The 72089-nt window shown below is 43.0% G+C and overlaps 2 protein-coding genes across 2 annotated transcripts; one reads left to right on the top strand and one right to left on the bottom strand.

Annotated features, from left to right (window-relative positions):
* Window positions 1-21205: 21205 nt before the first annotated feature.
* Window positions 21206-36112, top strand: SLC16A12 (solute carrier family 16 member 12). The gene is made up of 6 exons (XM_044420122.1): window positions 21206-21279; window positions 26313-26416; window positions 28013-28156; window positions 30440-31031; window positions 31895-32154; window positions 35850-36112. The coding sequence occupies exons 1-6, from the start codon at window positions 21227-21229 to the stop codon at window positions 36110-36112; spliced, it is 1416 nt and encodes a 471-aa protein (XP_044276057.1). The 5' UTR covers window positions 21206-21226.
* Window positions 36113-38021: 1909 nt separating this feature from the next.
* ASAH2 (N-acylsphingosine amidohydrolase 2) lies at window positions 38022-68670 on the bottom strand. Its single transcript, XM_044420079.1, has 18 exons — window positions 68518-68670; window positions 67931-68107; window positions 66049-66176; window positions 62289-62366; window positions 60581-60701; window positions 57747-57872; window positions 56976-57062; window positions 55417-55521; window positions 55247-55328; window positions 52727-52842; window positions 51050-51144; window positions 50187-50226; window positions 47718-47813; window positions 45578-45673; window positions 44341-44484; window positions 42889-42948; window positions 42508-42596; window positions 38022-39905 (listed from the first exon to the last, which is right to left on the bottom strand). The coding sequence occupies exons 1-18, from the start codon at window positions 68668-68670 to the stop codon at window positions 39734-39736; spliced, it is 1965 nt and encodes a 654-aa protein (XP_044276014.1). The 3' UTR covers window positions 38022-39733.
* Between the last annotated feature and the right edge of the window lie 3419 nt (window positions 68671-72089).

Here is a 72089-nt window from a genome sequence, read left to right as displayed (position 1 = left end):
CTCTGTCAGCTTCACTGGCTCCCCATTGAAGTCCGGGCCCAATTCAAGGTGTTGGTGATGACCTATAAAGCCCTTAACTGCTTGGGTCCTGGTTACCTAAAGGAGCGCTTACGTCCATACATGCCCTCCTGCCCCTTGAGATCAGTGGGAGGAGCCCTCCTCCGGGAACCCTCCATGAAGGATATTAGGAGGGTAAGTACCCGGAGGAGGGCTTTCTCTGCAGTGGCGCCCAATCTATGGAATGCGCTCCCCAGAGAGGTCTGCCTGGCGCCGTTATTATTTGTTTTTCAGTGCCAGGCCAAGACCTTTTTATTTAAATGTCATTTTAATTGTTAATATTATTTATTGATTTTATATCTTTGGCCAGGACGTCTCCAATTATATTGTTATTATATTGTTTTTATATGGCTGACATGTATTTATTGTTGTGAGCCGCCCCAAGGCTTTGGCGAATGGGGTGGCATAGAAGCTCGCTAGATAAATGAAATAAAAATAAAAAATACGAGAAACAGTTTAACAGCTCTGTAACTTAGAGACAAATATTCTTTTTCCAGTGATCTCCAAAACTGTGGCAATGATTGCATTTTAGGTTTGGACCCCAGAGTGACATCAGCGTTCTTTGCCCCCTCCTGCTAGGATCAGCTCGGTTCGGCTTGTGACAGCTGCAGTGCTGAGCGAGCGGGAAGAGCAGGCGGAGCGCGAGTTGCTGCCCTGAAGTGCAGCTCTGAGAAGGCTGCCGCCACCCCAGCCCCCGCGGCGTGCAGTGCACGAGGCCCCAGGCTGCCCGGCTCTGGCCTTGTGCTGCCTGACAAGGAGCTACGATCAGCAGCGATGCCTGGAAGGTGGCTGCGCCGCTCGCCTTGCCCAGCTCGCCTTGCCAGGCAAGACCAGAACCGGGCAGCTTTGGGGTCGCTCTTATGGTGCAATGAAGAGGTGGCGGAGGGGGGCAGCGGTATTCTCAGAGCTGCATAGAAGGGCAACAAGGCATGTTCAGCCCGCTCAGGGTGCTGCCGTCGGCAGGTCGTAGTGGGAGGGGAGAAAGAGCTGGCGGGATCAGTTCCCTTGGTGGCAGCAGCCCCGAGTGAGAGGCGAGAGCAGGAACCGAGCTGATCGTAGCAGGAGGAGGGAGAGAGCTGGTGGGGATCAGTTCTCCTGCTGACGGGAGCAGTGCTGAGCGAGTGGGAAGAGCAGGCTGGGCTCGAGTTGCTGCCCTCATATGCTGCCCCTCTGCAGCTCCTCCTCAGGTCTTCATTGTGGACCAGCAGAAAATCTCCTGCCGACCAGCACTGGTCCACAGACCGGCGGTTGAAAACCACTGTTGTAGCCTACCTTGGATACCAGGTGAGCGTAGAAAAGGGTTGGGGTTGCAGTGATTTCCATGACTTTAGAGTATCTTAAGGCTTGCAGGTTGCCAGTCATCAGCAAATGTGCTCCAAGTGTGGTGCAGTTGTTAAGAGCATGGGACTGGGACTCAGACGATCTGGGTTCTAGTCCCCGCTAAGCCATGGAGCCAACTGGGTGACTTTGGGCCAGTCACAGATTCTCAGCCCAACCTACCTCACAGGGTTGTTGTTGTGGGGATAAGATAGAGGAGGAGATGTAGCTGCCTTGAGCCGTTTGTAGGAAAAAGGCAGGATATAAATCGGAAAAATATAAATAAATAAATAAATAAATAAATAAGTGTGCAATGGAATGCACAACTCAGTGGGTCGGAGTGTGGGGGCCATCTGTTCCCACTGCATTGCCCTCAATGAGATACATATCCTAATGTGCCTTCTTCAGCCTCTAGATTCTCTGTCGCTTAGCTCCCCATTTGCTGGGTTCTTTTCCCATGTAAGGGGCTGCACCGAACTCTTGGCAGAGCTCACACTTGGCATAGAAAGGATCTATCAGTTCAGTTCCCATCAACTCCAAACAGGATTGGGAAAGATTCCAGTTAAAATTCTGGAAAGCATAGAGAATACCGAGCGACATGGACCAGTGATCTGACGTATCACAAGGCAGCTTCCTGGGTTCCTGTGCTCCCAGTTCTCAGCCAACTTCTGCACGAGGTTTTACTTTCTTCCAAATGTCCCCTTTCCTTGTCAAAGCAATGGAACATTCTTTGCTGCCATGTGGTGAAGACTACACTGCCAAAACAGTAATACAACATACAGGCTGCTGTCTGAAGAAATTCTGTATTGAAGGAACAAGTGCAAAGCAGCATAGATGGAGTGGAGAGAACAATTGGAGTGGCAGGATCAAGTCAGACAGTGAATGGAAGCTACTGACATTTGGAAGATCTTGTAACTCACGCGATGGGCAAGCTATCTTATGGGATCCTCTGTTTTTAAGTTAGGAATCGGATTTGATTGTGTTGGAGTAGATGGCCACCGTGCCATTGTGTGTATGGACCTTCAATCTAATCCAGCATGGTTTACATTCTTAATATTTCCTCATTTCCTTTTAATGTATTAGCACCTTTATGTTTAATTGCAAGATTTATGTAAAGCCTAAGTCTGGTTCTCCCCAGTTGTTTTGGTCTTCAGCTTACATCACCTTCATGACTAATGGCTAGGAATGCTAGGGGTTGTAGTACAAAGTATCTAAAGAGCACCAGGTTGGGGAAGACTGCAGTCTAATGCTTTTGTAGGATGGCCATCTGTCCCACTTTACAGCAAGTAGTCCTCTGTTTGAAGGGATCTTCTGTTTGAAGGGATATACAGTCTATGGCCAGTTTAAAGATTTTGAAACTAAAAGAAGGGAAGCCAAGGGTGTTGAAGTTGCTTGCCACACAGGTCATCTAGCCAAAGGTTTCCCCACTATGGAGAGATGTGGTATATTTTGGTTACATTGATTATTTCTAAATTTTCCTCCAAGCATATTGCATAGCAATTAGAAATCAAATTGGTGTTTCTTTTTGGTTATGCATAACATGGCTACTTCTACCCTTTTGGTGTTGTCCACAGTTGAAATTATGCTTAACGTATATCTAGTTGTCTAGCTTCTTTTTTGCTGTCTCCTCCTAAAACTTAGATTGTAATCTGTATGGGGCATAGCTATTACTTTTGCTGCTGCTGCTACTACTACAGTTTTTGTTAAGGCTGCTCTTACATTATTTGAAACGCATGAGCTGATTTGCTGAAACCAAAGGGATACTTCAAGGAAGCAAAAGTGTAATATGACTGCCTGAAAAAATAGAACTTAAAACAATAACAGGAAAATGTTTGCTGTATTACTACACAGCTATGATACTAGTTCTTCAACAAGAAATGCAAACACAGGATAATTTTCTGTAATCGAAACAGGATTTGGGGGGAACAGGATTTGCAGGACGCACATAATTAAATGGTTTAATTTTGTTTGGGTTTTGTAATGTGGCCTGTGGCTCAGATGTACATTTGGCAAAACAACAAAGTTGCAGAACAGAATCGTCTCTTTGCCTCCCAGCAAGGGCTTATTTCCTGGAAGAGTAAATGCTGTGTCCTTGGATAACATTTTATGATCCTGTGGTACATGGTCCAAACCTTTCATGGCCTAGAAAATAAGTTTTCAAGATGCTTTACAATGCAATTCTATATATGCCTACAGAAAAGTAAGCCCCGCTTAGTTCCATGGAGTTTCTTCCCAGAAAAGTTGGTATAGAATTGTTGCCTTGAGGACTTTTAATTGGAAACAAAGTAATAAATTAGTTTTGGTAGCCAGTATGTTATAGAAAGAAGTGAGGGTGTCTGAGAAAAACGTTTCAAATTAAGGGTTTCTCCCATTGACCACAGTAGTTCAGTGAGCTCCCAAAAGCCATAGGATCAAATTTTAAATGTTCTCACTGAATCCATTTATTAGGTATGATTTGAATGATTGCATATATTTATGATATTTATATTTTTATTATTTGCATGAATATTTCATTCTTGAGTCTTGCAATTCTTAACATGTGCTTTGATATTGAATCTGAACTGCAAGCTGTCTGTCCTTTAATTTACCAAAAAGAATACTTTGTAATGGGATGTAACTAATTCTTGATTATTATGCAGGATAAAAAAATGGTTGCTGAATCTCTAGGACAGCAGATTCCTTTAACAGTATCTCTTAAGAATTTCTTTGCCCTTCAACTTACAGGCTAAAATATGCTGAGAGGCATATAACCATGTGACTGACCAAATAACCATAGAGTTTAGTTGATAGTAAAGTGTAGTAACATGTGACTATGAGCTTTTCCACATGAAGCTATTAATGAGCTGTTAATCTGCTGAATATACTTTTGCTTTTGTCATAGAATTGGGATCAGAACATTACACAAGGGATGTTCTCTTTCCTACTTTTCCTTTGTATAATCTCTGGTGGTAGTGTTGTAGAGCGGAACTACATGTATAGATAAGAATATATTGCACGGCATTTTCAGATTAGGATTAGGGGAGTTGTGGACCAAAACCTCTGGAGGGCAAAAGTTGCTCTCCTTGTCTTTAGAGCAAGTTAGCCTTAGTTCCACATACATTTGTAAAGACTGCTTCATAGACTGTGATCCAAAATTCATCTACAAATGAATTGATTTGCACATTACATTCTCTCCCCTGCAAATAAACCAACTGACAATTGGCGCTACCATGGGTTGTTTTCCTCCTCTTCTTCCTTCGGTGCTCCAGCCAGTAACTTTGCATTGGGTTTTGCATTCTTAGCACTCCAGTCATTGCCTTTTTCTGTTAGCTGTTGTGTTCTTGTCCAGAGTCTCAAAAAAGGACAATTTGGTGGGAGTGGGGGGTCGCTTTCTGAAAATTGCATTTTAAAAATATTATCATTGTTATTCCTTCATAAATGCTTAAATGCACACTTTCAACTACCCAAAATGTGCAGCTTTGCCTGCAGTTCCCTTGTCTGTTTCAGCTGTCAAATGGAGGGGTGAGAACTGCATACAGGCTAATTTGCACAAGGCTGTCAGGGACTGAGGGCTTAGTTGCCATTTGAAAGCTGAGAAGACTTTACCAAGGGTCCCCTCTCATAGGTATCATTTAATGTATCCTAAAGTTGTGTCCCCCCCCCATCTGCCCCCAGAATTAGCAGCTTCAAGTTACGTCTGGGTAACCTGCAATTACATCTTCAGTTTTAGTTTATTGTGCTGTTTGTGAGAGAGACCGATATCAGTACAGACATGCACTGGGGCAGAAGATGGCCACTGAACCTTCCCAGCAGAATTCTCCAACTTGGTTCTTATTTATTTAAAGCTTTTATATCCTACCCTTCACCATGCAAAGGTATGACGTTATCCCTGTGACCACTGGTCCAAGCTTGAGTGCAGAATATCTTTGGCCTCAGGGTCAAGTTCAGTTTTGGAGAAGTTTTCAGGGGCTCCTTCCAGCAATGGGCAGGGCAAGAAGAAAAAAGGATAGGGCCAATACAACAGCAGCAGCAACAACAACTACAACAAAACCCAGCATATGGTAGCTTAAAGTTCTTACTGCCATTAACAAAACCTTAGGAGAGGCATTTTAGCCATTCAGAATGGAGGAAAACGCACAACAACTGGCAAGCCACCACAAATAGAACAAAAAAGGGGGGCAGGGCCACAAGAAGGGATACTGGGGGAGACCAGGAGGGCTGGATTTGATCCCTGGGTCTGAGGTTCCCTCCCGCTTTACTTTAATGCCATTCCCAAACCTGAGTGGCAACAGCTATCCCAGGTTTCAGGGTAAGAATTTGCTTAGCTTTATCTAAAGATGCCAGGAATCGCACTCACAACTTTATGTGTTTGCCCTCTGCATTGTGGGCCCTTTGCATCCGCACTGTTCAGTCATTTTACCCACAACTATCAGGCTGATGAAATATTTTTTCCTAAGGGAGGAGTTTTAACAATGGAATGGGAGGTAACCAGAAAGATCAAATATCTGTTCACTTAATCCTTGATCCCTTCTGTTATTTCAGGATGTTTTCCCCCTTCTTCTGCTGCTTTGTTTTAAACTGCTGATCTGCCATGAGGCCACAACCAGAGGGCTCCGGGGGGGGGGGGGGAATTATCCCATCACTGGCCAGTCCCACAACTTGTATCAATCCCCTCCCCAATTGTTAATGAAGACGTGACAGAACCCTGTCAGCTTCAGTCTAATTTTCTACTGGTCATACACATGAAAAGGATGTGGCAGTGAACTGCAGGTTCATATGGATTCCTTTCCCCATTAATATAACCTTTGATGTGAACCAGGCCGAGTGCTTACATAAACTGCCTATGCAGGCGGGCTGTTTGATCCTGTGCAAAAGGCATCTAACAGTGTGATCCTGTGAATATTTACTCAGAAATAAATCCCACTATATTCACTGGGGCTTACTCCCAGGTACATGTGCAGAGGATTACAGCCTAGGTGCTTAAATTGGATAATTTGAAGCTTCCCAGCATTGTGTGAGAGTTGCAAACCATGATGTTCATCTAATATTGTAGGGATCCTGCATGTTATGTTAGTCCCTAGACCTAATTTCTGATATTTAAGGGCACACTTACTCAAAAGATTAGAGAAATAATCATTCCTTCTTCCTGGGAATTTTCAAGACTACAGAGGGATAAATCAGAGTCAAACCGTAGTCCTGGAGCCCTTCTCCTGCCTCCCTCCAAATGCGGTCATTACAAGATGCAGCATATTTAGGGACATGGACCATCAACCTAATTAACTGACACAACATGACAAGGTTCTCTACAGTAATCCCTCTTTTATCAACTACCTTATGTTATGATTATTTTTTTACAGAGATGTCTTTCTGCCCTTCCATCTCATTGCTTTGATCTGCTGACAAGCATTTCTTGGCTGTCCCACACTTCTTAGAGGTAAATGTGCCTGATCCCTTGTCTCCACTAATATTGCAATTCTGAGTTGTTTACATTGCTCAGGAATTATTGTATTATGGCTTACAGTAGTTATACCAAATCAAAATATATTACTGTAACTTATATGTTTTAGATCTTTTGGAATGCTTCCAGTTGATTCTTTTATCAAAGGTTTGTCCTGCCTCATTCACAGAAATTTACAGGGATCAGACGTCATCATATTCAGCCCACCTACCAGCTATTCCCACCAATTGCTCTTGCCCTGGAAAGTTCTTAAGAAAGAAAAGATGGAATTGCTGAAAGATGCCTTCTTGTTGGTACCTCTGGAAACCCTCTTTCTGGAACCATCCCTCGTTTGTATTGTTGCACAGGTTTTTTTCCCAATTCGTTACAACCTGCTTGCTTAAGCAATAAAGTTTAATTGGTTCATTCATTCATTCATTCATTCATTCAAACTTCAACTTTAATGAAGTCTTCATGTGCTTTCTGATGAGGCTTTTATCCTCCAGTTGCCCCGTTCAAGCACGGAACTTTATGTGGGAGTTCAGACGTTGTCATTTCCATTAGTAACTTTGCATGCTTTTTCACTGCTTTCAGTGCTTTTTTCATGACTTTTCTTGAAATTTCAATTGAAAAAGAAAAAAACATACTTGGTGCACAAAATGTCTTTTGAATTTAAGTACTAGGAGCCATCTATCTGGAAACACGTATGGTCTCTCCATTTATCCTCCTGGCTTAGATAAGAAACTCAAAGGCATGTCCATAAGTTTACTGACTGGTTAGTAAATAGATGTGACAATAGCAGTGGTAGTCATAGTGGCTGCACCACTTGCTGTACCAGCCACAGAGCTGAAGAGAAAGCCATGTGCTCTTTACCCTTTTGAGCGTTCCTGCTTCTGAGGTCAAGGGTTGAAGGCCTATGCAAGAGAGGTTTGGATGAGGTTCAGCCAAGGCGACCTGGATGTACTCAGCCCTTTATGTAAGATCAACAAGTTTTTCAGGCACATGTTTGCCCTTCGCTGCAGTGCTCCTTCTCCTGCAGAGATCAGTGAATTCATTTTTAACAACATCCATGGTTGCCGTGTCACTGTTCTCAAGTCAAAGCTGTGGTTGCTGGGTTCCTGCCCTGTATCTCCCTGGTTGGCCATTTCTTGACCAGGTGATCAGAGTGCCTCTCCAAATGGCGAAGAACTCTCCTAAATCTAAGTGACCAAAGAAGGCCCACCCACCCACCCACCCACAAGTGTTTCCTGCAGAAAAGACATCTGTGGAATGGGCCAGCTTGGCATTGCTGGGTAGACTAAGCAAAACCACATGCTTCATAGAGGCTTGTAAAGCAGAGCCGCTGAACCTCAGGCCTGGAGCTCAAATTGGGTCCTCCAGCTGTCCCAGCCTGGCCTTCTGGGTTCCCCACAAAGCCATGCCTCTTCACCTGGCTTCACCCTCTTTCTCTAGCTGTTGGTCATTTGGTGGCTTCCCAGCCTTTGTGCACCCCTACCGCCTAATTCTCAAAGGTTGAATGCTTCTTCTAAGGCATAGTTACTGGCAGTAGGGGCTTTAAGCTACAATATGGTACAATGGAGGGCACTGTGCCCTGGCCCCTTGCCTTCAGTCCAACCCACCACTGGAATGCAGCCTTTGAGACCTTCTCCAACATGGAATTTGGGCCTGGGGCTGAAAGCAGTTCTGCACACCTGTCTTAAACATTTGGATCAGAACAGTGTTAGCAAGTGGGGCTAAGGGAAGAGAGGATAAAGGAGAAGGAAAATGGTACCATGTAGATGCCTTCAACAGAATGAACAAGTGGAAAACAGCAAAGAGAAAACATGACTGGCAAACTAACAATCTGCCCTTCCCCACATAGTTTGTTAGGTATAAAATGCAAATGCTACTTGATGGCCTATTTTTGGAAAATGGACTAGGATGTGCCCAAATGAACTTTATTTTCAAAACAAGATTGTGTGATGCTTTTTAAAATTGCATATGCTTTTTAAAAATATTAAATTGCATATGCTTTTTAAAATATCCCTTGACATTCCTGTAGGTCACTTTACTAAAGCAGGAACTTCTAATTTTACTTTCTGTGATATTTTATAGCAATTTTGGGAACAGAATTCCCCCCTGCATAGTTTTTCATCAATGTGAAGCTGTGTAGTGACAAATATAATGAGGTTTTAAAGCAAGGAGATCCCAGTAAGTTGGTTAATGGGGTTTCTGTCAGATTTGTGATTTGTTTTTGTATTTCTGGCTCCACAAAACAATCAAACCCCATCATGGCTACAACATGTTGCTCAATATCTGCCTTGTAAAAGCCCTTTTAAAAATCCCAAAGGCTCCCAAGTATTCTCACTTAATTCTTGTGGTTGAACTATGGATACCCTCTACCTGTAGATGTTTTATTTTATTACTTCCATAAATCCACTGAAGAACATCAGAGGTTATAGTTGAGAGGACGGGGGAATCAATACTATGAGCCTTGGCTATATACAGTGATAACCATCATAGTTTTCAAAACTATAGCCTTAAAAGCAAACTTGCAGTAAGTGGATGTAATGGCCACGGGGAAAAATGAATATTACAGTATTAGTAATGCATGTTGTCCATTACCATAAATACACGTTCAGTTAAAGATTCCAAGAGGTCTGGTTGTGCTTGTCTTCATGTTCAAGAGGAAACAGTGGTTCCTAGTCCTGTTTGATTTCCTCCTGAAACTGTGAATATGAGAATTCATAAATTATAGTGGGCTGGGCCATAACAAGAAAGATGGTAGAAGAACCCAAAGGGCTCTTAGAAAGAACAGCACTCAGATTCTGGTTTGTAAAATAGATGTGCTGAAACTTAAACCCGCTTGCCGTTTGACCTGATGTGTCATCCCATTTAATACCAGATGTGGTAGGACTTACTTGTATGCTGATAGGACCTATTTGTTTGTTTAGATCAGTGGTTTTTAGATACCTGATACTAAAAGAGCCCTTTCTTACAAAGATTTTTGCACTTGCATGAATTTGGGTGATATAAATATTTCAAATTAATCAAATAATCAAGAAACAAGTCAGGAGCTGGAGGTTGATGACAGAACCATGGGAATGAAAGGTGGCAAAAGTCATGAGCATCTTATTCTTTGTGGTTTTAAAAAGACAGAAAGTTTTCAGGAGTTTATTTATTTATTTAAAACATTTGTATGCCACCCAATTGTGCCGCAGCACCTGAGCTGAACCTGGCAACCTTGCCTTTGACAGTGCAACTGCATATTCTGGACTGTGCACATTTTAAAAGAGTTCAAAGTAGGGAACAGAGCCTGTATCCAACAACTGTGATTTTAATAAAGGCCAAATGAAACATTACCTTTAATGCACAGGAGGCCACTAAATCTGTTCCCTTTTTCCATTCAAAAGGAGGTGTTTGGCATTGCACTAACACTATTAAAGCAACAACCCAGGCTGCTTCTGGGTCACTGTTGAAGGCAGACAACTGCTCCAACCCTCTTATTTTAAACTACATAATGGAAGGGGTTCTGCAAAATAGCTTGTTTGAATAGGCGAAACACAGAAATTGGAATAATTTTTTGTGAAAGCAAACTGTAGTAATTCTAAATTCTACATAATACATTTTTCTACTGTGGGTATAGAATATATAAATAAACTATGAGTAGGAATTTTAATGGCAGGAAATTCTTTCCCTCCAGGATATATTGCTGATAAAGGCTTATTTCTTAATGTCATGTCATGTGCAACTTTTTCTATCACTGCTTCAGTTTAATAGAAAGAACTGCACTGGATGCATCTTGTCTGTTTTACAATTTTTTTGTTTTGAAAATCCTACTTAAATTGCACATTGCAGCAGTTTCTGAGACATAGTCTGCAGCCTTCCCCAACCTGATGGCTTTCTGAAGCATTTGGACCTCAACTCCCAAAATTCCCATCCAGCAGAGCCACTGACTGGGAATTCTGGGCATTGAAGTCCAAATGTGTCTGGAGGGCGCAAGGTTGGGGAAATGTGGTCAAGGCAGTACATTCAGTTTACATGCAGCACTGTCTTACACAAATTGTGCCTTCATTTTGTTCTTTTCTCCCATTCACTCCAACTGCTGACAAATGACAGCTGTTTCCTACCAGGTCATCTGCTTTTGAACAGATGTCAAAGTCATTACAAGGTTATTTATTGTAATGATTAAGACCTAATATATTAACTTGGGATGTGTCCACTAAACTGTGACAGTACGTAGAGTATGTACACAGTACCACCTCTCTAGGCAGCTGGTTCCACTCTTGTATTGTTCTGACAGTGAGGAAGCTTTTCCTTATGTCCTGCCTGAATCTGAGTTGTTGCAACTTGAATTGATTATTCTGTGTCCTACAATCTGGCATCAGCAAGATGAGATCCTAACCCTCCTCTTTGTGTCAGCCTGTGTGAGGTATTTATAGGGAGATATCATGCCCCCTGTCTTCTCTTCTCAAGGCTGAGCATGCCCAGTTCTCTCAATCTCTCCTCATACGGCAGTGTTTCCAAATCGTGGATCATTTTCGTTGCCCTCCTCTGGACCCTTTCTGATTTTTCTGCATCTTTCTTAAATCTTGGTACCCAAAAGATGAAGTCAAACATAATGCCTGAGGCCTTTCTAAGACCTTGGCAAAATCTCTGCTACCTTTTCCCTTTTCAGGCTCCCATGACCTTGATATGAGGCCAATGCACTTTAATGATGGAGTGACTATTATCTAAGAAACATTGCGAAGTGAAAAACTGTAGTTTTTTCTACCATTACAAATTTGCACTGAGAGCCATCTAACTTCAAGTGTATCCAACTAGATGCTACGCTGACAGTGCAAATGCAATTATGTACACATCCATTTTGAGGAGGACCTGAGTGGTAAAGAGCAAGGAGCCTTATGGCTGCTTTTAGAATTGCCACATTTTAGTCCCTCCCCCACCCCACCCCCCTTTTGGTCTTTAACAGTTAACAGCTAGAAATTCAACAGATGTGCTTCTGGATGCAAATATGGCTTAAATTGCACCTTATTTCTTCCAGGCAGCAGTCAAAAGTGAAGCAGGAAAACAGAATATTTTAACTTTCAGAATGATTTTCATACCGATTACTTAAAACTTTTGAGTTTCTAGCTCATCTGAGGTATGTATGCATGATGAAAGGCATACAGTCCTACAGGCCACTGTTAGTATATACAAGTAATTTTATACATGTAAGCAAGCAGGTGTGAGGCAGGTTGTATATGCGGCTGCTTTAGAATTTTAACTTCTGTATGAGCATAAAGATCTTTGACAACAGCACAGCAGCGGGGAGCTTAACTGGGCACTTCCCAGCCTGGTTGTTCAGTGATGGAGGGTGTGCAGTGGCTGAATTTGCTGTCTCTCATGGGCAGCTGTTACAGAGGCTGTCCCTAAAATCAAGAGGCAACAAAGGACAGGTGGCTTTCATAGGCTGCTCAGATATCTGTGCTAGAAGGAGCTGTGATTTTACTGTGATGATTTGGATTTGCCATTACTATAGAAACCAGCCTGTGGGTGTCTCAAATGCTCAGCTTAAGCCAGCTGTTGAAGCTCCTAAGGAACAACAATCCTTGTTGATCATCCTGAGAATCCCATTTGGCTAACTGCTGGATAAATATTGCAGAGTTTAAAGCATGTTGTTTTGACTCCTTGAATCCTATAGGATCAAAAAGAGTATCAGTAAAAGTTAAAAGGATGACAAGACCAGTCACAGAAAACTGTGGGGGTAGGGGGAAGAAACACGATCATTTAGCAGTGAAATTCTATACAGATCTACTCAAAGGAAACTCCCACTGAATTTAGTGGGACTTACTCCTAGATAACTGTATCTATACAGTGTATAGGGTGAAGTCTCGGATAGAATTTGCTTTCTATAAGTCTTCAGTCCCCATCAGCCATAACTAAGTAAGAGAAACTTACTTCAAACTGTACAGGCAGCTAAAATTGATAAAAATGTTGGAATATTTTCACTGCAATTCTTTTTTCATTTCTGCAAGCCAAATGCCTCTGGAGAGGAGCAACCATTTATGCTGGGATGGGGGAACCTCTGCCCTGCAGACCAGATTTGGGAGGTCACGCAGGCTGGGAATGCCTGCACTGAGGTGCTGCTCTCACTGGCAATTCCCAAGTCAAGCATTGGACCCACGATGCAATGTAACTGTGAGAAAAAACACATGGGTAGAAGGCTCTTCCAGGACTTTTAAATAACTGAACAGTGAGCAGTATTGAAGGAATAGCAGGCAGCACAAACAGAAGCAACTCAGGTTAGAATAGAATAGGCTGGTAGATTTCTCTGAAAAAATTCACTTGGCAAAATTGAACTGAGAACAGAAAGAGCAAATGACATCAATCTTATCAAATGAAGAAAATATCTGAACAGGCCCGTTCAGACATCACTTCCCAGGAACAAATCGCAGTCTTGTAAGCATTCTGTGCATTTCTTTCCCAACCTCTCACTATGAGTTGAAAGAAATATCACCTCCAGGTTTGTTTTGAAGTTTGGGGAAGTGCTGTAGCACAGTGACAGAGGAAATGAAGAAGGTGCCAGGTTCAAGCTGTGGTATGTCCAAGCAGGGCTGGGAAAGAAATTTGTCTGAAACCCTGGAGAGTTGCTGTGAGCGAGTCAGTGTAGACCAGCCATGAGCAACAAGTGACTTGTGGCCACCTGTGATTAACACTGTCCCCTGAAATTTATGCAGCAGTGAAAAATGTCAGGACAAAATGAGCAAAAGCTTTGCCATAAAATGGCTGCTGAAAGCCTGACACTGTAAGAACAGCTTTTAGACTTAAGATGAGACTCCTGAGATCATCAGGAATCCATGTTACAAGTTTTGCACCCCACGTGCACCTCAGAGATGCTCATGCTCACCTGTACTCTGGAGACGCACTCTTAGACATGCTACTGATTTACCTGTCCTGAAGGTCCTTCCCTTTGTGTTGTTCCTGATCAGGTCAGAAACCACGTTGCAGGGCTTGCTTCCCAGGTGTACCTTGGACATGCTAATGTCTGTATCCTGAAAGGCCTGTCCCTTGGGACACACCTTATTTCTTTATTATTTAGTTATTATTTCATTCCTATGCCTTCCCATAACTTGAAGGTTCTCTTAGACATACTGCCTTCAACCTTCAACCTTCCTGAAGGTGCTCCTCTTTTGTGTTGTGTTCATCCCCCACCTGAATGTTCATCCCCTATTGGGTTTTTTTCTAATGTTCCTCTAGCAAACTGTCACCCCCACCTGATCCCCAACCCCTCCTCTAAACTGTAGGTAACTGGTAGGATATATAGGCTTCTTGACAGACTCCATCTTTGTAGTCCCTTTGGGGACTGTGCATGTATTTTACTGTATGTCTGAATAAGCTGTAAATGTTCTTTTGATCGAACTCTCCCAGCACACTCTCTTTGGATTTCCCCCCCCCACTCCTGACACTGGCAAATTGCTACGAATGATTACAACTAAGCTACAATTCTCTTTTCTACTCCTCCATAGAACCTTGTTGATGAAATTCTTCAGCAAACTGTCCTCCTTTTTTGGCTGCAAAAGGCATGTGGCACGGAGGGCTGGCAGCTGAGAAGTTAGCTTTAGATCCCTAAAATTGTGTTTTTTCTTGCTATAAGGTAGAATTAATATGTTCTGATAGAGTTGCCACCTTACAAGTGTGAAACTGGGCAAAGATCTTGAATAGCTCTTGAAAGATCTTGGAAAGACCTTCAGCCTATTCAACTGGACCAGCCTATTCAACTGGAGATATTGTAACTTAGTTCCATTGGTTCCATTATCCACTCACTCCAATTATTCATGTCCTGTGCAACCCTGAAGGTGTGCCTTTGCACAGTGTGAGAGGGGAAGGACTGGTGAAAGGACTGAGGAATGGCAAGAAGGCTGCCTTGCCTTCCCCTTCAGTGGAAGATTTACAAGCCCCTGTCTAGTGTCCAAGTCACATTTGGGTGCTAAGTGCCGGGGGGCGGGGGCATAATAAGCTAAGTACAGCAATGAATTTCAATGGCGAGCAACTATGCTAGTGTTACATTTTCCTGGTGTTTAATTAATGGCTACAACGTGTGGCCAATTTCAGCTGACCAACATTTGCACATCAACCAGAGAACTTCATATATTGGATGGTAGAAAAATAAAACTATCAACAGCAGAACAACAACATTAATAGAGTAGAAAGAGGACTAAAGGCTGTTTTCTCCCAAGGTACAGATGAACTTCTACTTCCTCCAAGTTGTTTATTTCAAAATGGGCTTAGCCCTCTCCTCAAAATGGCATCAGATAACTTCTCATGGGACAGCCTGTGATTCTTGTCAGCATGAATGTTGTGTGCTGAACAGCTAAAGGATCAGACTGCAGCTGGGCTATTTTAGGATCCTCTCCAAGGAAAACTGAAATACATACCAGACAGCTTGGCCTATTTGTTTAAAATCTTCACTTCATTCAGCAGGGGAAGGAACATACTTCAATGGTGGAACAAACCAATAGCATGGATGGCCCAAGGGAAGTACTTCATTTATTTTGTTTCATTACTCCATAGGAGCAGGATTCATTGAACATAATGTTCAAGCTGAATTAAAGTTAACTACTGAGGGGTTGTGCCAGTGTTTCCTAAACTGAGAGAGATAAGGCTTCAAGAAGGACCTCTGACCTGGAGGTGCTTCTCCTTAGTTCTCAGATGCATTTATGCTGCTTGACATGAATACACTATGAAATGAAAGCAACAAGTTCATAGCTATGAAGAGACTTTTTTTACCAGTTGGATTGTTCTGGAATTCTCCAGAAAATTTGGAGGATTATTATTTGGTGAGAGCCAAAACAGATATTATTTTAAAGTCATATTTAGGATCTAGAATGTTTATTGTTATTTTTACTCCAGAGTACAAATAGGTGTCCCAGCCCTTATCTTATAAACCTCTTTATCCTCCATGCTAGGGTTCTGATCCAAACTGAGAGCCCTTTATGTACTGTAAAGTAAACATGTTAAAAAAGACATAGCTGCTAAATTAATAGTAACATTGGTTTTGACCCTCAGGGAGTGAGAATTCATTGAGCAGGAATGAATCCTCGCCCCTTTTCCTCAGAAGAACGAACCAAGGTTCAATTTGGATGCCAGGAAGTACTTCCTGACAGTTAGGACCCCAAGGATATGGAATAGGTTCCACCCATCAATGAGGGTGTTCAAGGATAGGCTGAACATGCACATAGTAGGCATGTTGTGAGCAGATCCGGCTAGAGCTGGGGGCCAGACTAGATGGCCCAGGAGACCCCTTCTGCCTTGCTCTGTTTCTATGTTTCTAAGAAAAGCCACTCCCTGTAAAGAAGGCAGGCCCTTTTTTGTTACCTCAACTGCTCCTATCAGGTTTTGATACTCTGTCCTGATTAGGGATTATTACAACAGCAACATCTTTATGGAGCACCATCCCTTTGAGGCAGAATGAGATATGGAAAATGTGAAATTTGGGGAGGTCCCACAATTTCAGTTGAACCACAATTACAGATGAACTTCCAGAAGGGAGCCCAGAAGACAACGTGCTCCTCACAGCAGCTTGTTTTACCACATCCTTTGTTCCCTGTTCTTTCCTCCTTCCCACCGAGTTTCAAAACTGCAGCCTGCCTTTTTGGGTAGTATTTCCATCCATAAGAGTCTAACACTCATAAAAAGGACTGTCTAGGAGTACCAGGAGTGCACTGAGTGGAACTGATCACCACTCTTGGCAAGTATCCCAGGGTCAGCATGACTGGGATTCTGGAACTGAATGGTATGTTGAGAAAGAGATGGGAGTTTGAGGAGACCTGGAAGAAGCTCAGGCCTAAAAGGAGGTCAAGGTGATTCACAATCAAACATACAAGATAACAGTAAATCTGAAAACAACCTAAATAAAACCAAGGACAGCAAAAAAAGCAAAAGTGGTGAAACCAGCTAGCAACTGAAAGCACATCAAAGCAAAAGTGTTTTCATAGGCCCAAGGAATGCAAGGATGGAAGGAACATGAGGGGGCCTTGTTTCCTTTGATGCCTGACAGAACTTATGGAGGGTCCCTTCAGCCCAGATCTGAAACTGGGGGAAGATTTCAAATAAGATTAGGTGGTCCCTGAAATATCAGGGAGCAAAACTGCCTGGGGATTTTGGATCAAAGCCAAGAGTTTGAATTGGCCTTGAAGACACACTTGGAGCCAACATCTATTAATTAATTTATATAATTTACTTCATTTCTATATCCCCACTCCCAGCCAAAGCTTTTTGGGAAATTTACAACAACCCATAGAAACAGACAATAAACATGCAATTAAAAAATCATTAAATCAGAAAAAACATTAAAACATTTAAAATTGCTAAAAACAGACAATAGCAAAGAATGACTCTGCAAAACACCCAGGATGGGTAACTCTCCTCAAGCCCTTTGGTGATCTAGTAAGTTGTTCAAGGCCTCAGAGAAGGCCATCTTAACCTGGTGCAGAAAAAATGACAAATTCAGTGCCAGTCAGATCACAGTGAGAAAGTTGTTCCCTAGATGGGGGCCACCACAGAGAAAGCCCTACCCCTCTGTACTTCCTTTGGAGTTGTCACTTGGGGGGAAGGCCCCAGAAGTTAAATATATTAAAGCACCTGCATACTGTCATCCTTGCAAATGATACAGCAGCATTACAATTTCAAAACTCATTATGGACAATTCACCGTAGAACATATTAAAACCATTCAATCTTGAGGTCAACAAGATTGGTAGATAGGTTAAGTATCTATATTTGCTTTTCTGATTCCTGGAAAAAGTTATTTGCACTGCAGAAACGTTTTTAAAACAATAGTCTCAAACAGCACATTTCTACAAACCCTGTGATCTTTATTTAATTCTAGCAAGTTCATAACCCTCTTTTTAGAACCCTTAACCTGCCATCCAGACACCTTATGATTCTTTCAGAGTGCTGGTATAACATACTTCTCAGGACACAGACAGTAGGCTCATGATTGAGAAAAAATTGACAAGGGTGAGTATCCTGCTGGAAGGCCAGCCTCTTCTCCTGCCTCTTGCAGACTGACACAGGAGAAGACTCACAAGGAGATAGGCTTGGACTCGCTCGGAGAAAAATCCTGTGAAAGACTGAAGCCACAAACACTGGACCGCGACTTTACAGGGATATACTAGAACTGCCCTGTATTGGACCCTAGCTGGCCAGCCCGGCCACTCTCAGTCCTGACCAGTGCCCAGTCCCCGCTGGGGAAAAGCATCTCCCCGACATGGTGCTGCTACCCTACTTCACTGTGAGGATGATGCTGTCAGGGCAATGAGCATTCTTGGCTTTGCACCGCACAGCATTTGCAGCAAGGCCAACAAGTTCCATTTAGGTCTCATCAGAACACGTGTTTGTCGTGCCTCTCACATGCCTTTTGGGAAACTCCAAACCAGCTTTGTTCTGGGTTTGTTTCAGCAATGACTTTCTTCATTCATGTGACAGTTGCCCATGGACAGTTTCTCCCATATCAGCTGCTGATACCTTCAGCTCTTTCAGAGTTATCACTGACCTTTTGGTTGCTTCTCTGACTAATGCTCTCCTTACCCAGCCACTGAGTTCTGGTGGTTTGGCAGAATTGTGGTTGAGCCATATTTTTTTCTGTTGTGGAGTAATGGAAATACAGTAATGGTGCTCCAGTAGGTGTCCATATTGTACTATTTCTTTTAAACCCAACCCTGATTGGTGCTCCTGCACAACTTTATCCTGGAGTAGGTTTGATAACTCCTTGGTCTGTTTGTTTAGACACTGTATATTTAAATAGGTTCTCTAGCAAACTCTGGGGCCTTTCAGGAGCAGGTGTATTTCACCTGAGATAATGTGGACCTGCATAAAGGTGGAATCCAGGAAACTAAGATCTTACAGTCTGTGAATTCTGGAGACAATTGGTTGAGCCATAGCTTGTTTAGGCATGTCACAGGAAAGGGAATTAATAGTTATGCAATCAAGTACCAGATAGTTTTTGTTTACTTAACTTTTATGGCCCAATGAAAATATTTCACAACTTTGCAGGGTTGGGTATCTTATGTCCATAAAGTAGTAGTAATGCCAATTAAATGCATTTCAATTTCATTATATCACAACAAAATGTGGAAAAGTCAAAGGGTATGTCTGTGAATATTTCTGCAAATCATTGATTGCAAATAAAAATGTTCAATTATAGTTATCAAGGTACAGTCCTCTACATGCTTACTTAGCAATACGTTATATAATTGGAGTATTTGAGTAAATAGGAATAAGATCAGGTTGCAAGGAAGCCTGCGTACTTATTTTGTACACTGCCCTGTAATTTGGTAGTGAGGATTAGCAAATAAATAGATTTCAGAAAGAAGAAGTAGGTCCTGGATGAAACTTTTCCCAGATCAGACCTTTCCATAAAAATGAAAATGATAAAATTGAGGCTGTCATAATTTGCATACAACTTGAGACAGCAAGACTCACTTGGGGAAGCCCATCATGCTAGGAAAGTCTAAAGCAGAAGAAAAGGAAGACCAAATATGAGATGAATTGACTCCATAAAGGAGGCCACAGCCTCGAATGTGCAAGAGCAGGTCTGTCATGGGTTGGACATTTTGGAGAGCTTTTATTAATAGGATCACCATAAGTCAGAGACAAATTGATGGCACATAACAGCAACAAGCAAATGCACTTATGTGGGAGTGCATTATGCCTCTTAAGACTTTTTGTGAGTAAGTATGCATAGGATAGGGTTCACATATATTGCAGGTTCAAAACTGGAATCACAACAACAACAATAATCTGTTTATCTGCCTTGTAAGCCACCCCGAGGCTTTCTGCGATGGGTGTGGCATAAAAATGTTATAAATAAATAAATAAATAAATAAATAATAAACCTTTGCATATTGCTTTCAAGCATTCAAGGTGCTTAACATGCATCCTCACCTGGAATACTATGTCCAGTTCTGGACACCAAGATTTAAGAAAGATGCAGGTAAATTAGAAAAGGTCCAGTGGAGGGCAACAGAAATGATTCAGTGTTTGGAAGCACTGCTCTGTGAGGAGAGACTGAGGGAACTGGGCATGTTGAGCCTTGAGAAGAGAAGACTGAGGGAGACATGATATGCCTCTATAAGTACCTCCAAGGTGGTCACAAAGAAGGTCAAGATCTGTTCTTGCTGATGCCAGATTGTAGGGCATGGAATAATCAATTCAAGTTGGAACAATCCAGATTCAGACGACATCAGGATAAGCTTCCTCACTGTCAGAGCAATATGGCAGTGGAACCAGCTGCCTAGAGAGGTGGTGGGCTCTCCCACACTAGAGACATTCAAAAAGAAACTGCACAGCCATCTGAGTGGGATGGTGTAACAGGTTGTCCTGTAACAGCAGGGGTTGGACCTGATGGCCTTCTTGGCCCCTTCCAACTCTAGTATTCTATGATGATTTTACTTCAGCAGTTTGAAAAACAGTATTCACCAGCAACATCAATTCCTGATTACCACTATAAACATTTTTAGGGGAATGTGAAACATAAACTCTGGTACCTACTAGTGGTTCAAGCCTTACTGTAAGTGAGCTGGCTGGCAGGAGTGGCAAGAAACCCGCTTGGGTTGAAGAGTGCTTTGGCCTTCCTGACAACCAGCCAAAGTGATCCCCAATCTTGACAGTGGTGGCAGGTGGGGGAAGGAGGCTCATTCTTCTTCAAATGGTGTCCCCTGGGATAGCCGCAGGAAGACCCATGTGGGGCAGACCTATGATGTGCCAGTTGCTTGATGGACACATTGTAGGCCTTCTGGTAGACGGCCCATGGCTTGTGCCACAGTGAGGATGGTTGTGTCATGCAAAACCATCCAGTGAGTTTGTGGCAGAGAGAAATCCAAACCAGGGGCTTCTTGATGGGAAGCTTAGTCTCTTAACAACCATACTACTCCAGCTTTAAAGTACTGAATGAGTTTCCTGAATATGATGCAATAGCATGTTCAGGGTTTGGTCCATTGATCAATGCATGTTGGATTATTGTGTTATGTATTATAGGGCTAAAACAAGTTATTTAATGGTAGAAATTCTGCTCATGTTAAAGAGTCTGTCTGTTCCTGGTGATGTGAATGCAAAATGACATCTGTGGAGTGACTCTGGATTAAATGGTCAAATATGGCCCACGGTCAGCTGCTCCTAGCAATGCATAGAATTTGCATCCTGAAATCATTGGGGTTAAAAATAAAATGTAACTTTAAACAATAAAGCAGTGGCTCCATTGAACTATTTGAGTGTTTTGCTTTGATCCTTCCCCTACAGTTCTTTTTGTTTTCTTGTTTCAGATGCCAGATCATCCTTGTGCCAGGTAACATTCCATGCATGCCTTGCCTGTCAACTGGCATTGGTCTTGCAGAGTGACTCTGGACATAAGCACAGACTCTCCATCACGGCCATGGCTGCACCAAGGAACTCCCCACCTGACGGCGGCTGGGGGTGGATGATTGTGATTGGCTGCTTCCTTGTTACTATTTGCACTAGAGCTGTAACAAGGTAAGCCTGTTTTGTGTGCAGTTCTTCATCCAGCTTTATTGCTGTTGTCCCTTGCTTAAAAGTGGTGGTTAATGCTATCTAATGTTCAAGATATAAAGGATGTTAGTTTATGTATTTAGACGTTTTAACCATATTCTGCGTAGGATATTTTAAAATCACACATGACCCTGTACACATGTGTGTGCACGCGCACACACACAAAACCAAAACTACACACCAACAGTAGCAGCAACAATTTAAAAGAGGTATAAATCCTAACAATTTACTACTCTGAAAACCTTAACAGCAGGATTGCCCAACCAAGATAATTTAAAATGTCATGGTTAAAAACAAACAAAGCAACAAAGAAAAAATAATTCTTTGAAAGCAACCATGTTTTGACCTGTTGTGAAAAAGCCATTGATGTCCCTTCTTGGGAAGTGTGTTCACACTCTGGGGCACTCTGAATTCCCACCAATGTACAATATAATGGGACACAAAGCAGACCTCTTCTGCATAGTCACAAGGAGGTATGGATAAGAGGATACAGCTCAAGAAAATAGTTAAGAAGAATGAAAATTCCAAGAGGACCAAGGTAATGCCGTCATCCTTTTTGAACTCTTTGCCAGTTCTCCAGTCTGGACAGGTAAGTCTCTGTTCCACAGAACCTTTGAGTGTTCCTGTGCATGTTTGTTTCTGTTCCTGTGCATGTTTGGATGCAAAGAAGCCTTCCTACTCCAAGCATTGCCCAGACAACGTGGCAAGCTGGTCAACAGACTGCTTTTCTGTCTAAACATGCATAACATGGTATCCTGTGTGATATTTTGCAGATTTTTTTGCTGATTTGTATTCTGATTGTTTTTGGGTTTTCAGATCTCTTTTATTATATTATTTATGTACTCATATTATAATATAATATGTTATAACATAGATAGATAGATAGATAGATAGATAGATAGATAGATAGATAGATAGATAGAAAAGAAAGAAAGAAAGAAAGAAAGAAAGAAAGAAAGAAAGAAAGAAAGAAAGGTGGCTGCTTTTAGGGTTCAGTAAATGTTGCTTTATTGTAATTTTCACGTGAATTGCCTTAAGAGGTCTTCTTGCATAGAAGGTAGCATGTACATTTAAAAGTAATTAAAAGATCACAATCCTCAGGTATTAGATATTTTTGCTGACTAAGAATAAACAGTAGCCTGGAATGTCCACATGTTCTTTTTTTTTCTTTTAGAGAGAACAGTCCTTTATATAGAAGGTTGGTAGAAGACTCTCCCCTGCTTAAAGTCAACTTCTGTTTGAGGGACTACTTTATCTAAGATCTAGTTTAAGGTGTGCTCCTGTATACACTGTGCTGGCTGAGGAAAGCAGGGGGCTGTTTTTTTCTGTCTAAATGTATATAAGATTGACCCTTAAAGATAAAGTATAAGAACTGTGACTGATCACTAGTTTATTTAATTCCATTTCTATGCTGCTCCATAAACCGATAGTTCTCTGGGCGGCTTACAGTACTAAAACATAAAAACATACATGAATTACAATAAGTTATTAACCAGATAAAAGATAAAACAATAGAATAATAGAATAATAGATAGCACCTCAAATGGAATATATATTCATGCACAGGCAGGCACACTGGCCTCCTGGTTTCAGCTTCTGCACTAGGGTGAGATTTGCTAGGTTGAAATTTTTTTTTTTTTTTTTAGGTTGAAATTTTTTATTTAAATAAAAACATACTACAAAGGTACAAAAAGGCCCAAAAATTGCAACATTACAAAAATAGAAAGTACCCCATCCGTTATTTACATCCGTTCAAAATGCCAAATGTACACAGATTTACTAGATTCCCAGGCTTTACGCATCAAATGTACAAAAAGAACTTTGTATAGACTTTTCCTGATAGCTTCATGCCATGTGTCTGAGATTTGCTAGGGCTGTATGTAACTTCTTGTCATTATTTCTAATGTGTGTCTATACATATAAATTAGAATACGCAAATGTATTTCCTCTTTTTTGGTGATTTGTGGTGGCCACTCTAGAGAAGACCCCAATGTGCCCTGGCACACCCAGCCGGCCTTCTGGGTTCAGTTGGCCTGGATGGGCCAGAGGTTCAGCCAGGTGTCTGGCTTCTGCCCTACATTTTGTCAGCTTCTGAGATACCTGATTTACCTGATTCATGTCTGGCAAATTTGCTGCACAATGTCTTTTACTCATGGCAACTCTTTTAGGAACTATATATCCTTAATGAAAGGGGTGAGTGACCCAAGGAGGCGCCTCCTCTTTCTCTATATATCCTTCAGGCATCTTAAATATTCAGAAAATATTTGAACCTGCCATCCTTCAACACAGAAAGATGACAAAAATAGACTAGCATTTAGTGTTACTATAACATACATCGACAAAATAGGCAAAATGATTCTCTCATATCTTCAATGGCTACTTCAGGACAGCTCCTCTGGATAAATAATAGTCTTTAAATGCTACATGTTGAAACTGTTAAATGATTTTTAATATGGTAAATGGAATATGAGACAACGACAATGATACTGTATATTTGGATCCCCTTCTCAGTTAATGTTCTGTGTAACCAGAGAGTAGGAAGAGTGCACGGTGCAAAATACAAATGTACATTGGCTAAGCTTTCATTGGTCCCCGAGCTGTCTGCAGGAACTGCTGCCTTCTTCCCTTTTGAAGTCTTTGTCAAGGGCTATTTGGACCCCTTTATACGCTTAGTTTATCGAACAATGTACTGATTGATTTTATTAATACCCCGCTTTTCTACCAAGGAAATTGTCCTCAAGGCCACTAACAAGGAGCATAAAAATTTATAATAAAAACTTAGTTAAAGCAATCATGAAGCAAGTACATTAAAAACACAATTCAAAATAATACAAGAAGAAAAACTTCACCCAACCCAATAGGCCATGCCATTACATGTGATGACCTACATAACATGTCGAAGGTCTTCTTAAATGAAAGCATATTAGCCTGCTGGGAGGAGGACAAGAGGAGGACAAGGGTGGGAGACCTTGCCAAACCTCTCCCCCAGTGAGGGCTTTAGTACCTGAAGCAGCCACCAAGCAGGCTCCCTCTTGCATCCCTACTAAATATGCCTGCAGTGGCGATAATACCAAGTGAAGAACCTTCCCGCAAAGATGTGAAAATACAGACAGGCCCAGGGTGTTCAAAAGGCAACCTTCTCCCACAAGTGGCGAGCCTTTAAGTCATAGTCAGCTCTTTATATTGTGCATAGAAAGAGACTGGTGGCAGTTGCATCCAAAGAGTGGTTTGGTCCCTGTAAGGAGCCCTGATCAACAGTCCGGCTGCAGCATTCTGGGCCAGCTGGTGCTCCCAAGCCATTTTCAGAGGCAGCTCCACACAAAGCATATTGCAGTAGTCTAAATGGGATTAAACGAAGATATACATGACTGTGGCCAGATCAGACCTCTCTAGGCACAGATGCAGTTGACACAGCAGCATCAGCTCTGCAAATGCATTCCTGGCCATGTCCAAACCTGGGCATCCAGATTCAGGGCTGAATCTAGCAGTGTACCACAGGGCAAGCTGAATCTGCAGGGGGCATGTAACCCCAATATAACCAGTATGGATTTTGTTTTTCATGCATGGCATGTCCAACAGGTAGAAATTGCAAGGAAGCAGATGGCTACACATTAGAAGAGGCATCTCACTTAACACTTCACAAATGCTGGCTGAATTATATTAGACTAATTATGTTGTCTTCTTTATTATAACAGTATAAGACATACAGGTACAAATGGAATGTTGTTTCTGCAAAGCTGAGGAGGAGAGCGAGCTCCGGACAAATATTTGACGCTGCAGGCAATGTCTGCTGACTGTGAAAGGAGCAGGGCTGAGGCTATGCAGGGTGGACGGATATCGCATGGCTGTATTAAATGCGGAACAGCATGGCTGGAACAGCTCAGTAAATTGGTCTTCAGTGCTCCAGCAAATTCGCTGACACAGAAAGAAACCCTGAGTTGTTCTTCCGAGAGGAACAGGTTTTGGTTAATGCTGTGTCATGATGAACATAGTACAAACACTTCAATTAATCATGAATCATGCACACATGGGACGCCTGGAAGGGCAATTTTCTGTAACCCTTGTAATTCTCCTAGGAGAAAGTTGGTTTAATCGCTTGCAACAGCAAGAGGAGCCTACAAGGTGGAACTCCTTTTCCATATGTGCTGCACAGAACAGCACAGACCAATGCATAGTATTTTGTTGCTAGGCAGATCAGTGACTTGTATGGCATAAGGAAGTACATTTTTTAATTTTCCTGTAAGAACATAACCGAGCAACCGGACCTCAGGGTCAGAGGCCAAGTGGCCCCCTTGCTGTTCCAGTTTGGCAACCTCTAGGCTCCCTGGCTGGCCACACCCCCTTCCTCTCACCACCAGTCATTTGCTGGGGTTTCTCAGCTCCCACACATTGATTTTCCCTGTTCTGAAAGGTTGGCATGCCTTCCCTGTGGCAGAGTCACTGTCACTAAGAGCTTCAGAGTGCACACTTCTTTATATTTGGACAGAAAAATGGACTACAGCTCCCAGCATGCCTCAACCAACTGTGCTGGGAATGATAGGCCATTTCTGTTAAATAGGTATAGGTTTATGTCTTTAAGGTTAAAAAAATATGTTGGTACTTTGGCCTCCTCTTTTGCCTTTGTGCCTGCCCACCACTGGAAAGTGGTTCCAGAGAGCTGCTCCTAAACGGAATTTAAATTTAGGGCTGAAAGAGGAAGGAATAAAACAATTCTGAGGAAACCTTCTGCCTTAATTTCAGAGTCCAAGATGAAACTGGATGAAACTGGACAGTCATCTGAGTGGATGGTGTAAATTGGTGTCCTCAGAATTCCTCAACAGCAGGCGGTTGGCCCTTGGCCCTTTCTGACTCTTCTATTCTATGGTTCTGTGATTCCAATGGTCCTAAGTTATTTTCCATTTCATCTTTAATGGCTGTATCTTTTGTTCTAATCAGGTACAATTGCTTCTTTCTTTGATCATGTTTGATCAGGTACATTTGCTTCTTTCTTTTTGCAGGTGTATTTCAATTTTCTTTGTGGAGTTCCAGACCTACTTCGCTCAAGATTATGCCCAGACAGCTTGGATCCATTCTATTGTTGACTGTGCTACAATGCTTTGTGGTGGGTACTATTATTACTATTACTATTTCAGATCAGCTGGAAATCATGGCTGGCTTTTGTGGCTGTAATCCTTAGCATTTGATTTTTTATTGTTTCAAGAGAGAAAGCATTCCAATCAAATTGTCAAATCCAAAAAGTTTTATTTGATTTATGGTACAGTCTATAGAAGGGGTGTCAGATGTATTCACTCCAAGGGCTGAATTTCTTGGGGATGTATTCCATTGATGAGTGGGGCTAATAGCAAAAGGGTCTGGGACAAAATGCCAGTGTAGTTCAGCATAAAGCTTTTACCGACAAGTGATCCTTAAGAGTCACAATTTGTCCTCCAAGAAAAGAGAATCTCATGAGTGCAAGTTGGGAAATCAGTGTTTGGGGTACAGGGCAAAGCCAGGGGAAATGGGAAGGGCTTCTGGGAAGCCACGCAGGGCTGGATTTGGCATCCTGCCCTACAGTTTTTGCACCATAATGTCTCCCCCATTATGATTCAGTGTGCATGAAATGCATTTTAGAGTTCAGGGAATCAAGGCTGAAGGCAATTGCTTGTTAGAAGCAGATAAGGCACAATTTCTTCGATTTTGTCTGCACTGCTTACACGGAAAAATGAACATAAGTAACAAACAGGGAGGGCGTGATTCAGCCGTTGGTTTCTGAAGCATAATGAAGATTATACAGGCAAGAGAGTATCAACAGCTCAGGGCCCTCTCTTCCTTCTCCTGTGATGATTGTGGTCTTGCAGTGGAAAATTGTATTGGCCAGGATGCTTAGGTGCCTCCCCAGGCAAAGCCAAGAGGTCTTTTGCAGCAGTACCCAAAGAAATTCCCAACCAACCAACATTTCCTGAAGTAAAGGCAGAGGGGCCATCTTGAAAACATTTGGATGTGGTAAACAAAGCCATGCACTTCATGGTTGCTTGTATGCAAGAGGTACTCAACTTCAAGTAGAGTGGTTATAACCAGGGGCACCAACCTGGCCCTCTGGGATCTCCCAGACATTCATATCTTCTTCCTTTGACCTCATCCCCTTTCCTTCCACCACCAATTGTTTGATTAGATGGTTTTCCACCTTTTGTGAACTCTGTCACCATTCTAAAATGTTGAAATACTTCTTCTAAGGCTTAGTTATTGGCAGAAAGAACTTGAAGGTGAGTTTTTGCGGGGCAAGGAGGGTTTTGTTTGTATATTTGATCCCATCCCCTTTTCCTTCTCCCCACCTACCACTGGGATACAGCCTCCAAGATCTTCTCTAAAAAGTAACTTTGCCCTCAGACTGAAAGAAGCTCTCCATCCCTGGCCTGGAAGCATTGAAGGTGACAAGGTTTCTTTTGTTCTTGGAAGAGACCTGGGAAGTGAATCATGTGTGCAAAGAAAGGGAGCTAACACTGCCTTGCTTTAGGCCAAGGTCTAAATCCACAGAGAAATGAATATTTGCATCTGTAACTTGAACTTGATTTATGAAGGAAAATGAAAGGTATATGGAATGGCAGCATTCCATCTGTGATTCTGAAACATCCCAGGGATCTGTGCATCCTGATTTCTGTGTGTCAGCTTTTCCATGTGGAGGTTGGATAGAATAACTGCAATTCCTTTTCCTTTTAAGCACCACTTGGGAGTTTTATCAGTAATCACGTCTCCTGTCAAGTGGGCATTATGCTGGGAGGACTGCTTGCATCGACTGGACTCATCTTGAGTTCTTTTGCCACAAGCCTGGAGCATCTTTACCTTTCCCTAGGAGTTCTTACAGGTATTACTGCTGGTACCACGGGGTGCTGATGTTCTCATTCTGTTAAAAACTGAACAGATTCTTCATGTGTTAGGAACATTTTCTGAGGCCCATCTCTGTGCATATGTTCTGGGAAGTCAACCTAACTGGGAGATCTGGGAACTATAGCAATTCTTTTCTATTTAAATATGCATAAAATGCATAATTTGTGGACTTCCCAATTACGCATATAACTGAAGTTACTATCCTACCCATATACACTGGCAACTAAGGAAGGGAACTTGCATAAAGTTATTCTGTAAAATGATATGTGAAGAAAGATGGAGTAAATCAGACCATGGGCCACAGTCAACAAAATCATCCAAACAAAAAACATGAAGGAAACAATTGGAACAGTGCTTGGGATAATTTTGGAAAACAATAGTTCTGACTCAAATTCTCAAACATCATAATGATGAAAATCATGACAAAATATTAATTTTGGAGTTCAAAATTTGGATTTGAAGGAGGAGTCTGTGTGTGTGTATGTGGGGGGGTGTTGCCTGTGAATGCTCAACTGTTGATATTAAGACTTGACTTTTAGCCAGCACTGCTCTTTCCAGTTTTTGAAAGCTCAAATCAAATGCTCCCATTAATTCTTACTCAGATTATCAAGCCTGCAGATGGAATTCTACCTCTGGTGAAAACAAAACAAAAACATCTAATTGTTCTTCTCCAGTTCATTTTATTTAAAAAAATGAGGGATGGAAATATTTATGTTGAAACTGCTGACTTATTAAAACTAGCATTGTAGCCATGGGTGATGTGAGCTTAGTTCTCAGACCCCTGGAGTTTAATAACAATTCTGTAGAAATCATGTACTTGGATGCTACCACTACTCGCTTGTTTGCTTTGGGGAAAGAAATCTATTTTTGCAGCATTCGTTGTGTTAGGAATTCAGTGCAAAACTTCATCAAAAATTACCCATAATTAAGAAGTTCTTTAACAATTTTTCCACGAAGACCTCATTAATAAAAATTATTATGAAAATTACCTACCAAAATCACCTCTGTAATGTAAGGTGAAGGCCACTGTCCTAGATACTTTTAAAAAAAGAAGATGAGACAAATTCACAGAGACTACACCTTTCAGTGGGTGTAGGATAACTAAATAGATCTGCCATGTTTTGGGGCAGTATAGCTCTGAACATACCAGATTCTGGGAACAGTGAGGCCAGTCTACATATTATGGATAATTCAGTGGTAGGCTGACTTTTCAGACTATATTTTTATGCTACAGAAAGGGTGGAATGTTTTGAAGGCCCACCCATGTAAACGACAAAACACCACTTATTACCTATTCTAAGCTAGCAGGTATGGATGGCATTTTTTCTGTGGACATAACTTTATGTCCATACGTTTAAACAACATGGCCTCCACTGCTGTTTGCGATGGTAGAGTCTGGAATTCTGCTGTGCTATTCTGCACAACAGGGTAAGGTGCAAGAAAGTATTGTGGTGGGAAGGAGTCCTGTTGAGGTTGCCAGCCTTGTTTTTTCCAGGATACTTCACTGCACCCCCTCCTGCATCTCCCTAATTTTCCATTATCTTCCTCAAAGCTGAAAACACATTCTTTTGAGATACGTACATGTTTATAAATGCCTCTTTTGTAAGAAAAAAAGTGAAAGATACCTATGTAAAAATGGGCTTTCACATACACTAAAAATAAATAGATCAATGCCAGAGCGCACTTACAAATGACCACATGCAAAATGGGCTCGGGCTGTTTATTCAGGTGTGCAGAACATTGTTGGAGTCGCAGCTCAGTTGCTTCCCATGCAGGCCCTCCGTTGGCTGATGATGCCGGCTGACGTGGCTGCGGCTTTGCACAGCTCTGGCACCTTCATGGGATTGCCCTGTGGCACACCAAGCAAAGGATACAGCCAGTGCCAGGAGAACTGGTTGCTTTGCCCTTGCCAAGTAAATCTCCCAACATCTGCTCCCCCCTGAGCGTCTTTGTTGTACTGAATTTCTGCTAGACTGGACCTTGTAAAGTAAAAGAACATTGACAAATGAGACTCACACCTGGGCTGATGAAGCCCGTTCTGCCTTCTTGTACTGCCACAGGTGTCAAGGAGGCCACATATTCAGGTTAATGCGCAATTTGGGGATCTTTTCTGTTGCTCACATAGAACAGCAGAATCCATCCTTTGTTCCCTGAAATATTGGCCATTCCCTCCATAAAATAGGGTTCATATTGTGTTCACAAACACTCACTATTTGCTTGCCTTTAACTTGCACTGTGTGTGTGATTTCTCTGTTTCCAGGACTGGGATTTGCACTTTCATATTCACCGGCCATTGCAATGGTGGGCAACTATTTCAACAAGCGGAAGGCGCTGGCTTACGGGATCGCCATGTCTGGCAGCGGCATCGGCACCTTCATCCTGGCTCCCGTAGTCCAGCTTCTGATTGAGCAGTTCTCCTGGCGTGGGGCCTTGCTCATCCTGGGGGGGTTTGTGTTAAACCTCTGCGTCTGTGGTGCCTTGATGAGACCTATCGTGGGCAAAGAGGATCGTGAGAATGGGCTGGAGTTCCCCGAGCAGGAGTTTGAGCCTGAAGCACACAAGTCAGACTTCAAGCAGTGGTCAGCCTGCTCTCCTCTGGTCAAAGTGTGGTCTCACAAGTGCCTGTGCCAGTGTTCGTGGCACGAGTATAACTTTTTACTGATGCCAGACTTCATGGTACTTGCGGGCTCGGTCCTGTTCATGGCTTATGGCTGCAGCCCCCTCTTTGTCTACTTGGTGCCTTATGCCTTAAGGGTTGGAGTCAGTCACCAGCAAGCAGCCTTCCTCATGTCTATCCTTGGGGTCGTTGACATTGTTGGCAACATCACCTTCGGGTGGCTCACAGACAGAAGGTAAGCAGAGTGCTGATGGAGCAGGGCTACCAGCCACCAAACTTTGCAGCCCTTTCTTACGTATCCAATGGCATTTGAAGAAGTCTTGCATGAAGGATCTATGTTGCTATAACTCCTTTTCCTTTTTGCATCATATATTTGTTTCCAATCAAATGATTCTCAGGGCAACTTGTAAGCAATTCAGAGAATTGCAGCCTTTCACATGTAAGAGTAGGAGAAGACCAAGGGTCCACACATAATAGCTAACCAGCTGCTCATGGGAAAGGAGTCCTTGAGTGCTGCAACCCTCTTCTGCCCACGTCCACCAGTAACTGTGCATGTAAGCATACTGGTACTGGTGGTAGCGTCTAGCCATCAGGGCTAGTAGCCATCCATATCCTGCTGCTGCTGCATCCATTTGTCTAATGCCTCTAAAAGCCATTCAAACTGGTGGCCACCACTGCGTTGCGTGGCAGTGTAAGTATGTGTGACGAAGTGCACCCTTTCACCTGTCCTGAGTTCCTCACCAGTCAGCTTCATTGGATGACCCCAGGTTCTAGTATTACAGGAGAGGGAATAAAATGTCTCCCAGTGCGCTTTCTTTGCACCATGCCGAATTCTGTAGGCCTCTATCATGTTTCCACTTACCTGTTTTCTAAGTTAACCTCAGTTGTGACAACCTTTGGTTGCAGGGGAGTTACTCTCATCCTTCGACCATTTTACTTGCCCCCTTTTGCAAGGAGCTTCGGGAGGAAAAGGGGTTCTAAGACCAACGATGCCCGCAGGAGCCTTTGTGTTCTCCATCAGTGCTCACCAGTAACAAATGATCTCAGACAGGGAGGAATTTGCCACTGCTCACTTGTTCATTCTCTCACTTTCCCCAGGTGCTTGAAGAAGTACCGTTACATTTGCTACCTCTTTGCGGTGGGGATGGATGGCCTCTGTTGTCTTTTCCTTCCGATTCTCCAAAGCTTTCCGCTCCTGGTGCCTTTCTCTTTCACCTTTGGGTATTTTGACGGAGCCTATGTGACCCTGATCCCTGTGGTAACAGCAGATGTGGTGGGCACGGCTTCCTTATCGTCCGCCCTCGGAGTGGTGTACTTCCTTCACGCAATACCGTACCTCATCAGCCCACCTGTGGCAGGTCAGTCTGCACGTGACAGTGAGATACAAGGATACACACACGCAAAACCAGTGCATGGCTTCATCTGCTTCTTTCATTTCTCTCCAGTCCTTCCTGGCCTGTCTGGAGGATTTGCAGCAGGGCACTTCGCAAAACTGCAGCACAAATCTGGGTCCCCAGTCCACCCTTCTGGGATTCTCCCTTTCCTCCTGAGCACCATTTAGTGGTTTCCTGACATTTGTATGCCTCCCCCGCCCCTCCCGCACCACTACCACCTGAAGGTTGAAATGCCTTTCCGAAGGCTTAGTTACAGATGGTAAAAGCTTTGTGGATGCAGTACTATGCATGTTTAAACAGAAAAAAATGTTGAACCCCTTTCAGTTTAAACATGCATAGGATCATGCCCTAAACTACACGATGCTGGTACTTTGCTCAGCTGCTTTGCCTTCAGTGCTGTCCAGTACTGGAATAAGCCCCCAAGGCTGGCCTCAAAGAGGTCTGTCTCCTCTGATATATAGGGTGTATAAAAATTAATCAAGCATTTATTCAACTATATATGTTAATGCCTTTTTGATTTAAACAGGATTTAAGCATGTATATCTTTTAAATTGTAAATCCTTAATTCTCCTTGAAGAATAATTTGATTAATATTATACACATTGAATATGGGTGCTACCAGACAAGGCCTCTATGGCTTCCATGCCCTATCTAATTCATGGAGGTCCAGATGATATTATGTTCCTCCTGTATTTTCATACCACTTTCACCATCCTTTTAACACAGCCCTCACCCCGGGGCTGGCTTTGTTTGGGTTCTCTTCATGGATTGTTTGGGTTTAATAAGCCATGACTTGATATCACAGTTGGGTTCAGACAACACCATTATTGTTATTATTTATTTATTACATTTATAAGCCATCCATAGCCCATAGGGCTCTCTGGGTGGCATACAAGCTAAAACAAAATAACCTTAATAACCAATAAAAACAGTAAAAACAAAATACATGGGACTTGGCAACTCAACAAAGCTATAACAGGAATAATGCAACTTATAACACAATAACAGTTTGAAAACATCAATAATGTCACGTTTCAATGGCTGTCTGTACACCAAATTCCCACACTCCATGTGCATGGTACATTGTTGTTGTTTGTACACTCATTTTCCACATTAATGTGGCAATAGGCGGGAGTGGCATATGATGGAACACCTGCAAAAGGAAGGAAAAGCTGGAATATGTACACGGTGCCCTTTGATTGACAGTGGTACAACTCATGCATTAGGACGCATCATAGAAATAGAATGATGTGTGGATCCCTAGCTGTGTGTAAACAAACAAACCCTTGCTTCCCTTACACCAAACACTAGAGGGCAGCATATCCCTTTCATCTCCACCCAGAAGCCAGAAAAAGGCAGATAGAGAAGTCTGGAGAGCAACAGTTTTAAAGCAAACTATATTGCATGATTACTGTGCAGGTTGCAAGGTGTGTAATGAACCTGAGATACTATGAAGTTTTTTCCTCCCTTTTAAAGAACACTCCATGTGTTTTGTCCCATGTTAGAGAACACTGAAGTGTATCATCTACATTAATCAACCCCATATGGTATTTTCTTTAATACTGTGTCCAGGCCTGCTATTTGTGCTCTTATGATGTGAGGTGAGGGGGAGGGGGGAGCGTAGAAGCATTCAAAATGTTGTGACAAATCAGTTTAAATTCTCTGCCAAGCCAACCATTATTATTTGACCTGTGTAAGTGATGCAGATTCGGTCACCTGCTTTGTAAAAAGCGAGACACTGTGGTGTAGCGATTAGGTCAGGGCTGCAGAATCCGTGGTGTGGTCCTTGAGAATCCCCTGGGTTCCAGCTTCCACCAGCTCCAGCTTGCATGGCCAGGGTTCAGGAGTCATGGTTCAGCAACATGTAAAGGTGCACAGGTCCCCTCACCCCCTTGGTGGAGGGTCAAGCTTTGGCTGAAGGGAGAGAGGCAGTTCAAACCCACAGCTACCCATGAAGCTCACATGAAGCCTGTCTTAACTCCCAGGGTTACTGGAGATAGAAATGCTGATGACAGATTCCACTTCTACCAGTTACGAGGACGAGAACAGAGAACTGCAGAAAATGGAAGCCCTGCTTTTCATTATAGGACATCTGATTCAGCAACTCTTTGTTTTGTGATTTTACTAGGCACTTGTCCATCCACTGTCAAGGTTATTTTGGTGGCCAAATGGGTTAGAATTTTTTTATCAAAACAGCAAAGCAAAGCAACAGTTTTACTGGTGGGAAGTGGAGAGAGCAGGACTCCCATATGGGCATGTGGAATTCCGTGTGGGCAGGCATGCACATTCATGCACACACCCACCCCTGGCAGGTGTTACATACTACAGTGACAAAATTCTGAAGCGGCACCTTTGGCCATTCCAGCAAGCCATACTGAAGGGGAGGCTGAGCCATTCTCCCACCCTGTTGAAAGGGCCTCTCTGCACCCTCTTTCTCCTTGTGTGTTGTACCTTTTTAAATTGTAAGCCTGTGAGCAGGAACTGTTTTCTCTTCCTGATTATCTTTAGGTTGCTCTGGAACCTTGTTTTGGCGGAGGAGTAGGACTAAAAAATACTTTAAATAAATAAATCATGAAAACATACTGTTAAAATGCTCTAAATAAATAAATCATGTAAATGCACTGTTAAAAGCCGCATATAGAATCAGTGGTGGTATGTCTTTCTTACATCCATCTCTGCATTGTCTCCCCTGACTGGCTGCAGGACTGGAGACTTCCAGGAAGGAATCTTACCCAGCCAGAGGTGAAAACTGGGAGCTTTCCTCATGCGCTCCACAGCTGAGCCACCACTGCTGTCACTTCCAAGCCAGTCAGAATAGAAAGGTTTTCACCAATCCACTAAATATCACCAGACCAGCCTCTGCAAAGGCTGGGCAAAATGGCTGCCCCAACCTTTGCCAGACCTTTCTTTCCAACCTGGGGTTGGAAAGAATTTTTTATGAAGTGGGAGAAATTATCTGGACATCTGTGTGGGGAAGTAGTATTTACAAATTGCATTACAACATGGTTGAAAGGCTTGGGTTGCTTCCCGCTTTTGTTGCCTTTAAATACGTTGTGGTGGTTCAGCCAAGTTCTTGCTGGCAACACAACACAGGTCCATTTGAGAAACCAGGCTGCAAGTGGCCCGGGAGGCGCTCCAGAAAGTCACGGCATCATTGCCATTTTCCTCCCATACAGTGTCCTGAGAACAGTGCATCATCACCATCATCATCATCATCATGATGCACCTTCCCAGGGGCCTTTCTGACGCCATATTCAAAGCACTAATTCATTCTGCTGATGCTGGAAGCTGGGAAGTGAGCTGCTTTAGGACTTTTACAAGCTAGAAAATGTGTATGGGGCAGGGGCTAGAGGGGTGTGTGGGTTAAGACACCACTGCACCAACTGATTAACCACTGCCATACCTGCCAGAAATTTGCACTCCCCCCGTCAGTTTCATCCTCTTCTGATCTTCAGGTAGCACATTGTCCCCCACCACGACTCCCTGAATGCAGGAAAATTACATGGGAGGGTGAAACATCCAGAGGAGAACTAGCTTTGGCAGGGAGAGAATTGGCATAGCCGTCTCAAGGAGGGAGGAGCAGGAGATGCAGGTAGAGTTCTGAACAGTGATCTGTGCCTTAATGAAATGCTTTCTGCGTTTTCTTTCCTCTTCTACAGGTTGGCTTGTGGATACAACTGGCAACTACACCACATCATTCCTTCTCTGTGGGTTTTCCATGATATTCAGTTCAACACTGCTGTGCTGTGCAAGGCTGGCCAAGAAAGTCAGACAGACTCCTGTGCGGCCAGCTGGTGGAGACACCGATGTCAAGCAGCAGATCTGGACAAAGGGAGCAATAGTTTACTCTGTAAATGGGGAGGTAGATCAAAAGGGTGTGGAGTTGCTAGCCAGTGGGGCAAACAGCTATGGCAGAAGATGACAACATGCTAAGAGACCCCCAAGTGTACACTGTAACCTTTTGCTAAGATAGATTTGCTAAGTACACTATGCTATTGGGGTTCTTCTTTTCCTACTAGTGGCGGGAAGAAAAGAAGGAAAGATTTTTTACTCAGCACTTCTTTGTCCTTTAAACAAGCTAAAAAACCTGTGGTTAATGAGAGAAAGAAGCAAAAGGTCGGTGTACTTTTAGAATGTGGTTAAGATAGTTTCTAACCCTTGTCCTTTTGCTGAGAGAGCAGATTCACAAAGTAGGAAAGCTGGACCGTCAAATGGATAATGAAACTGTACTTATGACTTTGATGGCACAGTAAGCCTTTTAATGTTGCACGTGCCTGCTCTTTTCTGGACTAGCTGGGCATCAGCTGGGGATATAACATAGTTGGTTAACTGAAAATAACCCTATGGCCTTTGGTTAACTGAAAATCCCTCCTAACAGGTACCAATATCCTTTGCAAAAGGACCCTGGCAGAAATCTGTGTTTATGCTGTGGCTGACCTTATTTTGAACATTATGGAATCAGCTTTAACTGTATAATGTGCCTAGACTTGATAAATGACTGGGATATGACTTTGTAAGGGGGACGATTCTGGGAAGTTTCCTCTTCAAAGCACCTGCAAAAAATGCACTGTGTGAGTGCCATGCAAAGGCTGCTCTTGGCCTCAGCTGGAAGATAGCTAGAAATGAGATTTCCATTTGCCAAATTCAGTTAAGGCAGCGCTCCACCAGTTCAAGGAGTCATCATGTTGGTGCCCAAAGGAAGTACAGATGCCAAGTTTCACTGGATCATCAGTCAGTCCAGCTGCATTGATTTGTTGCAGCTCATAATTTGGCTTTACATATTCAAGCCAGAGGAAAGCAGCTGAATTTCCTCAGCCACTCACAGGAGGCCCTGCATGTCAAACGGGCATCTACCTACATTGGAGTTTGTGGAGGAACTCGCAGATGTTCGTGCTAAGCTTCAAACTTGCTAAAATGCAGTATGCACTTTAGAAGAGGCCTTCCTCAAATTAGTTGATATTCAAATATATCTGAAAGCAAATCTGTTGTGCTTATCTGAAAGGGTTACCAACATTATTAAATGTTTCAGAAGGCAGTCTGTGATGTTCTTCATGGTTTTCCCTGATCAGTATTAAGCTTATTAGTATTCAGAGAATTTACATTAATTCAGGGCATCCACACTTGGCAAGATTTTGGATGCATACTTTGACATGTTCAGGGTAGATCTGCTGAAATTGATGGAAGTTTCATTAGTCATGACTTACTTGTCCTGTTGATTTCAGTGGGTCTGCTTGTATGCATGAGTACTTCTGGTTCCTACCCAAAATGTTTAGTATTAAATTACTTCTCCTCTGTACTGTTGGTTCCTACATAAGTGGAACTGTTTATGCATTGCAACTTTTATTATGACCTTTGTAGGAGCTATCCATGGCGTTCCATGATGGTAAACCTATTTTGGGGATGGATTCAGGACTGTGGATAGCTCCTACAAAGCTCAGGATAAAAACTTATGGATAAGGAGGCCTGGTAGGCCTTAGTTCACACCTGTGGCTGTCTACATATATGCTTTCTCTGGAAAAGAAGAAGGCATGTTTGTGCAGCAGTATGTGTTCACCTGTTTGTGTGAGGGAGCCTCCAGGCAGCTTATTGCAAATGGATCCCATGGAATAGCCTACATATACTACCTGGGCGCATGAACTGGGTCTTTGCTCTTGTAATGTGTGCTTCACTTATAAAAAAAATAATAATTTTGCTGCATGATTACTTGTCAAGCAGAGCAAGAGTGATGAATCAGCAATCTTTGATTCTATGAAGGGTTGTCAAACCTCTGAAAGTTCCTGGAAGTCTCTGATCTCTGTATTGAACAGGTAAACTAATGCAAAGGAGAGTCTGGATTTTATAATTTATAGAAGTCTCTCGTTGCATAGGCAAGTCCCTCGTTTGACACAGGGATCTTTTCAATTTCTCTTTGTCATTTGGACCTTTCGTTACTTCGCCGTTTATGCAAATTCTTCAGTCTAACCCTTCACTCAAAGCAGAGGGTCTCATCAGTCCATTTGCAGAGATACCTAGACAGTGTAATCTTTAAGAATGTTCCCTCCTCAGTTTCAAGATGAGTAAAACAGTATAACATTCCATCACTGTACAAGCTACCAAAGATTTAATGTGTCCCATTCTCAAGGCACATTCTTTATTTAATTACATCTAGTTATTGGCACTCAGATTTGGGTTTGCGAGTAACAGTGAAGCTATTTGTTCTGGTAAGCATGAAATGTTTGTTTCAGCTACAGGGCCTTTATTATGGTTAATTGTTTTTCACATGTCATAACACATAGTCCTGCTTCACTGATGCACAGGAATACAGCTCATTGTTTTTGCCTTACAACTGGGGGTGAGTAACTTGTGGCTCTTGAAATATTTTGGCCTTCAAGTCCCATGGCCCCTCACCATTGGCTGACCTGGCTAGAACTGACGGTAATTGGAGTTCAAGCCATCTAGAGGAAAGCAAGCTGGCCACCTCGTCCCCATGGCTTGCCATAACAATGGTTAGCTAGAGTGGCCCAAGGTGCATTACATTAGTGCCAATGTATAGTTCTGTTCTGAGAGAATGCGAGTGCAATTTCATGGGGAGCTTACCTTGCTCAGCACCATTTCACAGGTTCAGGACACTGTTTTAGTTTCAGTGGCATAAACGTATGCTTCCTGGCAGCTAATGCCATTTCTTATGATAAGCTTGAAAGTCTGAAAACCATCTTGCAAGCCAACAAATGTCTCATGTTCCCAAAAGTTAAACACAGTTAGGCTTCAGTCTTTTACCCACTTACTTGGAAGTAATGACCACTGAGTTCAGTGTAGCTTCTTTCTACATAGAAATGTGTACGATTGCATGTTTACTACATCAAAAGCTTTCATAGGCAAGAACTGACTTCACCAGTTTTCAGTTGCATGCAAGAATGTTTACTCGGGAGTAAGTACCATTGGACACAGTGGAGCATACTTCTGAGTAGACACGAATAGATATGCACTGTTAGAGAATGAGTTACTGACTAGAATGTTGTTTTGGAAGCTTCAGTTTAAACTTCTGAAGATAGTAAACTACAAAAAATGCAGGTCATGTCTCCATTAAATGCTCTCCCATGTGCTGCCAAGAAACATGATGCATTTGATCCATATCCTACAGTACACCAGAGGGTGGAGAGCAAATTATTGTGAGCATTGTAATACTAGCATGCAGCGATCTACTGAGGGGAAAACATTTTACTTTGGCATCACTTTGGTTGAATATTAGGGAGGGAATGAGAAGGACAGATTGTGGACTGGTGTCAAAACAAATGTGCCCACAAGCTGCTGTGTGCAAACTTCCCATCTACTCATAAATATTCAGCAAAGCCCTGATTCCTTCAAGATAGGGTTGGATCCAGAATATTGTTCCTGTCCTTAGTTGTCCTACCCAATTTGGGGCTTTCCCTTCCAGTTCACCCTTCCAGTTTCAGGGGGCTGATAAGGCTGGTGTGGAGAGGAGTGGGTGACGAACTCTGCTCTTAATTCCTCCATAGTGCACATCTAAACCTGAATCCAACCCTGTAATAACTGTTTAGCAATTTTAATATACTTCAAACACCGAGGATGAGCCATTGAATGCAAGGACTGGCTTCAGGAATTCCTTGCTGTGACCAAAATATTGCAGTCTGTAAGTTCCTGGTTCAGTGTTCTTTGGAATGTGCCATTCTATTATAGCTGTGCTGTATTTCAGACTGCCTTTTTGCCAGATGAACCTGGTGGGAGAAGCAAGTATCACAAATCAAACCAATTCATCCATCTGAAGAAAAGCAAGTTGTCTGGCTCTGATAGTTAGACCAGCCAATCCCAACCTGTTCCCCTCAGATGAGTTGGATTACTTTTAGCAAACCCAGCCAGCTGGCTGAAGATTTAGGAAGTTATAGCCCAACATGTCTGGAGGACACTGGATTGGGAAAGGCTGCTCTAGACACATTTGCTAAAACACAAACAGTTGTTAATTGTTTATGTTTTCATGATGGAATGCAGAAGAAATGAATAGCAACATTTGTGTGACACATTCATTTCCTTCTCCGAATCCCTTCATTCCAGCTCAGTGCTTAATCCTGTAAATTGCATAAATGTCTTTACTGTTGAGGAATTGCTGCATTATGCAGTGTGCATTCAGAGCTCATTAACACGACATGAACACAGGAAAAGAAATGGCAGAATCGTCTTAGAAAAACAACTCCCATGGCTAGAAGTTTGGACACTAACTGAAAGAGGCACAATTTTCTTACATATTTTACTCCTTCCCTAGGCCAAAGATTCTTGTGGTAGGGAGGAAAATTGCCATATTATATGAAACAGGAAACATTTTAAAAGTCTACAATCCCAGTCTGTCAGACAAATAGGAAACTCTGCATTATGGGAGAAAGTTTTGTGGTCCCATATGTTGAGGAGAGGAATAAAAAGTATGGTTGCAGGTGAGCCTTCTTTTCTCCAATGTATATTCCATAACTGGGTCTAGAAGCACTAATGACTACGGAATGCTCTTTCTAGCATTTGGAGCTTCGTTATATGAGGGTTTATTCCACAGTTTGTGAGGCATCTTCTGTTTTCATTGTAGATGGAAAAAGTGTCCTTTACACAGGAGGTGTTGTTTTGTTTTGCTTTGCTTTGCTTTGTTTTTTAGGATTTGTATTTCTCTGCCTTTCTAATATAGTCTATTAGCCAAACACAAGGTGATACAGTGGTATAGCTTCACAATAGCAGATTCTGGCAATACAGAAAACATTTGTTCCTATATGTTTCAGTCCAAAATACCAAATTTTCCTTGCTAAAAAGATAAAACCTGCTAAAAAGAGTGGAAATCCCGGGAGAGTCTCTGGAGGAGGATATCATGCAAAGACCCACCAACTTCCATGAGTGAGTGGTCATTCTTGCCTAGGGAAGCCCTTGGTCTTGCCAGGCCTTACTTTCTGATTCTAGCTGGGATGAACATGAGACAGCAATGACCAGCAACAAAAGTTTAGATTTATGACTGAGGTTTTTAAAGCTATAATCTGTGTGGGTAAAAGGCTAAATATTAAATTAACATGCCCCATACTGGTAGGCTATTTATAATTCCACTTTCTACCACATGGTCCTCAAAGTGGCCAGATTGACTGAAGCTGCCTGGCTGCTGAATCTTTTAGCCCCACCACAAGCATTTGTAACACAACAGACAGCAGAGGATTCCTCCCTTTGGACACATTCCTGCAGGGATATTCTGGAAGACCACAATTCCAATACTGGTGCTCTCAGGCAATGTGTCTATTTCATGTCCCAAAGTTGCCCATTGTGTTTAATTATGTCCGACTGATGGTAGAGCAACTTATGCAGATGTTATAAATCTGGTTTAGGAAAATATGAATGAATCTGGTAACAACACCAGGAGAGAGCCAGAGCGGCCTTCCTTCCCACCCAGTGCCTTCAAGAGGTGTTGGACTAGGGCTCCTGGCAACCTATCCTCCCCATCTCATTCCCTAAGGTCGATATTTTCCCCTGTTGAAAAATATAAAATCCAGCTGTTATCCACTCATCTTAGGGATAGTCCTAGATACAGCCTGAAACTAACAGAGCAGCAATGGGCAACTTGTGTCTCTCCACTGGTTTTGGCTACAATGCCCAAGATCTCTCCCTGGCTAAGGTTGATAGGAACTGTAGCTGCAAACAACTGGAGGCTCACAAGTTGCCCACCCCACAGGGGAACCTAATTGAAGCACCTGTTCTTTCCTCCACAATCCATCGCAAGGCTATCACCGAAAGCAGACTCCTTGCTCCAAAGCCAGCCAGCTGACCCCCGTAGCCACCATACAGTATCTAGCCTGATTGAGGAACTCAAACGCTTGTGTACTCTTTTGCTAACTTTTGATGGGCCTAATAAAAAGTGTCACCCTAATAAAGATCTTGGATTTTTTCTTAAAGGCCAGCATGGCTCTGCCTGGCTTTCTGTGTGGTTTGTTCTGTTTTCTTGACCTGAGTTAGCAATACTAGGTTCTCAAGGCACTCGCAGGAACTCTCCTCCTCCTGAGTCACATAGTAGCTTTGGAGGTTGGTCCCTCCCTCCCTCCCTCTCTTTCTCTCTCTCACACACACATATTACATGATTTTTCCTCTTGGATCCCTTCCATATTTTCCTGTCAACACTTCCATTTTTTCATGTTTAGGAAGTCCAGTCAGGAGACAGAAGATGAAACAGCTGCACACTGCCTTCTGCTGACACTGCTAAGAGCACCGTCATGTCTGCTGGTGTGCACCTGTCTACTGGAAGCGATAAGCGATAAGTTGGATCTGGGAATTTCTCTGAATGTGTGATGACAGGGTAAAATTGCTCACCTTGTGTCCCAAGAAGCATCTTCCTGCACCACTTGCCAACTTTGGGAAGTATTGTCATATTTCTCTACCGTAAGGAATGTGAAAGTGGTCTGGAAGAAATGGTGCAACTGGTCAGAAACTAAAGAGCAAAATATAAAATAGGGTCTCAGAGGGATTTAAGATGCACAGTCCAGACTGACTCTGCCCATCATTCCCACTGAGATGGATCATCCTGAGCTGTTCTTAAATCATTTGCTTTTATAACACCCAATCCTCCTGTGTTTCCTCTTCTCTACCCTTGTTGCTTTCTTATGACTTGTCTTTCTGCCCCCCACAGATAAGCCTAGGAGGGAAATGAGCTGTGGACCCAAACCATCAGGAAAAAAAGTTTCAGATTCTTACCATATTTTCTGCAGAATTCCTGGGATTTGCACCAACAAAATGTGCGACAGCAACCTCTCCCTAGATGAGAGAACGTTATGAGAAGAGAAATGCAGATGTTGCACAAGACTACAAGCCACCAAGTATTTGCTTCTGCAGCAGCCTCCTGAAATTAGGTGGCTGCTGCTTTTTCAGCTCAAGTGACTTCTGAGTGCTGTGGTGGAGCCTGTACAAAATGTGAAGGTACTTGCATTCTACAGGGTAAATAGCTTAGAAGAAAGGGGCTAGTTGTTAAGGGAGGGAGAAGGAAGCTGTGCAGTCAAGTACTAGAAGCATTCTAGTGTCTTCGCAAATATGTGAGCAATATTCCAGGGTCCAGCACAGAAAGCAGCCATTCCTTCCTTGGCTTGGATAAGCGTGCAATCTCATGAGCATTTCAAAAGAATAAAGGCCTATGACGCCACATATGTTCCAGTTGGTGCTGGCTGAAGCATGCTGGGAGCCATAGGCATATTTTCAGTTGAAACTTGTATAGAATGGCACACTAAGTGACACAAATTAGTTAAAGATTGAATGAAGAAATGCTTTTTTCAGTGGAAACTCTGTAACAGAGTCCAGTATGGATCCATTTTAGATCAATGGGCTTAAATGAACTCCAAGCGGACTCCAAAAGATGCCTGTGTTGCATGTATCAGAATCTGCTGCATCTCGGGCTATTGGCTTTTACTGGAGCAACCAAAGTTGCTGGTGATGGATGCCTTGTTTTCAACTGTTAGGACAAATGATCTCCACAGGGATAAGGTAAAGTTGTCATTCTTCTTTGTAATACAATAGAGCTGTTAATGCACTAGAGACAAAGAGTGCTGATTTTCCAAGAGATTTAAATTCAAGGTAATATCCAATGTTCCCTATTCTGGGTTTTGCTCTTAATGGTTATTTGGGGTTCACAGCTCAGCTGAAGTCACCATTAGGTTTCATGCTGAGCCAGCATCTATTATACAGGTGAGACCTCCAAAAATATTGAGTTGCAGATTTCAAGGTTCCAGCCTGCCAGAATACCCCACTGCATTTTCCTGTTTCCCCAGGTTTCCTAGTTTCTCCCTATGCACACAGCCAATGATCCATGGTCAATTTTCAACTGGTTTTTAATTTTTTCCTTCCCCTAAGACATTTTTAGCACTTCCATAAAGCTTGGAGTTGCCCCCACATCTGATGTGACCTCTTTCTTGTGCATAGCTTTGTTTGTTTTGGCTACATGTGGTTCAGCAGTCAAAGAATCGGTTTATTCCTAGAATCTAGCCAAAGCGACCAATATGCAGCTCATGGGTTATACACAGCCCCGGCTGCCTGAGGTGCAACCCATGGAAGCAAGTCCAGGAAGGCAGAAGCTTCAGGCCTGGCATGTAGGGTGCATTAAGAAATGGAATAAGTGGCTTGTAGGCTGCTGGTGGTTGTTTTAAAAGATATACATACCACTTGGTACTTTGGCTGCACATCTTGCGTAACATCTCCATACTTTTTACCCAGTGGCTTTGCATCGACAAGTAGGGGCAAAAAATTCAGGCTTATATTAAACAGGATTGGTTCTGGAAGTGTTGGTAAGTCCTGAATAGTATCCTGAAACAAAAGTAATTTGCTTTGAAATGAAAACTGGATTTCATCTTAACAAATAGAATACACAAAAGGACAAGGAGAAGCAGCAACAGGTCAGTGGTAGAACAAAAGTGGGACTGTGTAGCCCACCTGAGGCAGGAAAGGACGTAACTGAGCTCAGCTGTGAGGGCAGCTCCCCTGAGGGTGCTCTCCCTTGCCCTCCCGAAGCCCCCTGACAATCCTATGGAACATCTGGGGCTGAATCTTACAGAACTGCAGTGGGCAAGAGGAGTTGCCCAAGATCAGGCGGAGGAAACCTGCAATCCTTGTGTGGGAATTTTGAGCCATTCCTCCCTCCCACGGCACTTCCACAAAGTTCAGTCTATAATCTGATAGGTTCAGGGGGTGGGGGGTTCAGGTGGCTGCAAGGAAGAGGAGGGAGGGAGAGCTTGCTGTGTAAGTTGACCTTCTACTTGTGCAAAATTAGATCATTCATTTTATTTCATTCTGATACTCCACATAGCTGAAGCTCTCTAGTTGATAGCCATTTCCTTTATTGAAGTAACCTGTGCAAATATTCTGTACAATGGGAAAGGCAAAAGCATGTGAAATCACATGTGAATACAAACTGGGTTATCTAAAGTTCAGGCAGCGACTCAATGCTGCTTGCATTCTTCTTAGTGATTTCGTATTTCTTTTGATCCTGCTATGCGGTGTGCAATATGAACGCACATAATGGATCCATTACTGATTAGGCATGGCAGAGAGCTCCAGCATGCTGCATCCGCAAAGCCAGGCATTTCTAGGTTGGCCCTGGCCCCATGGCTCTTTGCATTTGCCCCCAGACAGAGTTCAGCTGGGCAACCCTTCTCTGGGCTGCCGCTGATCTCAATATAATGATGGCGTTTTAGCCAACAAGTATGCTTACCATAGCATCAATTCAAGAATAAAAGAATTTCACTATGATACTGCCTTTCCTCTATAACAGTGCTTATGGACTTTAAACTCGCTTATAAAATGGTGTTGAAAGAACCTACACTTCTGTTTCTATTTAAGCACAGAGAGAAATTTGTCCCAGTTCTCTACACATCTATGCATTGATACAACTTTTTATTACCGTAGCAATAGCCTTGGCCAGACCTCGGAATAACTGGATATAAGCAGAAAGACTGTGTGGTCCAAAAATGGTGGAAGCTCCCTCATATCTTTGAACCTATGAGGTGAGATGAGATGAGATGAGATGAGATAGGAAGACATTCGAATTATTCAGCAAATACAGTGGGTCCTTTTTTCTTTTCTTTTTTCTTTTTGCATTGGAACCTTTAGATCCACCAACCAAGGTCTGATGTAAAAAACACATATTTTAAAAAATTAAAGACTAAAGAACGGGTAGCCTGGAAACTTCTCCTGAGGACCAGAACTAGATGCAGCCCACAATTCTTTCACATGCCTATTTTTTTTTAATGTAAGCATTCTGAATTTCAGCAGTATAATTTAGGATCAGAAGGGAGAGTTTATAGAATAATAGAACTGGAAAAGGCATTTAGGCCATCAAGTCCAACTTCTTGCTCAGTGCAGGAATCTAGACAGAAATCCAAGACAGTTTACATCATTCTCTTTCTCGTCTCAATTTTATCGTCACAGCAACAATCCTGTGAGCTAGGCTGGGCTGAGAGTCTGTGCCTGACCGAAAGTCACCCGATGAGCTCCCTGCTGAGTGATGACTGGAACCCCAGTCTCCTGAGCCCCATTCCTGTGCTCTTAACCTCTATACCACACTGGCCCTCTAGTTTAAAGCATCCCTGTGAGATGGCTTCACAGTCTCAAGTATTCTTCCAGCAATAGAAAGCCCATTATCTCCCTAGGCAGCTAGTTCCATTGTCTGACTGTTCTGAATGCCTGCACATTTTTTTCTAATTTTGAACCAAAATCTGTCTTCCTGCAACTTATTTATTTATCTATAGCATTAGCATAATGCTCTCAAACCAGTTTACACAATGTAATTAAAATATACAAACTCCAACAATTTAAACAATTTAAAACCTATTCACCTGCAATAAAATATCTCTGTACAATAAATTCTTTTGCAGACATATACAACAACAGCAATACAGCACAATACATAAGAACAACTATTGCACATGTACCAGACTATTTAAAAGCCAATATAAAACTGGAAAATCATCCAACCGAGTGGCAGGAAAATTAAAAAGTTTTAATCTGGGGCTGAAATGTATATAACATTCAGATCCAGACTTGCCTTATTCAGGAGAGGTCTGATCATCACCTCGTTTAATGGAGACAGGACTGGCCCCTCCTTCAGAGAGGCATTTATAACTGCCCGGACCCAGGCTCGCTTTCCTTCCTTGGCTTGGAGAAGCAGCCTTGAGGGGCAAGGGGCAAGAGCACAGGTGGTAGGCCACACTTGTCCAAGTACCTCGTCCACATCATCAGGCTTCAACAACTGGAACTTACCCAATAAAATAGGACCAGACGGGGCACCAGATGCCTCTGTTAAAGAAACTCCATCAAATGTGGAGTCCTATTCATGCTGGATCTGAGCAACTTTATCCTTGAAGTGCTGTGCAAGTTTGTCACAGTGGGCCACCAAGGGTTCTACCTGGTCCTCTTTAGGGCCAATGCATAAAAAGCCATGAACTACTTGGAACAGCTCCTCTAGACAGCACCCAGAGGATGTGATGGTGGCAGAGAAGGAGGCTTTTTTAGCTGCCTTCACTGCCACAAAATAGGCTTGACAATGAGCTCCTACCTGTGCTCAGTTGGGTTCAGCCCAGGTTTTATCCATTATTTTGTGTTCTACAATCTTTGAAAATAGAAACTAGGCTGTGTTCTTCTGTGTGACAGTCCTTTAGGTACTTGAAAAATGCTAGCATATACATTATTCTCTTTCCAAAGCTAACATACCAAGTTTTTTCAGTAGGTCCTTATATGACTTAATTTTCAATCCTCTGATCAATCAGACTCAACATTCAAGGCAAAATCTGTCCAGTGCAAAGTAAAGTAGAGCTACTACCATCAGTAATTTAGAAACTATTTCTAGACTTTTAAATCGTCACATCCTGCATATTGGACTTCCAAATCTCTCTACATTTATTCCTGGGAGCAATTAATTCCAAATGTTAACTTTTGATTTAAAAAAAAAAAAATGGGTGAGGACCAGGATTTGTCACAGTAATAAAAGATGGCTGGTTATTATCAAAAGAAATGTTGTCTTAGAGTGTTGCCAGTGTCCTTACCTGATATTCTTCATAAGTAGCTATATAATGGGTATAAACATTGCATAATCCTGAAAGCAAAATATTCATTCCTGATTTTCCATGAGTTTCAAATTCCTAAGAAACAGAACAATTTCCATTTCAGAACACAGACATAATAATAGGGGGTTTTTTGCTTGTATTTATATATAATTTATATTTTGTACCTTTAAGCTCCAACAATGACTAACAATAGAGAAAAAAGCTATTGCAAAATGTAAGGAAAGGATGAAATCTACAAAATTAAAACAAAACTTATCAATCTCCAAACAATCAAAGCTGTCCAAAAATTAAAGTTCAGTTCTTAAACACTGGGGAAGACTGAACCATTCTGATCTGGTGCCCAAAGGATAGTAATACAAGCACCGGGGTGTGAGGGGGGGCATTTCAGAGCAGTGGAAGCACAAATGGAAAGAGTCCCACTCTGGCTACCCATGCCCACTATACTCCAGGAAGCAAGGGAACTTCAGGTGCTGATTGCAGTGGATAGGTGGCTTGGTATGGGAGAAGGGAGGCCCCTTCTGTTCATCATAGGAACTGCATGACACCTCACCACTGCTCCCTGCATGTCTCACTTTACCAGCATCTAGATACATACGCCACGCTTGAGCTGATCTTGTCCTGTTGTTACTCCCTTATCCCTACAACATGGTGGAGCTAATTAGAAATCTGCTGGCATTAGAAACAGAGAAACAGAGCGAGTCAGAAGGGGTCTCCCGGGCCATCTAGTCTGACCTCCGGCACCAGCCAGCTCCGCTCACGACATGCCCACCATGTGCCTGTACAGCCTATCCTTGAACACCCACACCGATGGGGCCTCAATGACCTCTCGTGGAAGCCCATTCCACACCCTCGGGGTCCTGACTGTCAGGAAGTGCTTCCTGGCATCCAAATGGAACCTTGGCTCCCTGAGCTTTGCTCCGTTGGAGCACGTCCTGCCTTCCTCTGCAGGGGAGAACAGGTCTCTACCCATCTCCATGTGACATCCCCTCACATACCTGTATGTCGCCAACATATCCCCTCTGAGTCTCCTCTTCTCCAGGCTGAAGAGACCCAGTTCCCTCAGTCTCGCCTCATGCCCCATCCCCTGCAAACCGGCCACCAACCTTGTGGCCCTATGCTGCACTGACTCCAACCTGGCTATATCCTTTCTGTAATGAGGGGCCCAAAACTGAGTACAATACTCCAGTTGCGGGCGCACCAGAGTCGTATAGAGTGGTAGTAATACCTCTCTCGATCTAGAAGCCACACTTCTGGCTATGCAACCGAGGGTGGCGTTCGCCCTCTTGACCACCGCATCACACTGCTGACTCATGTTTTGCCTGCAGTCAACCAGTACCCCAAGGTCCCTTTCACAAGTGCTGCTCTCCAGCCACTTGTCCCCTAACCTGTACTTATGACACCTGTACTTATTAGATCTTCAGGACCAAAGAGGAGGCAGCTCTTCTGAAGGGAAACAGATGGGCTTGTCCTCTCTGTCATGTTATCCTGAGATTATAATGACAGGGATCATATGAGCAAATGTAGAGCTACCCTTTGCAATTGCAGTGGGGATTGAGACTGATGAATGTCTTGTTAACGGGTGGATCAATACAGGGGCCTGAATAATCTGAATATTCTGCTTCCACAGTTTGCAGAGCACATGACACCAGGAAGAAGCTTAAGAACTCAGGTGCCCAGATTTGGTCTCATCCTTCCAAGAATGGTATATCACTGGAAGAGGCAGTTACAGGGGCCAAATGTCCTGCAGGCAGGTGGAGAGTTGACCTATGCCTATTACATGGTGGACAGCAAGAACTATTTCTGTGTCAATAAGCTGCAGAGCTCAGCCCTTTCTTCATGTAATCCTCGAATATCTGGGTTTTAGAAGCTCTGATTGCTAAGAGAGTTGACTAGTCAAAGCATTATGTATTTGGAACTAGGAATAGCTCTGGAAGTGTGTGGGCATACCTGTGTTCATTGCAGGGGTGCCCTCAGGATAGACAGTTAAGTCAAAGAAGAACTTGATGTTGTGATGAATCAGTTTCCATTTCTCTCCACTTCTCATTTTCCATCTTAAGTTTGGTTCATCCCAATTTTTTTCATTTCATGTCATAATTTATTTTATTATATTTTCTATACTGTCGAATAGCTGAAATGCTCTGGGTGCTTTAACAGGTTTTTTTTTCAATTTGACAATTGTGTTGCAAAAATCAGAAAAGTGAGCCATTTGAAAGATAATTGAAAATGCATTTCAGTGTGAACTGCCCTAGATTTGAATGGGAGGAGGTTGTACTTTGGGAGTGTGGGCAGTACAAGAAGCAGGTATACCAGAAGGAAGGTATCGCTTGAACTAGCTTAATAGGTCCCATATACTAGCAAATTCATTCAAAGGAAAATTGAGAAGTAAGGAAGAGGAAAACTCCTTTTCTGGGTAATTTATTTTTATCTAATCTGAAACTCCATACTTACTCTCTTCAGAGCTTCCCGTACTCTTCGCCCAGACATTGTCCTGAGAGACATGAAAATAGCTATATCAGTTTCCATACCTTTCCATTCAAAGTCCCTTGAAGGGATGTAGGGCATTAGTTCAGGACACAGGTGTGTGAGTGAGAGACAGAGACAGTGTGAAGGGTCCCTGTATGTATGAGGGAGGGAGGAGAAGAGGGAGTATGTGTGGCCCCACCTGTCTTGGTTGTACCCACCATCACCCTGCCCACTGCTAGGGCAGCCAACCCTGTGGACCTCACAAATTCCGTAGCCATCAGTGCAGCCCTCCATCCAAGAAACGGTGCCCACCGCTGGTTAAGAGGTCAACAAAAATCATTGACATGGCTGACCTTGTGGAAATGAGTAGGAACAGAATGGGAATATATTGGCTCCAATCCAGCTAAGTCTTACTATGAGAAGAAGGTAATAATGAGTAGCTTGAGCCCTACTGCATGCAATGGGACCTTCAGGCAACCCAATCCATGTCTGCTCTAGTCTCATTAATTCAATGGGGCTTATAGCCAGGTAAACGTATGGCAGATTACTTCCTTAGTCATGATGAATATTTGCTGGGTTGGAGCCATTTTGTTCCAACTGTAAAGTCCATCAGAGATTCAATTTCCTTGCATACTTTACAGTAAGTTAATATTTAAATGCAATATTGTCTGTTCTACATTGTCAAAGTTCTGCTTTTCTTCGTTGCTCTCCAAACTGTGTCACTGTAGCTCTGTTTCCCAGAACAAGCTCTTTTCCTTGAATAAGTGTATTATTTTGATCCCATTTCTAATCTTGGCACAAAATCCCATAAATGTATAATACTATAGACACAGAATAGCAATACGTACGTAAATTCTCCTGGAAGAGCCACTATTGCCGCAGATCCAATGGTAACTATTTGAATATCAATTATGTTTGGATGCCAGGGATAAGGTCTGGAAAGCTTATGTAGTTCAGGAAAGAAGGGGAATCTTGTGTCAGTCTTATTTGACCACTAACAAGATTACCATCAACAGCCAAACTTCTCCACTAATGTTGCTCAAGGGAATTGGGGGTATGAGCAGGTATGTGAGAGGATGGTATATTAAAGCAGGGATGGGCAGATTATGGCCCTCCAGATGTTGCTGGCCTGCAACCCTTGCTGGCCCTAGTCAGCAAGCCAGTAGTGAGGGATGATGGGAAAATCTATCGCCTCCCTACCCCCTGCCCCAGCTTCCTGCTCCCAGTCCTGCAAGGATTAAGCTAAACTCAGAGAGAAGATGGGTAAGAGAGATGATGATGATGATGATGTCACCATCCCAGCTAATCAGAAAGTCCCAGTGCTTTGACCCTGTGAGTCCTGGACATTGTCGTATCCAATTAAGATGGGGCAAAGGCAAATACCAGCTGTTGCCAGCTCAAGGAGAAGCTAAACAGAGCCTCCTAGGTGCAAGCCTGAACAAGCCTGATCTGGAAGGCCTCATAGCAGGGTGGGCAGCCTTGGCCCTCCAGATGTTGAGGGACTATAATTTCCATCATCCTTAAAGTCCAACAACATCAGGGGTCCCTCAGGTTGACCACTGCTATTTTAAGAGACAAGAATTATCAGCTGACCAACTCGGGCCTAGTTTTGGAAAGACAAAGGTTACCCTTCACCATTCAGGGGGAGAAACAGGGCAAGGAGTTGTTCTCCTCATGCATATTTCCTTTCCCACCCATCAGATCATTGGCAGGGATTCCATTTTTTAATGCACTCTGCATTGTACAGAATTAAGTGCTCAGCATCTATCATGAGATACTGAGGCCATGAACCAGATGGTATGTAAGCTCTTGTAATTTCTGAAAAATTCACAGAACATCACAGTGTCTGGCTTTCGGGTATCCGACTCCAATATGTGCTGTAAGGGACTCTGGGAAATAGGAAACCTAGTACAAGTTCTTTGTTATGCAATGAGCTGGGCAGTGAAGAAGGGGTAATTAATTCAGAAGGCTACTTTACTCTCCTACCCCCTCAACAAAAAAATCTACTCTCCTCCGACTTGGAAGTGCCTCCTCTAAGACTTGGGAACATTTTGTACATGTCTAAAGTATTATGGAAGGTTTGGAGGTTTGGATAGGATAGAAATACTGGGGCCAGAAGGACTACATTAATCTGCTCAAGTCGGCTGCTCCAGTCTCACTATGGTCCAACCTGTTGGTCCAGTATCACTACGCCTTCCTTCTGCTTGGAAGGCTGATGGTTAATTGCTCGGAATAGCAGGGGAGGAGGTAGAACTTCTGAATGAAGTGACATGTTCTGAACAAAGTGAAGTGCTGTACCTCTTGCCTGCACATGTGCAGACAGGGAAGAGGAAACTGAGATCTGTGTGTGCCAGGAAAACAATGGAAGAGAGGCAAAAGAAGCTAAGCTATGTTTTGGGCTCAGTAAGCTAAAGACATGGTGGGGGGGTGGCACCCTTTCTCTCAAGATCTAACATGGAGGATCCTAAATGAAGGTGACCCCAACAAGTCAAAGGTCATTGGCTGCAAGATTTCTTGTTTCATACCTCTCCTGTAGGCAAGAGAATAGGCTTAGGTCTATGGCATTCTTGTGTTTCATTGGATGGCTTAACAAGGATACTATCACGGATTGCGTCCCAGAATGGATTACCTTCCATTGTGCCTGTCAATAGATAGGTGTTGATAGAATTTTTCCCATCCTTCTTAATATTTTTCAAGAAATATATATCAGTAGATTATCCAACTAATTCTTGAATATGCACATTTTAGAAAATGAGTAATTTACATAACCTAGTATTTTCAAAAAGCTTTAATCAGATATGTGGTTTCTGTTCTAATGTCTTGAAAAAAACTGTACTAGTAGGTACCAGACTTATGTTTCACATCCCCCTAAAAATGTTTATAGTGGTAATCAATAAATGATATTGCTGGTGAATACTGATTTTCAAACTGCTGAAGTAAAATCATCATAGAATAGTAGAGTTGGAAGGGGCCAAGAAGGCCATCAGGTCCAATCTCTCCTGTTGCAGGTCACCAATTTACACCATCCCACTCAGATGGTTGTTCGGTTCCTTTTTGAATGTCTCTAGTGTGGGAGAGACCACAACCTCTCCAGGCAGCTGGTTCCACTGGCTGTATTGCTCTGGCACTGAGGAAACCTTTTCTGACATCTAGCCTGAGTCTGGCTTGTCGTAACTTGAATTGACTATTCCATGTCCTACACTCTGGCATCAGCAAGAAGAGATCTTGACCTTCCTCTTTGTGACAGCCTTGGAGGTACTTATAGAGGCATATCATGCCCCCCACTCAGTTTTCTCTTCTCAAGGCTGCACATGCCCAATTCTCTAACTCTCCTCATAGGGCAGTGTTTCCAAACCCTGGATCATTTTTGTTGCCCTCTTCTGAACCCTAATTTTAATTTCTTAAATTTTGGTGCCCAGAACCGGACACAGTATTTTAGATGAGGTCTGACTAGTGAAGGATATAGGGGAACTATTTCTTTCAGTTTACTTCTATTAATGTATCCCAAAATAGCATCTGCCCTTTTTGCAATTTCATCACACTGTAGGCTCATATTTAGCCTCTTGTGCACTGTAACCCCATGGTCTTTTTCAGTTTTGTTGAGCAATCTTGTATTGATGCATTAGGTTTCTTTTCCTGGGTGGAGAACTTGGCATTTGTCCTTATTAAATTGCATTCTGTTGCTTTCAGCCCTGCATGTCTTCCAGAATGTTCCAGTGGTATTGTCTTCAAATGTGATTATTGTTCCTTGTGCTTCCTCATCTAAATCATTAATTGCACCCCACTAGTTACCGTCTTCCAGTTTGGCAAGATGCCAATGATGAGCACTTGTTGTGTCTGATTTAGCAGCCACCTAATTTTGGATTTACGCAATAGTTTTTCTATCTAGTCCACTTTTTGCTAATTTGTTTATCAGGATGTCATGAGGAACTATGTCAAAAGCTTTGCTAAAGTCAAGGTAGATTATGTCCACAGTGTTCCCTCTGCCCATCTGGGAGGTTACCCAGTCAAAATGAGATTAAATTAGTCTGACAGGATTTATTTTTGATAAATCCATGTTGGCTTCTATTAATCACTGCATTTTCTTCTACATTCTTGCAGACTGAATTTTTAATAATTTGCTGCAGAATTTTTCCACAGATTGATGTCAGACTAACTGGTCTGTAATTCCCAAGTTTGTCTTTCCCCGCTTTTTAGTTCTTCTCCTGTCCTCTGGCATTTCTCTTCTGCATGATTTCTCAAAGATAATAGCCCGTGGTTCTGAGAGCTCCTCCACTAGCTATTTTATGACTCTGGGATGGAGTTCATCAGGCCCTGGAGATCTGAACATGTCTATTCTATCTAGATATGCCTTGAACCTTCAGTTGTCAACCTTGGGCTGCCATCCCTCACTTTCAGCTTGTACTTTCTCCTCATTGTAGATCTTGTGGGAGAAGACTGAGGCAAAGTAGGAATTGAGTGCCTCAGTCTTTTCCTTGTCATCTGTGATCACTTTGCCATCCACTTTAAGTAGCTGGACACCATTTTCTTTCACATGTCTTTTGTTTTGGATTTATCTAAGAAGGGTTTTTCTTGTTCTTAGCATCCTTTCCTTAGTCCCAGCTCATTTTCTGCTTTAGCCTTCCTGGCATCATCCCTGCAATTCCTTGCTATTTGTTTACATTCTTCCTTTGCAGCCTAGCCCTACTTCCATCTCCTGTACCTACTGCCACCTACCAATTTAACAGGTATAGTCAATTCAGTAGTTAATTAAACTTAAATATAGAGGTAAACCTCTAAAATGATATAAATTTTGGTTTAACAGTCATCTTTAGTTTGTCACAGAGAGGCATGGTATAAATATCCAAAAATGGATTACCAGGTGTTTGAGAAGAAAGGATTGTTGTTCCCACACTGGGACATAATGCTAGAATGATGTATTGTAATCCAAAATATTAGAATACAAGATAGGCAACACAATAGAATCAACAAAGTTAATACTGCATGTGATTTTTTTCAAGTGGTAACAATAATGAATATAATCCATTCCCCTGCCCCTCACTTGCCTTGGGTGAAATTGAGCATTCCTGGACCATCCATAGTACCTGCAGCAAAGCTGTACCCCAAGGCTGGCTTGCATGTTTTACCCTTTGGAAAAACAATATGAAACATTATGCATGTAGATAGCACAACAGGGTTATTTCCCACCTAAAAAGTCACCTTGGCAGTACTTTACCGTATGAGTGGCATTGAGCTGTACAGTAACATTAGACATGTCCACCCACTGGTGAGCTGAACTGATGGGACCATTTATCTCTTCAGAGGCTGCCTGGTATAATTCCTAAAATACAAAAGGTCATTTGAAAACCAGCTTGTTGATACTTCCAGAAGTTCCATTCCACCAACAGGAGAGTTGGAGCGTGGTCCCTTTGCTCCTGAGATGGTGCAAGCACCAGCCATAATGTTCCCTTGGCAAAGCACAGGTGTTAACAGCACTGGCGGGGCTTTTTCCTCTTACCTTTCATGCATCTAGTCTTGGGATTGGGGGGAGTGGGCTGAGAATGGCCACATGAAACATTACACTGGGAAACAAGACCAATCTCTTCTACCCTCTGGAGTTGCTCCTACTGAGATATATATCAGCAGGAAGCAATGTAGGATCATCCAGGTGTTTTGAACCTTGACATCAATCATATTGGGCCGGTGTTGATGGGAGCTGTAGTTCAAAACTCCTGGGGGTTGCTGGCCCCAAGACTCTATCCTTCCTAATTATTTATTTAAGATAATGCTTAAGCTGACTTTTAGGGGTAAGCCCTCATTAGGCAGCTTCTTATATTTAAAATGCACAAAATATATAGTTCCAATGTTTAAAATATACCAAAGATCAACATTAGAACAGCAGTGGGAATCCATAACAAAATAGTATTTAAAGTGGCTATTATTATTAGGTGCAGAATATTTGCCTCATAAAAGCTTGAATGGTGTCATTTGTTAGTGGCTTAGGATACAGCTTAGTTTGTTCATAATATTACATTGAAAGGGATGCAGGCTAATTATCAATAACATTTGGTAAATACCAGTGCTACCACCACCACGCATAGTCAAGGCCTATCACGTATAGCAGTAGTGGTGAACCTATGGCACAGTGCCGCACTGGGCACGCAGAGCCCTCTCTGTCGGCATGCGAGCCAAGTCGCCCCAGCATCGCCCAGCGGCCGAGCAGTGGATAAAAGTGGACACAGGGGCCACGCGCACGCTCGGAAAGGAGCAGTGGTGCCTGGCGATGATGTCACAAGCCGCAACTTGTTAGCTGCAATTTATCCGAGCTTTCGCATGGCTGGTCAGTGTGCTGCCAAGGATACATATATTTTGCTTGGACTGGCTGTGACTTGTTTTTCCTAAACTAAACCCTCAGTTTTCAGGTTTTATTGTAGTGCTGGCACTTTACGATAAACAAGTGGGTTTTGGGTTGCAGTTTGGGCACTCAGTCTCTAAAGGGTTCGCCATCACTGCCCTATAGGATAAGGTACATATACAGTTCAGCTGAAGATAAATCAAGAAGAGACTGTCTAGTTACTTCTCCTGTGTCCTTGGGTTAGTCTGGAAAAAGAACCCTAAAGAATTATACTTGCATCTTTTAATTTACAACTGATACACAAGCACACATGCACACACACATAAAGAGAGGGAAGAGAGAGAGGGGACAGCCCAGAATTTTCACACATGTAAACTTTGTTTTCAGAAAATATTATTGTTTACTGTGAAAAATGTATCCCATTCATTTGTTAGAATTACCTTTGCTTTCAAGTAGATTGCTCTTCCAATTATTCCTGTGCTCTCAAACATATCCTTGCCAGGACCTGTAGCTATGCACATCTTGGCCTTAGAAGAAGAAATTAAAAGGAGAAATTCACAAACAATTAGAATAAAGTTCTGTACCATGGTATAAAGAAGGAAAACCCATCAAAGTCTGTGGTCGTCGAATCAAAGAAGACAGCTTTGCTAAGGCACTGTTCCTCTAGTGCTAATATAAAATGTATTTTATTTGCCTTATCTGGGGAAAAATGAAAGCCCTCCATTTGATCTCATGTCACTTTTTACATTGCTGGAGACTAGTCACTTGTCCCAATGCAAGCCCGCCCCACCTATATGGTCCTCATACAGCAAAAAAAGGAAAACAAACATTCCTTTAAGTAATGACTATAACTCCTGCCCTGAGAGCAACAACACAACCAAAGGACATAGTCATTCTGTGCAAATCACAGGTGGAAATTCCACGGAGTGTGGAATTTCCGTGGGTGTAAATTCCACGGAGTTCTGGCTAAGTGTACAGAGAAACTTCCAGACCAGGGGTCCTCCAACTTTTTCACCAGGGGGCCAGCTGAAAGGTCCTGGTGCTGAGCGTGGGTTGGGCAGGGGGTGGGGTGGGGCGTGCAGGCGCTGAGGTGCTGAAACAGAGTAAAATGTTTTCTGTAAAAGACCAACTGGTGCCTCAATAATGTTGTAGCGTTGTCTATGGTTTCAGTGGCAGAGAGTTCAGCCCTTGCATCTAGATGCGATACTTACCCCGCCTACTGGGCAATAATTGTAGAGGTTTTCACACGATCCCCCTGTGTTTATGCAGTGTGGGCCTTTTATATTTGGAGAGACGTCTCCCAGGTTAGCTGATGCAAAGGCTGCTACATATGGTCCCTGGAAGAGAAGGACAGTACATATCAATGACTCTATCAAAGATATGGTTACAAAAGTTCTGCCACAGGTTTGTTCTTCTATCACATGAAAATCCTGGTAGAATCAAGAATGAGAAACTGGTACAGACGTCATAGAAATATACAAATCTGTCAGTTTGGTTTCTCTCAGTTTCTTATTTTTCCAGTCTTAACTTCAGTTTGTCTGGAAATTTGAAAACTTTTCAAATTTTCTAGTTGAACTCAAATGTTGACTTAAAACAAACAAAAAAGATTTGCATGGAAGTTTCTCCTCACACACAAGTTTTATAGGCAGTTTTGCCTAAAACACACATTCCTGCAAGCAATTTTTCTAATATTGCAGTATTACTGCATATTCTGTCTTTTTCTCCCACTCAAGGTGGTTCATAAGATTCTCCTCCTCTTCTTTTTATCCTCACAACAACCCTGTCAGGTAGGTCAGGCTGAGAACCTGTGACTGGCCTAAATTCATCCATTGACCTTTATGGCTGAGTGGGGAATGGAACCCAGATCTCCTGAGTTCCAGTCTAACATTCAAAGCACTACGCCACACTGCCTGTCTATGATATACATCTGTTAACATTACTTTCATCCACATATGCATTTTGTGTGCATTTCCTCTAATATGTCCAGTTCTGTATGCTGTTTTGACACAATTTCACTATACAATTTGTAGAAGGATGGATTTTAAAGCATAAGTTTTGGTCACCATACTGATTTGAAAGTGAAAAATTACATAAGTTTGTATTAAAATGTGAATCAAATACATTTTGCCCTATTCCTAGATACCATTCATATACTTCAATTTTCCATGCCTATTTAATTAAGCATGTATCAGAAAAGACAATTAGAGGAAGGACAGAAAGTGGCTCTTTTCCATTCTGATGTTCAGCAAAAACTAACATTTGTGACATCTTTGCAGTCCTCACCACCCCATTTTTCCATCTCCTTACTTTCAGCATAATTTAATCTTTGCATATTTAGCACCTAATAAGGCCTCAACATTTTAATTACAAGGCGGCTCTTTATGTAAATGAGATGGTGAAGTAAAAACTCTAAGCTGTCATGTGAAAATTGTGTGGCTGTTCTTTTTGTTGTGGTCATGTGTACTGTAGGGTTTCCAGTGACTCAGTGTCCCATCTTGATTCTGGAGTAATTAAGAGGCTCCACCTGTTTTTACCGTCATGACAGAGGCATCCCCTTTGTTTGGTTTGATTTGGTTTTGTTTTTGTGGATTCTGATCCTTTACTTTATTCAGCTGGCAGAAAGGAAGGCAGAAGTAGGTAAGGTAGTTCAAATCCTCCAACTCTGGGCTCTGAGCATAGCATCTTCCTTAGCCAGAAGCTACCTTGTACCCTTGCCTAGTCCATATGATGGCAGTGCCAGGGTTAAATAGCTATGCGTGCCCATCCTTCTCAAGCCATGCTTTTCAGCCCTGGAAAACCTGCAGCCTGTTCCACTGGAGTGTTTCTTAGCACCTGCTGTCTCCCTCTATGCAAACCAGGCCAGATGCTTCCCTGCCAGCCAAGGAAATCAGCACACTCCACCCTTTGCCCCATGATTCCTACCCTTCATCAGTTGCCAGGGCCAGCCCTGCCACTAGGTAGAATGAGGCAGCAGCCCCCGGTGCAGAGGCTGGAGAGCATGGAGGAGGTGGTGGAAAACATTGACCAGGGCACTGCCTACAGTGCTAAGCTGGTCTTAAACTAGTCTTCTGCCTCAGCCTGCTTAATCGGGCATCTCAGTTAGGATTCTACCTGTGTTCAAGTGAACGTGAGTGAAAGCCCCCTTCAGAGCTTGCTGCACCATGTGGTCAGGTCAAGAGCAGGGAGGACAGGCTGGACTTGCATGCAGGTCATTTTCCCTTTCCCTTTCCCAGCCCTAATGTGCAGGGGCAGTGCTTGTGCAGAGTTAATGCAATTTTTGAATGAAAAAGATTTCAGCCACTCGGTGGCTAATACTAAATACTGTTGCATCCCACCAATTTTGACTGGAGGTTTAAGCACGCCCTTTCCTGAATTCCATTCAGATGCCTTTATTTCATTATTTGGTTTGTACCCTGCCTTTCTTCCAAAAATGACATTCCAGGCAGCTTACAAACACTGATAAAAACAATGTAAGAAAATAGATGTAAATGAGTAAAAACAGCATCCAGTTCAACAGACCTGCTTGCATGCCAACAGCCCACTTGAATAAAGTGGTCTGCACCTGTTGGACAGCAGAGAGGGAGCAGAACTAGCCTCCCCTGGGCAGGATTCCATAGCCAAGGACCCGCTATGAGGGCCTCTTTTGTATCACTGCCAAAACGACCTCTCTCAAGGCCTCTCCCAAGGATCTTGCAAGCCATTTGAAAATGACCTTTTAACATTCTTAGCTTTGGCTAGACTGAGACTAATGTTTTATGAGATTCCTGGCCTAATTTCTGGACTAGGAGAAAAAAAGTGTAAGATGTAATACATGTTATAATTGTTTCTGAAGTGATTAGTAGGTAATGTATCTTTGCTAAAATCAAAAAACCTATAATGATAAGCAATGTGGTAAACTGTACTGTAGAACTTCTCTAACAATTGTAAACACACATTATGGTGACTTATATTACCATTTTGACACTAGGGTATATTAAGCAGAGGTATTTGTAAAACCATCATTTCTGTCATTTATCTTAGTCTCATTTTCATAAATTGTTCCTACCTTCCCTGGCAAGTATCCTTTATTCTTCTCTTGCTCCAAGAGAGAAGCTGCATAACCAACATTGTCACTACTCGTAAGAGTGTTGCTGTTGTTCATACTGACTGGGTGAATGGCAAACCAGCTAGTTAAAAAAAAAAAAACCGAAGATAAAAATTATTGGAAGAGCATTCACTTACAGAAAATTTCTGTGCATGAGTGTTTGTGCCCGTGATACCTAAGCTCTGACACCTCTGACTTCAAGGCTCAGGATGGTAGGGCAGAAGTTAAGAACAGTGGTTTCCCATAGTCATTTTTGTGTTTTCCCATAGTCTTTCTGTGTGAGAGAGTTTTCTTTTTACATCTTCTTTCTTATGGGTGTCAGTGACAGGAAACTAATAACAACAGTTCCAGGACACACACTGACCTAGAATCAGGCTGAGGGGCTTGCCAGGAGGGCCCTCCTAGAACAACTGGCCCTGGAGATTTCCATAGGGGTGGAGAGATAGGTTTGAAGTTTCCCTCTGAGGACAGACCTCTGATGTCCCAAGTGGCCCATGGGAAGCCCTTCCAGCAGGCCATAGGGTTGCAGCAAAACATATCATTCTTTTATGATTTTATTCTCAGGCAGTCATGAATTCTCCCAAGTGAACTTGGGTGAGAGTTTTCTCATAAAATAAACTCTCATTTCATATACAAGAGTTCTACATGTGTACCTAACCACAGAAACTAAGTATACCCTCCAAGCTATAATTTAGAACTGCATATGACTGTGTTATGTACACCTTTTCCTGTTTGGTTCCTGTCACATGTACAGCCTATGTGACGTGGCATTTCCTTGCAGTCACTGATAACCAGTTAGTGGAGGACAGAAGGATCAGCCGACTCGTCCTCCTCTTTGCAGAGCTGCAGTGATGGTGCTGATGAGGGAAGCAGGATGGACCCAGCAGATCACTCAAGGGTTAAACAAACCATGTGCAGGAATAGCATTGTTCAGGTACAGACTCAACATACTTAGTCAACATCCCAAACTTAGTACTGAATTTGCAAAATGCCAGTGGATGCTCATTACAAAGGGAAGCATGATGAACAGGTTTACCCAGCAAGATGACCCAAATGATGACATTTACCCAGCAAGACGACCAATTATGACATTTATCAGCACTGCCATGTCAGACTGCAGGTGGTAGATCACAATTCTGAATGCCCCCCCCCCCCAATATCAAAACACTGGCAGGTAGGACACAACAGCAACTAATGCAGAACTAGCTTGGCTAGGATTTTTTCTCCCTGTGTACTAATTTTTGACAGACAGGAAGCTTTAAAAAAATGGGGAAACAGTCAACACAAGTATCCAGCATTTTCTAAAGTGATACATCCCATTCTTTTCCCTTATTTTACTGAATGTGCAGACCAGTCCTTTGAAAGTCACTTTACTTTTTTATGAATCCAAGAGATTCGTTCAATATTTCTTTCTTAGTTCAATCTCTGCATTCCTTTTTTTCCATTTCTCTCCCATTGTGTGCCCTTTCTTCCTCATTTGCAGAATCATAGATCTCTCAGAATCCCCCTCTCACCTCTCTCTGTCCCTTTGAGTCATGACAAGTCAGCATGCCAGTGGTCCATTTTTTCTGTTTCTCAACCTCCTGCCTTTACTGTAGCACCATGTCTCAGCTCTGACTTTTTCCTCTGATTTTTCCTCTGATTTTAATGGGACTTTAAGAATTGTTACCTTAACATTCCTATTTCTTGGCCATTGTCAGCTACCATTTTCAGGACCACCATTTCTTTGTCTGTATTTGATGAATATCTAGTTCACATACAGAAGAGAGATACATTCCACAATTAGTATAACAGGCTGCAGAGTTGGAAACATATACATAGGAGTAAAATTAGAAGAAAATTTCAATTTCTATTTCTCTCCATTAAAATAAGTCTACATAAACATCGATAAGGATTTTTGTGCACATTTCTCCTAATAAATGCATTGTGTGCATAATGTCTAATATCCTCATTTTGTGAGAAGTAATACACACATTTTAATGACTTTTTATTGTAGAAACATCCTATCGCTATTAGAAAATGACTTTCAAAAGTTAACCAAGTTGCAGTTCAGAGAGCAGTTTGCATAAAATGTAGATAAGTTCATTTTTAAAATTTGCACTGGCTGAATCTTTCCCCATCCTTACACAAAAGGTGAACATGGGCACCATGCAGTGGGAAGCCGTCATGTCCATACGTCCTTCAAACTCATGGAAGTTATGGCAGAAAAGGTCCTGCACTGTGGCTCGCAGCTCAGGCACTGGGGTAGGCATTGCTAGATGCTGCGACCCCCGTAGGGGGCCTGCCACCAATCCCTGGTGCCTCCTGGAGCCTCTGCTGCTGCCTGTTCCTCTGCTCCCTCCAAGTGAGCGAGCAGAGCTGTAATTCCTGCATGCCTTGCCCTGTCCCCCAGGAAGGTGTATGTGTTTTCAGCCTCAAAGGAAATGGATAGTGCCAATAGTGTGAGGAGGATGAGGAGGAGATTCAGGGAACAGTGCCACTGAGGACACCTTGTCAGGGCCCCTGACAAACCCGGAATTAGCCTGCTGATGTGATTCCCACAGCACTGGCTCTGCATGCACCAGAGAATCGTTGAGTCACTCAACCACAGTGGAATGTCTGGAATGTCTGCTTGAATCTTTTCTGGAGGGCTGACAAGCTGTGAGCCCATAAAAGGGCTCTTATTAATGGGCCCTCTGCTTGTCAGGGACTGGAATGTTTTGTAGTGATCCAATGTACTCTGCCATGTCCTGTGTGCCTTCCTCTCTGCCCTAGAAGATAGGTCGTCATTCAGAGGAGCATCTTCAAGAAGAATGCTGTTGCCCGCACTCCCAGCCCAAAGGACGCTGCTTAGTTGCCCTGGGGCTGCATGACACACATTCTGTCTCCATCCACGTGCTTGCATGTGTGCAGGGAGGTGGTGTCAATAGTGACATTTTAAAACCTATGGCAATTTGTGGAAGTTGTCTAGACGAGAATTCGGTCAAAAGATGGGACATATAACTTCAGAGTAAATAAGCACTTGAATGGAACTCTTCATTCTGGAACCCTTCATTCAATACTCCATTTAGAATGATATTCCCTGCTTAGTGGTATTGCTTTTTTCCCTACATGGCAGCAGCATTTTTCTGTATGTGCACATTAAAAGTGGAAAGCTTGGTACATACATACAAGGTTGATAGTTCTTAGTTCTTATATTAAAACACTGAAATACAATGTGTGTGTGTGTGTGTGCGCGCGCGCACGCGTGTGTGTGTGTGTGTGTGTAAATCAACAGATAGCCTTGTGGCTCCTTAAAAATTAACAATTAGTTTGGCATAACCTTTCATAGATTATAGTCCAGTTCATCAGATCAAAGACTCTATTGGTTTAGGTGAAATATACTAACACAGCTACCCTCTGGAGCTGTTGCAATGGAAAAAGAGTCTCACATTCCATCCACATGAAACCTTTTAACTCCTCGTTTTTAGGAAAATAAGCTCAAGGTCAATAGGGTGCATTTCATGGATAAGTTATTCCTGAAGTTGCAGTTCTGGCACAGAGATGAGAAATGCAACACTTACTGGAGTATTCCTTCTTTCATATTTTATATTCATGTTCTAGGATTAGATCAAGCTTAGTTTCTGGGAACAAGTGGATCTTCGCGATGTGTACAGAATGAGCCAGTTCACATGATCAGGCAGCTCACTGGGTCTTATTAAAGCCATGGGGCATGGATGTGGCCATTCTGAATATCAGCAGCCAGCTATGGCTTGTCATGTCATGCAGAGCTGGGTGGTGGAAGGATGAAGCAACAACACTGCATAATCCACGGTCCCTGGGTTTGCACAACATGAAAAGCTGTGGCTGGGTGTTGAATATACAAAATGGCAATGTTGCAGTTCACTATGGTTTCAACCCACTGGGGCTGTTTTGATTGCCCAAGCCAGATCATTATGACATTCTATACTATATTAACTAGGAATGTGTTATATTAAACAGGAACAGCACAAGCTCAAAACATTTTTCTGGAAAAGCAGATATAAAACTTTTACAAGGTTGGAATTTTCTGCATGCTTAGTGAAAAGATCCCATAAGTGCACATTGTTCCTTGTCCAAAGTACAAAACAGCTTGTGATTGTGCACAGTGTTCAGCTGATCATTATTATTGTTCCCCTGGCTGAAATTCTAAGCAATGCTAAGTGCTAGCCCTTAGTTCTCTGGGTTCCAATCTAAGTCCTGAATTGCTACTGTTTATCTTGGTTTCAACTCTTAACTGCTGAGTTGCTGTTATTTATCCTGGTTTTCAATCTAAGTGCTGAATTGCTTGCTATTGCATTTTGTTTGCCCTCACCTTGCCCATCAAAGTGCTCAGCAGCCTTGCAAAGAGTATCACATCTTCTGTAAACAGATCACTAGTATTTTTGGTGGTGGGCAAGGAACCATAATCACCGTATATTCAGGAGACCTGTGATTGTACATACTCTGCCCACCTTCAAATTTACAACTGTTCACAGCATCCCTGATAAACCTGGGCAGTGGATGGGGAGAACTCAGTCTAGTCCTCAAGTCTCCTTCCAGAAGAACTGATTGGGAGTGGTCCAACTTTCTTCGACATTTGGTCAGATTTTGCATTATAGCTTCTTACTGCCTATGCTACATCTTGTTGCAGTATTAGAGCCACTCTACTTCTCCTAAGTTTGTCGTCTCTGGAGTAAAACATTTTGTCATGGACAGGGCCTTCATAGGGCCTCCATAGGTCAAAAATGATACAAGAAGAAGAACCGATTTCATTAAAGGGCTCTGTGTGTGTGCAACCCCAGTTGGTGGAGTGATTTTGTGTTGCATCTGAGAGTCTGCATCCATTTAAACCCAGGCATAACCCTAACCCTCTGCAAGGGGCCCAGGGGAGCATATACTAGTTCTGTCCCCAGCATTGTCCTCCCTGCGTCTGACCTTGCCAGGCTGAGCAGCAAAAGCAGGAACAAGTGTTCTCCTGAGTGCCAGTAGAAATCTCCCTGTGATGAGGGTCCCTGCTTGGTCAGGGTGCTGGTGGCTCTATCCAAATGCAAGTGAATACGAGAAGTCCTCTCCAGTCATCCCTGCTCAGGATGCGGTGAAGAGGCGGGACAAGTACATGCAAGGACAGTGAGGGCAGTGTCCAGCCTGTACAGTCCGGAGCCTCTTACCCACATTAAGATTAGCAGGCATGACGTCTGAACAAGGCTTTAGAGATACACATGAGGAATCCTAGTTAGCTTGGGGAGAAATGTGGAAATGGTCCATTACATTATGCTTCTTTTCAGCCATAAAATCCTAATACTAAATGTACGGAACTTTACTTTCTTGTTGAAAAAGCTCAGTTCATTTTCCTTTCATAAGTCAGCCATTGAGTCATTGTTTAGTACTTAACATTCCAGGAGTTCAGCAAAAAACTACATTCGGTTGAATTATAGCCTTCCCCATTTTACCTGAGTCTTTCAGGCTCTGGATTGTGGAGGTAAGAAAAGGGACTTCTGTTGATTTGAGAATTTTCTAACAACCCTTTGTTGATAAAAATTCGGCCTTTTATCATATTCTCATGAGCCACCTCAATGCTCTAAAAATGAGAAAAGATGAGTAAAATTAGTGATAAACAAAGATATGAGCTTTGATCCGGCTCTTAAATTATATTTTTGATATTATTGTTAGTACTGTTATTATTTCTATACTGCCCCACAGCCAAAGCTCTCTGGGTAGTTTACAACAATGCTCAAATTGCTGAATTCACATTAGGGGTTGAAAATCAAGGTGTCAACATAACACTGCTAACAGATGATGTAAGAAAAACAATCAACAGATTTATTATGGTATAAGATTTTATCAAATGCACTCAGGCATGGGTACAGTACACCCAGGCCTGGGGTCCAATCTAACCCATCGAAATTCCCCAGCGGTACACACACTATCCTCTCAACCTGTCCCCTTATCCCAACTGCCAATCATTTAGTGGTTTCCATGCTTTTGAACCCCCCCCCCACACACACACACACCTATTCTGATAGGCTAAAGTGCTTCTCCTAAGGTGTCATTACAGGAAGGAAGGAAGGAAGGAAGGAAGGAAGGAAGGAAGGAAGGAAGGAAGGAACAAAGAGAGTTAGGCTAAAATATACTGGCATCTTGGGCCCTGTGCTGTGCCCCACCATCGTTTGCACCTTTGGCCTGCCCGCCATGGGGATTTGGCCTCTGAAAGCATTGAGCTTTCCATACAATTGCTGCTGAGCTGCCTCTTCTGCATGTCATGGTTGTTCGGTCCCAAGGTTTTCAATTTCATCTCTTTTTCTCTACACCCATCCGTATTTGCATCAAGTGAGGATAGCATTTCATTCATCTGATCTCAACTCTAATCTGTCAGAGCTCTTGCCACAGTCGTCATAGTCTGCATACCTGAGAGTAAATTCCATTGAACTCCACAGATGGACTCCAGAGGGGACAGGACTGCACTGTTGGCCCGTCCTGTGCTCTGGATGTTTTTGCTACAGCAGATTAACGTGACTACTCTTTTGGCAGTCACAGGAGGACGGGGATGAGGACGTGGACATGGATGTGGGTACACACTTGAACAGACTTGTGCTCTAGCAAGCACAACTCATTCAGAGCAATACAGTGCAGATAGACAGCATCCTCCCCTAGCAGCAAATGTAAATGCACCACCAGTTGATGCCAGAAGTTCCCAAAGCAGGTCATGATATGCAAGCACAGGCCTACTTGCACACAAAGATCTTCACTGGGCTGGATGGATTGAGGACACTCGCATCACAATCCTTTGCAAGTTGGCATGGTCATAAGTCTCACTGATTTCACTGGGACTTACTTCCAAAGCCAGCCTCTTTTTTATTGATATAGCATATTTCATTATATAGCATAAGTTATTATATGTATAATATTTAATATATAAATATGCTCTCTCTCTCTTAACCTGTAACTGATAAAAATGACCCATTCACACGTGTTCTACTTGTACTTCGTGTATATATATATATATATATATATAGAGAGAGAGAGAGAGAGAGAGAGAGAGAGAGAGAGAGAGAGAGATGAATAAATGAGAAGTAGCATATGCATTATTCCGAAATTAGCAGTATGGTGTTAAAGTATTCTTTCCTTAAAGACTGTGCATTGCTTTGATGCTCTTTTTTATTTAGTGAATTCATAAAGAAGATTAAAGAATAACATGACAGCGTTCTAAGACTGACACACAAGTTTACCTGCTCATGATAATGCTTCCACAGCCCAACCATGCAGGTTTCTCTACTGCATGCTGCAATCAGCAGAAATCAGGCAGTTAAAGTTAGAGGCTGGGTTTGTTCTTACCTTCAGGATTCCCCTAACAATGGCGTTAATGGATGACTTTATGAGTCCCTTCCCTGTGATCAAAAAGATTGTGTTTTGAAAATAGCCTGCAGGTCCCGAATGGGTGTGAGTTGCACTCAGTATAACGTTGTCCCGCCTGTAGAGATCACCATATTTCTGTTTCAGCTGTTTTAACACCTGAGAAGACCAAGCATAATTTATTATGCTTTCCAAGGTTATAAAATAGCTTCACTAGAACAGCAAAAGACAGGGGAATGTCTGAATGTACATTCAACAGTAAGAATGAGAGGTATGGGCATAAAGTACCCCTTGGCACCTTAAAGACCAGCACATTTCTAGTGGCAAAGGGGTGTGGGAGACCCCTACTCTGGCCTTCCCTGCCTGGTGCTGTCCAGACATCTTCAACTGCAATGCCAACCATTCCTGTGCAATGTCCAAAGCTTTTGTTGTCATATGTCAATCACAACACATCTCAGAGATTTAAGTTTATTGCAGTCTGAATGTCAGCTCTGATAGACCAATAGTTTTGGAAGAATGTAAAAGCAAAAAAGCAAAAGAAACAGAAGTGATCTCCTCCCATGACTTACCTCAATCCGAATCCTTTGAGATATCATTCCTAACTCACAAGTAACAAATACCACCCGTTTGGTCACATTGTTCGGCTCTGCAGTGATGAATGCTCTACAGTACAGTCGAGAATGAATCCCAGCACCATTCTGATCTGGACTTGCATAGCCCATCTAGATAGGAAGACAGCATTTCATTTCATTAAATGCAATTCTATGCATGTGTCATCAGAAGTAAATCTCATTGCATTCAATGGGGGAACAGGTCAATCTGGTTTTTTCCCTAATCCATTTCATTTTCACCTATTTTCATCTCTTATTAACCTGTAACTGATAAAAATGGCCCATTCACACATGTTTTACTTGAACTTCCATTGAATTCAGCTTCCACATTAACCCATATGTTTGATTTTCAAAAACTGTGCTCAAAATAGTAGCTTTATATGATTTAATTCCTCAAAATAAACACATGTGGTCTTTCAAAGAATGCATTTCACATTTTAGAACAAGAGATGTTAATCTGTTCATTTCCTATTGGAATTTGGAAATATCAAATTCCTCTGGCACTCCTACTGCATGGGGCTAACTCCCAGATAAGTTGCAGCCATATGGTCAAATTCTCTAGCATTAGGTGAATGAAGTGGCTGTAGTCGACCTCTTCAGTAACTCGTTCAGTAGGTCTTCAGGTATCCTTCCTCCAATATTGAATGAATGCATGAAGAGAGGATTGTCCTCATGTGTTTCCATGACCTTGTAGGCTTGGAGGGCAACAGCCTGAAAACATGAGCCTCTTGTATTGAACTGGCCCAGGACTCTGATTCTCCAAAATCCTTCTGTAGCATATACTTGCAAGTCTTGTTTAGCAAAGTGCTCCACAGAATTATTCAGCAGCTTCTTCCTTTCAGGTTTTGTCTCTTTCACTGATCTCTGTTTAAGATGGATGAGTTTGTCTCTACTTATTTCTTCTCGGTCTCTGTGCATCACACGTATGGGCTTTGCTGCGCAGCGCAAGGCCTGGATCAGAGATAAATTTCCACAGCTCAGCATCATGGAGTGGGTGGGAGCCCCTCCCCACCCCTTCCAGGTCTCCAGATAAAAGGGATGGAGCTGAAGACCTGGAAGGGGTGGGAAGGGGCTCCCGCCCCACACCCTCAGTTCCTTTTTGACAGCACTCACAGTCACGTTGCTGATCAGAACCTCTGCTGCTCTTCTGACTAGCTCATGCTCTCCATCTGTTCTTTCCTTAAAAAAAAAACAACTTTCCCTTTACTTAATAAGCTTGCAAGCCTACTGCTATACACTCCTCGCTCTAAGGCCACTCCTTGCTGCTGCTCTCTCCTACTTACGAGGAAGGGGAACAAGGACTTCTTTTCCTTCCACGTGCATCCTTTCTCTCTTTGTCTCTACATGGCTGATCTGGCTTTCAGTCGCCTTGGCACAATTACCCCCAGCATGGATGGACATCACCTCTTAACTCCTGGGTTCTCTCCGTAATTCATCAAGGATATAGGATAAAGTTTGACACCCTTCCACCACTAGGTTGCATTAAGCAACCACACCATCCGCACCAGCTCTGATGAAGCTTGACGGACACCCTGAGCTGTGCCACCACCACCCCACATGAGTGGGAGCTGGAGGCCTCTGTTTTTCCCAGACTGTATGAGAGGTGGATTCTTTGCCACTCCCCAGAACACCAAGTGTGAGCACTTCTGCTCCAGAGGGGGAGCACTTCTCTGGGGGATGCCTTCCTCCTGAGGTGGGAGGGGACCCTGTTCTATGCCTTCCCCTATTCCTGCTAATCACCAGGGTAATGATTGAGAGGTACAGGACGGGCTGCATCCTGACCACCCCATGCTGGCTGAGGCACTCCTGGCTCCCCCTCCTCCTCCACCTACCACTGCAACACAGCCTCCTGTCCCAGGAGGACGGCTGGGTGCTTCAACCCAACACCAGGGCCCTGTGCCTGTCTGCCTGGAAGATCATTGGGCGACAGATCCTATCTGTCCTTCCCAACAGCAGTTGCCTCCATCCTCCAGGCCACGCTGAAATGCTCTGCCTGCAAATCCTACCTGGTGAAATGGAGGGCCTTCACAGTTTTCTCTAGGTCAAAAGGGCTCGACTCCACTCACAGCTCTATGGAGCACATTCTCTCCTACCTCCAAACCCACTTCAGCCCTGGCCTCTCCCCATCTTCCCTGCAGGTTCACCTCACCATCTCACACGTGTACCCATCTATCCAGGGGTCGTCTGTTTTCACGCACCCCCGTGCACCAGTTTCTCCAGGGCCTTCAGAATCCCATCCCACTGGCACACCTCCTCATAAGCCTCTCAGTGGTCCTGCAGTGCCTCACGAAGAGGCCCTTTGAGCCCATAGCTACATCAGGCTTCTGCCTCCTGCCATGGTTCCTGTCTGTCCACCACACCGGTGAGCTGATTGCACTGCAGATCAATGCCCCCTTCCTCATGTTTCACAGCAACAAGGCTGCCCTCAGCTTGGATCCCTACTTTACACCTGAGATCAACTTCTCCTTCCATGTCCGTCCAGACATTGTCCTCCCAGCTTTCTTCCCTAACCGCTCCACCCCGGCAGAGGCCGTGCCACACTTCTTTGATGTCCACAGGGCCCTCGCTTTCTACGAGGTTCGGACTGGACAGCTGTGATATTCCAGCCACCTATTCCTCTGCTACAAAGGTCCAAATAAAGGGGAGTCTGTCTTGACCCAGAGCCTCTCCAAGTGGGTGTCCAGCACCATCTCCCTGGCCTAATGGCGAGACCTGACCTCCCCACAGGTCCCTGAGCAAACGCCACATGTGGCAAGCTAAGTCCACTGCCCCAGTGGATGGCATCCTACTCCACGTCATCTGCAGAGCTGTCACACAGCCTACTCCACCGACCTTCAACTGGCATGATCGGCTAGATGTCCGCGCCAGGCAAGACTGCACGCCCAGCAGGGCAGTACTCTTGGCAATTCTTCGCTGATGACAGCCCTCTATCCATGAAGGGTAAGTTTGCTAATTGCCCAAATGTGTGATGCACAGAAAGGCAGGTTGCTTACCTGTAACTGTCCTCCTTCGAGCAGTCATCGGTGACTGTTGTCAGCCTACTGCGCCCTGCCTTAGGGAGCAGTTGCTGGATGTGAGCACCAATGCCTCCTCCTTCACATTCACGGCACCCTTGCATGCCTGGGATGATGTGGTCTTTGAGGCAACTGAGGGTCTGGGTGGATGCCCCACCCCTTTTATCCATAGCCCCGGAAGTGGCAGGGAGAGGCTCCTGCCCACCCCGTGAAACTGAGCTGTGTAGGTTTCGCTCCGATCCAGGCCTTGCACTGCATGGCAAAGCCCATGTGTGTGAATGCACAGATGCCACTCAAAGAACAACAGTTACAGGGTGGCAACCTGTCCTTCCTGTTACTCATGCAGGTGAGGAGCTTTAATTACTGTTTTCCATATATAATTTTGAGATCCTGCCCAATAACCAATGTTCGCTGAGTTATATACAGTGCACACGCAAAATATAAACATTCAAATGAAGAATAAAAATATTAAAACTGCATAAAACCAAGATAAAGCCAGGAAAGAATAGAGAACAG

This window comes from Varanus komodoensis, unplaced genomic scaffold, assembly GCF_004798865.1.
Source record: "Varanus komodoensis strain SLA01 unplaced genomic scaffold, ASM479886v1 scaffold11, whole genome shotgun sequence".
NCBI lineage: Eukaryota > Metazoa > Chordata > Lepidosauria > Squamata > Varanidae > Varanus > Varanus komodoensis.
The sequence above is the reverse complement of the archived record's forward strand: the minus strand, read 5'-3'. Positions and strand labels throughout refer to the sequence as shown.

Excerpts from the sequence above, each read along its gene's own strand:
- SLC16A12 (XM_044420122.1), top strand. The coding sequence starts at position 21,227 with ATGATTGTGATTGGCTGCTTCCTTGTTACTATTTGCACTAGAGCTGTA. Across the intron at positions 21,280-26,312 it reads TGCACTAGAGCTGTAACAAG|GTGTATTTCAATTTTCTTTG; the intron begins GTAAGCCTGTTT and ends TTCTTTTTGCAG. Across the intron at positions 31,032-31,894 it reads GGGTGGCTCACAGACAGAAG|GTGCTTGAAGAAGTACCGTT; the intron begins GTAAGCAGAGTG and ends CACTTTCCCCAG.
- ASAH2 (XM_044420079.1), bottom strand. The coding sequence starts at position 68,670 with ATGGGCTATGCAAGTCCAGATCAGAATGGTGCTGGGATTCATTCTCGA. Across the intron at positions 57,063-57,746 it reads ATTATTGCCCAGTAGGCGGG|GCCAAGATGTGCATAGCTAC; the intron begins GTAAGTATCGCA and ends TCTTCTTCTAAG. Across the intron at positions 50,227-51,049 it reads GCTCTTCCAGGAGAATTTAC|GACAATGTCTGGGCGAAGAG; the intron begins GTACGTATTGCT and ends CATGTCTCTCAG.